Raw genomic sequence first — 61,701 nt, forward strand, 5'->3', positions numbered from 1 at the left:
ATTGAGAACGCAGTGTGGCACAAGAGCCTATGCGGCACCTGAGTTACTTGCGGGCAAGCCGTATGATTCAAAAGTTGACGTCTGGTCAATGTAAGTAGACTTAGCTGGTTTTATAAGGAGTCCTCAGGCCCCGCTGGCTTCTCCCTGCCCAGATCGCCCAGATGGACATGTCTCTTTCTATATACAAACAAGGAGAGACCTTTCAGAGTAGACAATCTGGGCAAGAAGAAGCCAGTGCCGTTCGCCGACAGGAGAAACCAGATGATGGATTCTAGTAAAAGCTTCCATTTAGCACAATTGTACAAATACAACAATATGGATAATTTCTAACTCACCTCTTTGATTTGTACTCTCTATTTCAGTGGAGTCACCATTTATGCTATGCTGACCGGCAACTTCCCTTATACATCAGAGCTGGACAACGGAAGCAACATACTAAACCAACTGAAAGAAAAACCAATAGCATTTCCATCAGACCTTTCTAAAGGTAACACTCAGTGTATGACGGGGGGCTGTTACCATCACACATGGGACATAAAGCATTGCCTCCAGAACTTGTCTCTGTAGTGTCTAGAACAAGAATATATACACGGATTTATTTTGTAAATGTCATTTTAAATTAGGAGCCGTAAACTTCATGAGAAAACTCCTGCAGCCGGACCCCAGAAAAAGACCATCTCTGAAGACGCTGCTCAAAAACAAGTGGTTAAATGATAAGAGCTCCATCTAGCTAAAGGTAATCATTTGTTTCTGTTGTTTTTATATCTTTACCATATTTTGCAGCTATACAGATATTGTCATCGCTCCCATCTCTCCCTTTCTCTTTTCTCCATCTCAGCGCTTACTCACGCAAACGTATATCGGACGCGTTTTATTGACTGGCCAATACATGCGACCATCTGATGCATTGAATTCCAAGGCATCAGTTCAGATGGACGATTTTCCAGTGCATAAAACGGCCGTCCCGAAAAGATAGCGCAAATGGTGCGCATTCCGGCCGGCCATTTTTATGCCAGGCAAAAAAGATGGTTCTGGAACTATCTTCCAGCCGGAATAAAGCAGCTAGTCCCATAGACTTCTATGGGAGCCTATGGGAGCTGTCGAAAAAAGGGAGGTGAGAGGGATTTTATCAGAGGCTCTGCTAAATTCCCTCCCCCTTCCCTCCCCCTCTCCGTCCCATGGCGGCATCCAGCAAGGGGAGGGGACAGGAGATTAGCACACTAGCGCCCGCCCCATCACACCCCCTCCCTTTGCAACAGCCGGCGAGGGGCGGAGAGGGGGCAGGAGTTTAACATACTTGTACAAACTTGAACTTGTGGTTTGCTGTTTTCATTTGGATAACGACTGATAAAATTTGTAAAGTCTTTTAGCAAAAGCAAATCTACTCATGTGCCACATGATTAATTGTGAAGAGCTCTGAATTCACATGGGCGAGAGCGTGTTCCACCCTACATTCTCGGACACGAGTCGCATCGCACAGCACCCGGACACCACGTTGTCTGTGTGCCGAGCAGGAGACGCACATCTGCATGAGAGTAGAACATGCTGTGATTTTTCCGTCTTACAGCATCGCTGCGAGAGAAAAGTCGCCCATCTAAATTCACCGCTCACGAATAACGGGTTGTATTTTCAAGGAAGTTTTGTGCATATCACAATGCACAAAACTCGCACGATTTTCTCACTCTGGGAGTACTTTCACGCGGGTATGTCGTTTATAAGGGTGGCTCATTATAATGTTATTGTGATGATATAACAGATCGCTTTGTTACTCGCATCCACTCAGGTATTCTCATGTTTCATTATTCTTCTAGGTCCCAGTCTACACCTGAAACCAGCCTGATGCCCCTGAGAGAAAAACCGAGTCTTCATGAAAAAGAAAACACCTTAAAATTTCATTCTAATTCCTACCTTCCCTTTACCCTTCTTCGTTTTCTTACCCTTTCCCCCTTTTACCATTGATATCAGAGGCATAATTTGAAGCTTCTGGGCCCCAATACAAAATCTGTACCAGGGCCCCCAAATATAATGCTTTATTTATAGTACGGGGCTCCCCATATGGAAAAGAGTGGCCTTATGGGACACCTAAGGCTCCTGGGCCCAGGAGCAAGCACATCCCCTGCATCCTCTATGGTTACACCACTGACTGATATCCCTCCCTCTCTTTGCTTTTTTACCCCAGCCTTCTTTGTCCTATTGTACTCCTCCTTCCCTATATTTAATTAAAAAAATTTAAAAACTAATAAAATAATTCTCCTACTTAAAACAAATCCTTAGTTTGTGTTTCTTCCAATCTTTCTGTTCTCCGTCTGATGAGTTTAGGGTGTCTTTACACAGGACAACTTTCTTTCAAAAAATTTCTCCAAAGAGCGAATGTAAGCGATGATTGCTCCGTGTAAACATGGCCACCAGCAGGATGATGAGAATTGGTTCACTAGTCACTTGGTTTAAGCTCACCTAAAAGTAGTCCCTGATTGGTTAATTATCATCTGGTATAAACAGGTAATCATTTGTCTTCGAACAACGAGCCAATAATTTTGCAGAGAAGCGCTTCAGCACCCGCAAAAATGAACAAATCAAGAACATTGGTTCTGTGTAAAATGCAAAAACAATATTTATTCATATGCTAACAAGTCACTCAAGCGACTATTCCAAGCGATTATTAGAATGACAGTTGACCCATGTAAAGGCATCCTTGGAGTCCAATCAGTAGCAGGTTGCAGAGCAGGGTAGGGTGGTAGATATGGAGAAGATATAGGGCAGTGCAGCACTGTGGAGAGCATTATGGATGAGAATGAGGAGTTTATATTGTAATCTACAGTGGACGGCAACCAGTACAATGACTGGCACAGGGTGGAGGAGTCCGTACAGTGATTGGTACAGAGTGGAGACATCAGTACAGTGCGTGGCACAGGGTGGAAGTGTCATTACAGTGACTGGCACAGGATGGAGGCATCAGTACATTGACTGGCACAGGTTGAAGCATATTAAATGGGTTTTGGTATTTAAAAAAAATAAAAAATCAATACTTACCTATTTCTCCCCAGACCATCTTCTTACAGCATCTTCTACAGTCCCCGGGTCACCCCACCACAAACCGTCCAGATTTTCTTCTTGTTATGATGTGTCCATTGCCAGCATTCTTCTTCCTGCCGGCTAATGTTCGCTACATGAGTAGTGACGTAACGTTAACTACCTAGCAGGGAATGCCGAGCTATTGCAGAGACTGCGCATGTGCTCTGTCTCTCTGCAATAGTATATAAACTCTTGCGGCGAGACAGCGAAGAATCAGTTAGACAAATAGAGAGCAAGCAACACTCAAGCTTGATAAAGGCCACGCAAGTTGGTCGAAATGTTGTTTTAGTGGACCGAATAAAGATACATCTACAGATGTGATTTTCTACCAAGAAGTGTCCTGAGTAGTGCTTGCTCTCTACTTGACTTGACGATTACTGGTGAATTCCTTGGAGTCAGAGCCCGGACGACAAGCATACATCTATCCAGCTTCTCCTCTGACTGTGGATGGATGTTCATGGTGTCGATAATTACATTCATTTAAAAAGAATCGGCTGGCTGGAGGTGAGGTGACCTGGAGGACTGCAAGAGCCAGAAAAAGATCAACGAGAAGAAGATGCAGTAAGTAGGCTGCCTGGGGAGGAATGGGTAAGCATTGATTTTTTTCTAGTGACAGATCCTCTTTAACTAAATATTCACAGTGCAGGCAGAAAAAGTAAAGGTCCGTTTACACGCAATACTATCGCTCAAAATTCGTTCAAACAAGTGAAAATGGGTGATAATCGTTACATGTAAATGCTGCCATCATGCACTTTTTGTCTGAGCAATGATTTTAAGTTGAGAGAGATATTGAATCTCTCAACAGACTGCATGCTGTGTTCTCCACAGGAGCCAGGGATTACATTGTATTCTGCTGGCAGCCCTGAAGAGAGCGGTACAGCTCTGTCTACAGCTGGGAGTGTGAGTAATCACATGCTGGGCTTTGCAAACAGCTCCTGGAGGCTCTTTTACATGCAAATGAATATGATAAAGTGTTAATGGACATAAATGTCCATTAACACTTTATGCAAAAAGATCGCCAAAACTTCCAATCGTTTCAAAAACTATCTTGCCGTGCAAATGGGCCGTAAGTGAGCCTCTGTGACTTTTTCAAGACCTAATTGGCAAAAAGAGTTTTAATAAAAAGGTTTTCTGTCATTAAAAAGAAAAAATATCTATACTTACCTATTTCTTCTCTGTCAGTCTACTTATAAGATCTTCATCTCCTTGATCTCCTGTCTCCTGCAGTCCAGGGGGGTCATCTCATCTTCAGCTGCCTGATTCCTCTGCTTCCTGTGATGATGCGTACATTCACAGGCAGTCTAGTTCCTGCCAGCCAATGTACGCTACATCACAGTTCACAGGCCAGCAGGTGGAGTGCCGAGCTTCTGCACAGACTGCTCATGCATGTAATCTCGGCAATAGATCAGGAATCCTTCCTAGCCAGTGAAGGCTATGTCACAGTCACGTGACCTTCACTGAAGAATGTGAGGAATACTGGCTTTATAACAAACCGATCTGGCTGGAGGAGACATGAGCCTGGTGACTGCAGAAGGTAAGCAAGGAGAAGATGCTGTAAAAAGACTGCCTGTGGAGGAATAGGCGAGTATAGATTTTTTAAAATGAGAAAACCCCTTTAAGGAAAGGAGATGGATGTGTGAGTTAAAGGGGTTGTCTCACGGCAGCAAGTGGGGTTATACACTTCTGGATGGCCATATTAATGCACTTTGTAATGTACGTCGTGCATTAAATATGAGCCATACAGAAGTTATTCACTTACCTGCTCCGTTGCTAGTGTCCCCGTCGCCATGGATCCGTCTAATTCTGATGTCTTCTTGCTTTTTTAGACGCGCTTGCGCTGTGCGGTCTACCCCCCTTCTGCTCGGTCCAGGCACGAGCGGCGTTCTGGCTCCGCCCCCTTCTACGCATCATCGCGTAGCTCCGCCCCGTCACGTGTGCCGATTCCAGCCAATCAGGAGGCTGGAATCGGCAATGGAATGCACAGAGCCCATGGTGCACCATGGGAGAAGACCCACGGTGCACCATGGGAGAAAACCGCAGTGCATCCCTGGGAAAGGACCGGCGGCCATCTTGGGAGAAGATTTTTTAAAGTCCTTATTTCGTCAGATCGGTAAGTAGCAAGCGGCTTAAAAACCGCTTTACTTTGCTATTTTATGCCAGGGGGGTGACAGGGGGAATGGGGTAAGGTAAAATTTTGAGGTTTGCCGCCAGACAACCCCTTTAAACAGGTGCCTTGCCCATTAATTAAAAGTGCACAAAGCCTTTTCAAGAAAGACTGGTTAATGCAAACAACTTTCAGAAGATCTCAAAATACATGACACAGAGACACAAAAGGTTGGAAAAAGCTGCAAAAATTGCTAAGTATCTTGGTGTACAGCAATCCATGGTTAGAGAAATTATGTACAAAAGAAGAAAATTCATTTCAGTGGGTACAAAAAAATGAGACTTCAATGACAGCAATGGAGCATTTTGGATTTGTCACAAATTTGATGCAAGTTCAATGTCAAATCGACTGCAAATATCTGCAGTGTGAACATGGTAGGGGTGGGTGTCCTGCTAAGATCTCTCCAAGAGCATAATGGGTAATCCTAAAAGTGGTGACAAAGAAGCCACGGGTAACAGCAAAAGGCCTACAGAAGATTCTAGAAAATGCTAACTAAACTCAGTCCATGTGTCCACTAATAGAAAACCAAGTGAACACAATTAATATTAATGGAAGGACACAAATAAACTTTGTGACCTATCTAGTTTTCCTGAGACACCTGGATGCTCCACAATGGTTCTGGGAAAATGTTCTGTGGAAAGAGAAGACAAAACTGGAACTTTGTAGCATAAATACCCAATGCTATTTCTGGAGGAAAAAAACCCTGCACCCCGACACCTGAACCTCATCCCAGCTGTGACACATGGTGGAGAGGGCATCATGGTTTGGGGCTGCTTTGCTGCCTCGGGGCTTGGACTCTTAAAGGGGTTGTCCGGCCATAAAGAAATCATGGCATCCCTTCTGTTTGCCCAATGCAATGCACTTTGTAATATACATTGTGCACTGTAAATTAGGCAAACAGAAGTTATTCACTTACCTTTAGGGGTGCCCCCCCTGTGTTGCTTCTCCTGTTGTCCATGTATACGACAAGTCTTCTCCTCTTCTTGTCGGGCTGGCTCCAGGTCTTGACTGGACTGGGACGAGCTTCTTCTGCTCCACACATGCTCAGTAGAAGTTCTTCTGCCAGGATCGTGCGCTGCTTCAGGAAGCTCTGGGATGCACAGCCGCTAGATTATCAGCTGAGGTAAGAATCTGAGGGGAGGAGGGGGAGTGGTCTCAGGGGGTGTGTGTGGGTGCGAGCTGTCAGTAGTCGCGAAGGGGAAGGGGGTGCGAGCTGTCAGTAGTCACGGGGGGGGGGGGGTGTGTGCGGGTGCGAGCTGTCAGTAGTCGCCTGGGGGAGTTGTGCGGGTGCGAGCTGTCAGGAGTCGCTGCGGGGAGGGAGGGGGGTGCGGGAGCAAGCTGTCAGTAGTCGCGTGGGGGGGGGGGGGTGAAGATGCGAGCAGTCAGTAGTCGCAACGGGGCGGGGGTGCGAGCTGTCAGTAGTCGTGGGGGAGGTGCAAGTTGTCAGTAGTTGCAGGGGGGTTGCAGGTGCGAGCTGTAAGTAGTTGCTGGGGGGGGTGTGAACTGTCAGTAGTCGGGGGGGTGGGTGCGAGTGCTGAACTGTCAGTACTTGAGGGGTGCGGGCGCCGAGCTGTCACTAGTTGGGGGGTGCGGGCACCCAGCTGTCACTAGTTGGGGGGGGGCGGGTGCTGTCACATAGACTTGTCGCTGTGGAGTGTGCTGTCATATAGACTTGTCGCGCTGGGGTGTGCTGTCACATAGACTTCATGCCGGGGTCGGGGTGCTGTCACATAGACTTGGCATGGTGGGGTGGGCCGTTAGATAGACTTGTCGTGGTGGGATGTGCTGTCACATAGACTTGTCGCGGTGGGATGTGCTGATACATAGACTTGATATGGTGGGGTGTGCTGTTACATAGACTTGTCGCTGTGGAGTGTCCTGTTACATAGACTTGTCGTGGAGGGCTTTGCTGTCACAGAGACTTGTTGCGGTGGGCTGTGCTGTCACATAGACTTATCATGGTGGGGTGTGCTGTCACATAGACTTGTTGCGGTGGGATGTGCTGATACATAGACTTGATATGGTGGGGTGTGCTGTTACATAGACTTGTCGCTGTGGAGTGTCCTGTTACATAGACTTGTCATGGTGGGGTGTGCTGTTAAATAGACTTGTCATGGTGGGGTCTGCTGTTACATAGACTTGTCGCTGTGGAGCGTCCTGTCACATAGCCTTGTCGCTGTGGAGTGTTCTGTCACATGGACTTGTCGTGCTAGAGTGCTGTCATATAGACTTGTCGCGGTGGGGTGTGCTGTCACATAGACTTGTTGCACTGGGGTGTGTTGTCACATAGACATGTCACGGTGGAGTGTGCTGTCACATAGACTTGTCACGGTGGGGTGTGCTGTTACATAGACTTGTCGCTGTGGATTGTCCTGTCACATAGACTTGTCGCGGTGGGATGTGCTGTCACATATACTTATCGCTGTGGGGTGTGCTGTTACATAGACTTGTTGCAGTGGGGTGTGCTGTCACATAGACATGTCGCGGTGGAGTGTATTGTCACATAGACTTGTCACGGTGGGGTGTGCTGTCACATAGACTTGTCGTAATTGAGTGTGCTGTCACATAGACTTGTCGCGGTGGGATGTGCTGTCACATAGACTTGTCGCGGTGGGGTGTGCTGTTACATAGACTAGACATGGTTGTTGTGCTGTTACATAGACTTAAGAAAGAATTGAGATAGGGAACAGCACTTCCGATACAAGTCCAAATTGCACTTGCAGGCCTTATGAGGTGCACGATCCACAGCAATGGTCCAGACCCAAAGACCAGAAATAGCAGGACATCCGTGTGGGTGATGTTGAATCAGCACTCCAAGGTTTTTTTAGAAGGAAAAAAGCGGTTTATTCCTCAATGGTAAAACATAGCTGCAATGTTTCGATCCTTGCAAACCCTGGATCTTTGTCAAGCATAAAGCAGCATACCACCCCCATACTTAAATATCCCCACATGTATAACATAGAACCAATCACAAGTCATGGAGTTGGTACATACCCACCACCCAGGGTGGTCATAGGGCCAGAGGTATGCAGCACAGCTGAACAACATGAATCGCATAATGAGCATCTAGCAGTCATAACAGGTGATAGCACATTCAGAGACAAGACCTATTATGACGCTATGGACGTATGGGTGGTTATGTGCCACTATCGGTCTATGCTGATGCTCGAAGTTCACTTTAGGAAGCTTGGATTGCAGCGGATGAGAGGAGATCACTATTCAGTGCTGAGTGCTGGCTTTGAGAGTGAGGGCTCCCACCCACTGGCGATATTTTCTTTCTTGCGCTGCGAGAGCACGAGAAAAATCTCACATCGCAGCGCAAGAAAGAGGCTGGTATAAAACCGGCATATCGCAAATGGTTTCAATGGGGCTAGCGACAGCAGCGCTAGCCCCATTGAAAGCATAGGGAGAATGCCGCGGACTTCTGCCACAGCTGTGGCAGGAGTTTCCTTCATCCCCGTGAGGACTGCGGGGATGAAGGAATCCTCTGCCACAGCTGTCACAGAAGTCCGCGGCATTCTATTCTATTGCTTTCAATGGTTTCAGCAAGCCGTGCGGAATGATTATCGGGAAAGGGCTTAAAATATAAGCCCTTCCCCAATAATCATCAATAAGTGTGAAAAAAAATTATACTCACCTCTCCTGCTCTCAGCCGCATCCTCCTGCTGGCTCCCCGACACTGCTACTAAGCTCTTTCAGCAGTCGGGGATTTAAAAATCCCTGCCTCCTCAAAGGGCTGTGCAGATTGGCAGAGGGCTCAGCCAATAGCAGCTACTGCTTAGCTCGCATCGCTAAGATATAGCTATTCATGAATGAATAGCCAAGGGCTATGTGTGATTGGCTGAGCTCTCAGCCAATAGCTAAGCAGTAGCTGCTATTGGCTGAGCCCTCAGCCAATCTGCACAGCCCTTTCAGGAGGTGGGGATTTTTAAATTCCCGACTGCTGAAAGAGCTAAGTAGCAGTGCCGGGGAGCCAGCAGGAGGACGCGGCTGAGAGCAGGAGAGGTGAGTATAATTAAAAAAAAAAATTTTCACACTTATTAATGATTATTGGGGAAGGGCTTATATTTCAAGCCATTCCCCGATAATCATTCCACGGGGCATGCCAAAGCAGTGCTTTCAATGGGATTGGCAGCTGTGCCAATCCCATTGAAAGCAATGGAATAGAATACCGGGGTCTTCTGCCACAGCTGTCACAGCTGTGGCAGAAGTCCCCGGCATTCTCCATGTCTTTTCAATGGGGCTAGCGCTGCTGCCGCTGGCCCCATTGAAAGGACTGGCGATATGTTGGCTTGATGCCGATATCCCGGTGTCATGCCGATTTTTTTCTCGCACTGCGATGCGAGACTTTAACTTTAGAATTGCATCGCAGTGGAGAAAATATCACCAGTGGGTGGGAGCCCTGAGTGTTGACTGGTAGAGAGGTGGAAGAGAGAGGAAAGAAGTTTGGGCCAGGAGCGGAGTCACGCAAATAACAGACTGTGGGCCGGATATTCATCCTGTGATTTCCTGTACCTGTTGAACTGTTCTGTTCGGATTTACAAGTAAAGTAACACTGCCATCCATTCTTGGCTTTGTTTCAAACTACCCCCTGTGCGTTTGGACTATTATTCCATCATCCGGATTCACAACAGAGGAAGGAATGTTGGTGTATCCCCATGACAACGAGTTGTAAGTTAAAACCGCACCGCGGTTTCCAGTGACTTCCCCCCAGTAGTAACTTGGACAGGTCCTGTGCTAGCCTTACAGGGGAGGGGATGGTAGGGCCACCGTGACAAGTGACAACTCTATCCCTGCCATCTCCTCGTCTGTGGGCTCACTCCTCGCATGCTGCAATTCCTCTGGGAGCCTTGAACACTTTCTCTCCAGCAGTTTTTTACAAGACCTCTTGTATCTCAATTAGTTTAGTTGTCTTTGTGCAAGAGCGCCCTATAGAAACATATAGCTCCTGCACAATACTTATGCTCTTACCCACAAACTACATCCGTGTTTCTAAAGGCCCATTTATACTGGACAACTGTCGGCTACACGTTCTGCAGGAGCTGGTGACGTCACCACTAGTTGTTCGCTCTCCGGCAGAATGTTTAGACAGGTAGATCATCATTGAGAATCGTTCTCTTGTCATTAACTCCTCGCTCAGTGCTTCCCATTCTATGTATAATAGAATGTGATTGGTGACTTCTATAAGGTCCTTGAAGGTCCTATAGCTGCAGCCTCTGAACTACATTTTGGCCGCCCTGGAGGTTTATTGTTTGGGCTTAGTTATCCAGTTAAGTGTAAATTATTAGCTGTGAATGCAAAAGACTTTACAGCTATAAATGTAAGCCTAATAGGAAAACTAACCCTAACCCTCCACGGCAGGCAAAAAGCATTTAAGAGGCTGCAGCTGTTCCTGGCCTCCGTCAGTGCAGCGTGCGTCTATTGATCTGTACCCGCTATGGCGGCTGTGAGCTGCGTCCCCGTCTGCAATAGCCCCGGTGTCTCACCGAGCGACTTACGGTTTGCCCCACCGGTGCTTCAGTCTCTTCTGCAGCACAGCATGAGTCGCCCCACCGACGCTCATCAGCCCTCACATCGACCGCTGGTTCTGTTTGCAGCCTTCCCCACCTCCTCCCCCCCACTGCATCAGGTGGCCCAGCGGCGCTGAGATGTACTGGCTGGTCTGTCCGCTGCCTTCTTCCTCCACTGCATCAGGCGGCCCTGCGCCGCTCTGCAGCACTCCCATCAGCAGAGCAACACGTCTGTCGGCTGCCATCTCCCGCACAGCATGAAGAGCCTAACGGCAGGCAGTGGGGCACAAGTTTCTCCCCAACAGCATCAGCTGCCGATCGACTAACAACGGGGCACGAGGGCCAGTAAAGGGGACTGAAGGTGGCACTGTACAGACCCCGGGAACACTCACAGTGGGGCCGCAAAGGGGACATGGTAAGGGGAGATGGGCGGCCACAGACAGCAGCGCTGGCCGCCCATAGGAGCAATTACTGCAGGAGACCTCAGTGCCATGACCTGTGAGGCTCAGGGAGGGGACCATGCCGTGCAGCCAATCACTACGAGGGGGCGTCACTGACCTGTCAAGCAGCCACAATCTTGTCTCCACCCCTACTTCCTGGTGGTAACAAGATACAATAATACCGGAGTATATTGCATAGCTGCAGCACTGAATGGCTTACTGTCTGGGCTATGTCTGGAAATGTATCTTTTGTTTGTTATATGACCTTGTCCCATAAATGTGTTTTCAAGGTGTATGATTGAGGGAGAAGGAGTGAAGTTCTGAGTCTGGAGAGAGTTCTGAGTTGTTTTGTGGAGTTCTGTGGTGGTTGTTGGAGTTCTGGTCTGCAAGAGAGGGAAGTCTGGCTGCATGCAGATACTTTCAACCTGCATGTGGTGAAGATGGAAAAGCCTAACATCCGGCCTTTTCCTGGGACCAATATCCCCAGGAGTTCCACTGAATGACTGAAATGTTGGAGTCCGCCATGCAGAGTTAAAGTCTTCAGGAGTGAGTGACTGTTAGAGAGTTTGTGCCACTCTAAGGAGTATTTTTCCAGGAGCGGTGCTGCACAGATAACATGGACTGTGGGCCCGGTGTCATACTGAGTTTGCCTCCCTGTCCTTACCACTCACCGGCAGCTGTATCAGAAGCTTGGTGCTGGGCTCCTGTGCCAGGGGGAGTGTATGCTCGGATAACAGCCTGGTACTTGTTGTAACACTAGGTACCGAAGAAACCTCAGATTTCCGGTGCTTAACCCCTTTGCAAGTCGCGGTCAGTGTGATTGTGGTATCTAAAAGGCTGACAGAGGGAGGGGGCTCCCTCTGTCACTTATTGGACCCCTGTGATGTCAACGTGAGGTCCTGATGGGTTGGTGAATACAGCCTCTGGGTCTGCCAGCTGCCAGGTGGCCTATGAAGTTCAGTCTCTTGGCTGAGCTTTATACTGTGTTTCTCCGATAATAAAAATATAAGACCTCCCCCCAAAATAAGCCGTAGCTAAACTACATTTAAAAAAAACTGTGTATTGGTCCCTTGCACTGGGCTGTGGTGCTGCTGCAGGCTTCTGTGTACTCCTGAACGCTGACAGAGCATTCGCTTTCTGGTAGCGGGGCTTGAGTACCCCGCCTTCAGCAAGTGATTGCTCTGATTGGTTGATCGAGCGCCATGTCAGCCAATCAGAAGCAGCGCTCAATTAACCAATCACAGCCATTCAATGATGTCATTGAATGGTTAATCGAGTGCTGGCTCTGACTGGCTGATGTGGCGTTTGATGAACCAATCAGAGCAATGGTTTGCTGGAGGCGGGGTATTCATGCCCCGCCACCAGAAAGAGAATGGTCTGTCGGCGTTCAGGAGTACACAGAGGCCTGCTGCAGTTCAGCGCGAGGGACCCAAATGCTGTCTACTAGGTGAGTATTATAAGCATTCCTCCAAAATTAAGACACTGTGCCTCTTTTGGGGCAAAAATAATATAAGACAGTGTCTTTTTTTCAGGAAAACACGGTAGCTTTCTAATACACTACTATACTGATGTATTGCAGCTTATTAGAAAAATGTATAAAAGATGCTGATAATTAAGTTCCCTTACGATCCACAGTTCAATCAGCCCATAGACAATCATTAGGCATCCGCAGGTAATTGAATACCTGAAAATGTCATTTTTCCGATTTGCGGATTGCATGAGCTCGAAAAAAATCGCAGCCAATCACAGGCAGCACTCACCTGTCAATCAATGATGGCTGGGTGCTGCCCCTGATTGGTTAAGGCGCTCAGCCAATCGGGGCAGCGCTTTCTGGAGGTGGGGATTTTTCAATCCCTGGCCTCCAGAAGACAGAAGACGTCTGCCAGGGCCAGAGAGAAGAGTCAGATGGCTCTTCTAGAGGAGTTAATTTTTTTTAACTTTTCTTTACAGCTAGAGAGGATTTTCAGGAAAGGGCTTATATTTCAAACCCTTCCCCGAAAATCATTGCTGCGGTGCTTGGCTGAAACCCATTGCTTTGAATGGGACTGCAGCACACTAGCCCCATTGAAAGCAATGGATAGCATCGTGGACCTCTATCACAGCTGTGACAGCTATGGCAGAGGATTCCTTCATCCCCGCCAGCCCCACTAAAAACAATGGGCGATAATGCTGCTTTTTCTTAGCACTGTGAGTGTGCAGTGAAGGCATCACAAATGAGAATGAAACCATTGGTTTCATTTTCATGTGTTTTTACTCACTCTCGCAACGCAAAATAGCCTATCACCTGTGTGAAGCTGGCCTGAGTTGTATGCAATCATGTGGGCTGCAGCTGTCATTCAATACCTACAAATCACTCAGTAGCGCTACAAGACCTTTCAGTGTAGCTGTAGGACCCATTCGGCCATTTGCAAGCCATATGCTGTCCGTCTACACAGTCCCATAATAGGCAATGAGGCTCTTAAAACAACTGATTCTTCACATGGACCGCACACAGCCGTGTTAATTCAACCTTATGATTGATGGTGACAGCTAAGGACAGTTCTGATAATCATGCAATTCCTTTATGTAAAAAATGTGTCTTGGCATTCCCTTAGCTTGTTTTTGCAAAAAAATGAAAATTGAGATTAAAATCAAAAATTGTCCTTAAGTTTGAAAAAAACGAAATTGTAATTGTTGACCTATCGCCAAGCCCTTGCACAAAGTGTAAAAATTATCATGCTGCACATAGAAGCAGTTTATTATGTTTAGGAAGCAGAAATATTCGATCCCACCTGCTTGCATTAGCCCCACCTTCTGCCAATTTGAACACACCTACAACAGTTTTCCAATTTTTCCAGATTCACTTAAAGGGCAGCTTCATACAAGTGCATGTTGTTTTGCAAGTGTAACCTTATTTGGGGGTGGGTATATATAGTGACCCTTCCCAACAGGCTCTGGCGCAAACCCGTATGGCACACGGAGACCTGGTACCTTTGATAATTGAAAGAATGGATGCGATAGTGAGCTTTCTCTAGTCAGTGTCTCCATTCAGGATTGAGCTTTAGTGCTCTTGCACACAAATGTAGCGATTTTCGGTCGACTGTATCTATATATCCACATATGCTCAAGCATAGTTGCTAAGGAATTAGCAATCACCAAACAACAATACATAAAGCCTAGACCAGTGGTTCCAAAACTTTTTCAGCAATGGAGCACTTGATGTTTCCTTCACTCAGCTAACTCCAGGACTAGACTGGCTAACCCCAGCCACTCTCTACTTTTTATACCTTAACTCCCATCCAATCCTGAGACAGGGGAAAGCTAACTATCCAATCCCTGCACTAGCTACGGGTGATTGACAGGGGTGAGAGTAGTTAAGGGTGAGTTCTGCAAAGTCATGCAGGATTTGCTTGTATGAAAACACACAGATTGAACAGATTATTGAACATTTAAAGTGGTATACACACATTTAACATATTTAAAGACATACACACATAATTTACATTAAGTGGCTTTAACAATGCTGTGGGACCCCAGCTCTAGGATACTACATGATGTGACCTGCATGAAAATGCGTCGCTCATGTGAAAGAAGCCTACATGTGGATTTTGATGTGAAATTGCCAGCCGAATTAAGCCACTTTCAAATCCATGCTAAACTTTAAAGGGGTTGTTTAGGATTAGAGATAGGACCGTTTCTCTTGTCTATGGCTGTGTCTGGTATTAGAGGAGTTGTGTGATACAGAGTCTTTAGCAAAGCGGATCCTCGCCTGCATAACATTCATTGTCAAACAACACTCATTGTCAAAAAAAACCAAAAACGCCTAGAATTGTACCTAATGCTGAGGCTACGAGAAGATATAGCTAAAGGAGATGAACACGTGGAATCTCTGTGGATAGAAATACAGGGAGAAAAAAGTAACAAAATCCTGATAGGGGTTTTCTATAGACCACCAAAAGCAACAGAAGAAACTGAAATCTTATTATTAAGGTGGATAGAAGAGTTGTCAAACCGCAATGAAGTAATTATCATGGGGGGTTTTAATTATTCGTATATAATATGGGAAAACGAAACCTGCAAATCTCACAAGGGTGATAAGTTCTTGAAAACAATTAAAGATAACTACCTTACCCAACTTGTGCAGGAGCCAACTAGAGGAAGGGCAACTCTGGACTTAATATTAACTAGCAAACCAGACCGAATAATAGGGGTGCAGGTTGAGGGGCACTTGGGAAATAGTGACTACAATATAATTAATTTCCAGCTGTCATTCAATAAGAAACCTTACCAGGGAATGACAAAAAAACTAAACTTTAGTAAAGCAAAATTTGATCAGCTGAGAATTATCGGTAACATTAGTTGGGACAGCATCCTCAAAAATATCAGTACAGACAACAAATGGGAAAAGCTTAAAAACATCCTAATCACCTCATGTGAGCAGTTCATACCCTTTAAAACAAAAGAACTACAAGTAGAAGGAAACCAGTGTGGCTCGACAAGACTGTAAGGGGGGCAATAAATGAAAATAATAAAGCGTTTAAACTATTAAACCAAGAAGGCAGTAAAGAAGCGCTGCAATCATACAGGGAAAAAACCCAAATATGTAAAGAAAGGATTAAAATTGCTAAGGAGGAGGCAGAAAGACTGATCGCCAAAGAGAGCAAAACCCTAAACTGTTCTTCAACTATATTGAGAGCAAAGGGATTTGCACTGAGAGCACTGAACCTTAACAAATAATGCAGGCAAAATCATAGAAGATGATGGGGAGAAGGCAAACCTATTAAATGGTTTCTTTTCAAGTGTATTCACGAATGAAAAGGAAATGTCACATGAGATATTGCATAGCTAACACAGGAGGAAGTGCAGAGCAGGTTACAGAGGATTAAAATCGATAAATCGCCGGGTCCAGATGGAATACACCCAAGGGTTCTAAGGGAAGTAAGTGATGTGATAGCTAGACCACTATTTCTTATATTTATGGACACTATCAAGACCGTGGTTCCAATTTACAAAAAGGGGTCCAAAAGAGAGCCTGGTAACTACAGGCCGGTAAGTCTCACTTGAATAACTGGAAAAAATATTCAAGGGGTTTCTGAGAGACTCCATCCTAGAATACCTCAAGGAGAACAACGGAATAACTTCTAACCTGCATGGGTTCATTAGGGATCGATCATGTCAGTCTAATCCGATCTGCTTCTACGATGAAGTAAATCTAAGCTTGACCTGGGAGAGTCTATTGATCTCATATGTCTGGTTTTCTCTAAAGCATTTGACACCGTGCTGCATAATAGGCTGATATATAAAATGAGGCAACTCGGACTGGGCGAAAAAGTGTGTATCTGGGTAAGGAATTGTTCAAGAGATAGAAAGCAGAGGGTGGTAATAAATGGTTAATACTCTGATTGGGCCACCATCGCTAGTGGGGTGCCACAGGGCTCAGTACTAGGCCCCATTCTGTTCAATATATTTATCAACGATCTGATAGAGGGACTGCACAGTAAAATATCAATATTTGCAAATGATATAAAATTATCTAAGACAATTAATATAACGGAAGACAATGTGCGGCTACAAAAGGAACTAGATAAGCTGGGGGTTTGGGCAGAAAAATGGCAAATGAAGTTCAATGTGGATAAATGTAAGGTTATGCACATGGGCAGGAGAAACGGATGTCACCAATATACACTAAATGGGGTACTGCTAAGGAAAAGCAATATGGAAAAAGGCCTGGGGGTACTAGTGGATTGTAGATATAACTGAAGCAACCAATGCCAGTCAGCTGCTGCAAAAGCTAATAGAGTCTTGGGGTGCATTAAAAGAGGTGTAGGGTTGAAGGACGAAAACACTATTCTTCCCCTATATAAGGCACTTTGTCAGGCCCCATATGGAATACTGTGTACAGTTCTGGACACCGGTGCTCAGAAAAAATGTTGCAGTGCTTGAGGGGCTTCAAAAAATGGCAAAAAATAATAAATGGAATGAGAGGACTGGAATACCCAGAGAGACTATCAAGATTAGGACTTTTCACCCTGGAAAAAAGACAGCTAAGGGGCGATCAAATAACTATGTATAAATTTATTAGGGGACAATACAAGAATCTCTCCCATGAGCTGTTTATTCAAAGGACTGCGTCGGTAACAAGAGGGCATCCTCTACGTCTAGAGGAAAGCAGGTTTCATCACCAACACAGAAGGGGGTTCTTTACTGTAAGAGCAGTGAAACTGTGGAACTGTCTGCCTGAGGACATCGTGATGGCAAAATCCATGGAGGAGTTTAAGAGGGGACTAGACGTCTTTCTCGAGCGGAAGAATATTACAGGATATAGACATTAGATGACCAGCGGTTTTGTAGTTCCGGGTCTTATATTTAGGTGAGAACTATCAAAGGTTGATCCATGGATTATTCTGACTGGCACTACGGAGTCAGGGAGGAATTTTCCCCCAAATGGGCTAATTGGCTTCTGCCTCTTGGGGTTTTTGCCTTTGCCTGGATCAACTAGGGGTTGAAACAAGCTGAACTAGATGGACATGGTCTTCATTCAGCCTAGCATCCTATGTAGAAGGAGTTGTCAGAATTGAATGGAACTTTTGTGCGATTGTAATATTGATATAAGTAAGTGATTAGAATATCAGAGCAAAAGCATAATTTATTATGGAATCTGAACATTTGAAGGGAGGCTCTAGTACCCTGTTGTATCGCCTCTAGCCTGGATGCAAGATGTGATACGGGCGGGCATGTAGGCTTTAGTACTCTGTTGGTCCACCTCATGCTTGGATGCAAGATGTGATATTTTGTGGGCATACAGGCTCTAGTATCCTGTTGTACCACCTCTTGTTTGGATGCAAGATGTGATACGGGTGGGTATGGAGGCTATAGTATCCTGTTAGGCTGGCTCTAGCTTGGATGCAACATGTGATACGGGTGGGCATGGAGGCTCTAGTATCCTATTTGGCTGCCTTAAGCTTGGATACAAGATGTGATATGGGTAGGCATCGAGGCTCTAGTAACCTGTTGATCTACCTCTAGCTTGGATGCAAGATGTGATATGGGTGGACATGGAGACTCTAGTACCCTGTTGTACTATCTATAGCTTGGATGCAACATGTGATACGGGTGGGCATGGAGGCTCTAGTACCTTGCTGGGCCACCTCTAGCTTCAATACAATATGTGATACAGGAGGGCATGGAGGCTCTAGTACCCTATTGTACTGTTTCTAGCTTAGATGTAAGATGTGGAGGCATACAGATTCTGTATGGTATCTTTTGGCATATCGCTCCACATTTGCTGTATGACCAGTAGAGATTACGAGAGGAGAGAGAGTGTTGCCAGAAGCAGAATCTCACAAATAACTGAGACTGTGGATTAACTGGTTTACCCCGAGAGTCCTCCCTGTCACACAACCTTCTGAAAATGTAAAGTATTCTTCTAGAGTGACACTGTTGTTGTTGGATCTTTGTTGGACTTAAGTAAATGGGCATTACTGACTATCCCTGTTTTCCTCAGAAAGTTATCTTTGTGCATGGCCGACTTTATTTCCGTCCCAAGGTTCACCACAGAGGAAGGAACAGTGGCATCACGAGTAAGAAGAACTGTAAGGTAACCTTAGTTACCCTTTCCCTTTAACCTCAGTTAGGAGTGTTTTAGAAATGAATGTATGATACGTGTTTTTGCAATGTATACGGAGAATGTGAAATATATTTTTTTCTCGCGTCTCCCTGACTGCCCTAAGGGGATTTTCACACAGGATGGAATTTCCATATGGAAAATCTACAGCATTTACACTACAAGCCATGTAGATGAGATTTAAGAAACCTAAAAATGCACATGTAAACACAGCTTTAGGCCTCTGTCACACGGGCGTTTTTTCTCGCGATTTGCAGATCGCATAACGGATGCGCATCCGCAAATCGCGTGACCGGGGCGGACGATTCGCTGATTCAATGAAACCGCCCCGCACTGCCCGCTATCCTCTGCCACAGCTGTGCCACAGCTGTGGCATAGGAGAACGATGTTCGCCCATTGAATTCAATGGAGCTGACAATACAGCCAGCTCCATTGAAAGCAATGGGCTGCCGGCGAGCGCAGGATGAACTTTCGGGAAGGGCTTAAAAATATAAGCCCTTCCCTGAAAACCATCCTAAAATGTGTAAAAATAAAAAAAAAAGGATACTCACCTTTTCCCTGCAGCCGGAGTTCAGCCGCTTCCGGCCGGCAGTTCTCCTGAACTGCTCTGTGTAGTATTTAGCAGGAGGGGATTTAAAATCCCCGCCTGCTGAATGGGCTGCTTCTGATTGGTCACAGCCCTCACCAATCAGAGGCAGCTCTCACTCACCCATTCATGAATTCATGAATGGGTGAGTGAGTGTTGCCTCTGATTGGTCCCTGCGCTCAGCCTATCAGAGGCAGCACTCATATCAGAGAAAGACATTTGGCCTTTCCGTATCTGACATCATAGTTATATACGCAATGATAAGAGAACCTTCTTTAGGCCAAGAATGGTACCCTTCACAAAGCAGTATCTTTACAATGCTCAGGCATGGTATGTACCAGTAATTAACACTTCCATCCATGGGAGGAATAAGTCCATCATGCGACAGTCTGCATAGCCTGACTTTACATTCCCAGGAGTTTGAGTGGTCATCATCTACCATAAACCAGGGTTTTGCCGCAGTAAACGATATAAAAAGCGATGTGTGTGAGAGTTGCCTAAGCGTATGTTTCCACACATGGAAAATGGTGCAGATTGTCCACAGCAGACAATTCACCACAAGTTCCGTATCAAAACCACAATGGAAAAAAATTACCAAATCCACGCCGTTGGTGAAGGTTTTTGATGCAGGTTTTTAATGCGTATCCGCAGCAGATTTCAGTCTTCCAATTCACGTAGAATTTTGGGTGGATTGTTCGATGCAAACAAGAGCTGTTTTCCACTACTTGGGAACATACCATAAGGTCAGTTTCACACGGGCGATAAAATGGCGCGATACAAGAGTTCATGAAAACACTGAAGTATGAAATCCATGCTTTTCAATTGTTTCGTTCACATTTGCAATATCTTCACACCATGCGAAGTTGCATGGTAAAAAAATTGCTGCATTTTGCTCTTTTTTATTGCCCATGTTTCCCTATGGAGCCTTCGTTTTATTGCATCGCACGCATGAACTTACAAGTGGCAGCGATGCTTTTGTGGAAAAAAGAATCGCTAATGCTCAGACATCTCATGAGCAAAACTGCAATCGCCCTTGTAAAACTAGCCTAAGGGGTATAGGGATGGGCGGACTAAGCTGAACTTTTGTACCCGCACCCATGAGCCTCTAGCTCCGCTCTAGGTCCAATCACTTTCGTCACAGGCCTCAACACGACCCCATTTACAATCATTAGGTGTGATGGCACATGCCCAAAGTCATCGTGTAGTCTTAGCCTTAAGCAGTCATATACAGTCACTTCTTGATGTCTGTTTGTTGGCAGGAGGAAAGCTGGGAAAGAGTAAGGATCTGTGCGACTATGCAAAGGGCCAAATAATGATTGCTAGATTACTCGGTCAGGGCATCTCCAAAATGGCAGGTCTTTTGGGGTGTCCCTGGTGTACAATGGATAGAACCCACCAAACGTTGGCCATTGAAGGGCAAACAGTGAACATGTAATGGGCAACCAGGGCTCATTGATGCACAAAGGCTAGCCCATCTGGTCTGATCCCACCAAAGAGCTAATGTAGTGCAAATTGTTGAGATAGTTAGGGTCCATTTACATGGGACTACTGTCGGGCAAACGATGCCTGACACTCGTCCCTGTGTGTCCGCACTCCCGTGCTGTCACACGGGAGCTACTAATGCTGGCTCGCTCACGGAGCAGCCAGCAGGGGGTGGGGCAGTGCAGAAGATTTCTCTCTTGTCGCTCCCCCGCCCCCCCTCCATTGACATAACATAACAGACTTTCACTTTTTGCCTGACAGTCGTTACGTGTAAATGGACCTTTACTGTGAGCAGTAAGAAAAAGGTGTTGAACATACACAAAAAAAGCCACTACATTATTTCCCAATGGACTGTAATGCTGGATTTGCAGTTAGATGAAAATTAAAACAATATAGCATACATTTAGTTAAAAATTCTCTTTAATGAGATGATCAGTATGGAAGTGTGTTATGAAACTATCCAAGGCCTCCTGTGAAAAGTACTTCTCTGCCTCGCCTCAGAAGAACACCCTCTGCTCCAGTACATCAAATGGACTCATTCTTTAAAAGCCATGTTCCAGGTTCTACTGATACCGTACTATTCCTAGTGCAGCCCTGAGCCCAGAAAAACATATATATTAAACATTTGTGCTGCGCAAACCTAAGCATTCGATCCGTTTAGGATAGAACCTGAATACCTCGGGTGGTTTATCTTGGCTGAACCCACTAGAAGAGAAAAAAGGAAAAAGACAGAACAATAAGGAGAAGTCAAAAGAAGGAAATACAGGGAAAAAGAAGGAAACTTTTTTCTTTCATTCTTTTTCCTTCGCTTCTTCCTATTAACTAACTTTTCATTAACCTCTTATTACCACCCCATAGACTGTTTACGTCCCGCTTTAGTAGGCTTTAATTTCAAGGTCCATAAAAACACTCTGGCTCTGGGGATTAAAGCCACGTGGGCTGTGGATATAGCTAACTGACAACCTGGAGCGGTCATGGGGGGCCACAGGAAGCACCCCCTCACACGATCGCCATATCCTTCCCTGGACCTGACATCACCTTCTGTACAGAAAGGCTTGCACCCCGGGAAATTTAAAATGCCTCTGCTCCCCGCTAGATTGTGTAGCCGGGAGAAGAGAGATATCACCGCATACAGCGGCTTCCAGTCACATGATCGCTGGTATCATTTAAAGTAAAAGTAGAAGAGTGTGAGAACAGCACCCAGGCCAATGTTAGGGATAAAAAAGATGATGCTTAATTGAAGGAGAAGGGCAATCACCCAGTGCACAGCGGACAGACCCTAAAGGCAAAAGGGAAAAGACCGCCACACACCCTCAGACCTTAGAAACCATAACTGTTGTCTATCGACATTCCCAAATGTCCTATGGACAAAATGTGGCTGTATCATGATGCTGTAATTGATCACGTGACGCCCATATGTATCATGACATGACTATTTACGTGCTCCAAGTACCAGCCCATTGACGTCCAGAATTGCTAGTATGGTATTTAAAGCTTGAAATAGGGAGTTACGGAAGGCCCTTTGTTTTGTGCACGGTTGTGCATAGAGATATAGGATTAGGGCCATAACGGATAGGTTTCTGAAAACAGGACTAACTGGGGTATCCATTTTGGGGTGCAAATCCTCATTTTCATGTGCACTATAGAAACAAATCCTGTCTTTAAAATGACATACATTTGCAAAAACATGAATTTTTTTTTTCTTCTCTAAATTGCATGAATTCCTGAAAAGAAACTGTGGGGTCAAAATACTCCTGACAACCCTCAGTGAATACATTAAAATATGTATTTTTTTAAAAGGGGTCATTGGTGGGGGTATCTATCATTCTGACACCCATGAGCCTTTGCAATCTTGGCTTGGTGCAGGAAAACAAAGTGTTCCTCAAAATGTTTATAATTAATGTTAAATTTGTTTGTCTACTAAATGGTTAAAAAATGGAAAATGAAAGATGGAAATATATATCTCATCAAAAATTTGTACAGTATGTTTGCCCATATTTGACATATTGCTGTTAAAAATGTGAAAAAAATGACTTTTTTCAAAATCTTCCCAATTTTGGCACTTTTAATAACTGTGCACAAATTCTGTCTATTTTTCCACCTAAATGAAGCACAATATGTGGTGAAAAAAGAATGTCAGAATCACTTGGATATGAATGGTTATTCTAAGTGACAAATGTCAGATTTCCATAATTTGGCCGACATTAAGGCGCAAACAGGCTTGGTCACTAAGGCCACCTGTCCATTGCTAAGGCGGAAAATCACTAGCGATATTCCACCGCGGGGGAGGGGGAGGGAGCACTGACAGGTCTCTGAGATGAGTCTATCTAATAGATAGGTTCATCGCGGAGAATCGCGGCAATTGTAGCATGCCACTATTTAAATCCCGCGAGCGGAGAATCACTATGATTCATCACTCATTGACGCCAGCGCTGCGCTTTCCATAGGAACCCTAGGGAAAGCTTTAAAGAGCATGATCCGCGGGCGATAAACCACCCATGGATCATTGCCAGTGGACAGGCAGCCTAAGGGGTTTAATGCCTGTATCACATTGGAAATGGAATGTCCCATCATCTGGAGCCAACTATCATACATCGTTTGAACTCCGATAATTTACTTCGCCATGAGCACGTTGGCCAGTGTTCAGTCTCACAAGATAATATCTCGCACCTCACAACTTATACAAGTGTGGGTGTTCCCAAGCTGTCATCTCAGATAACACCACTTCATAATCAATTTATATACGACCGTGTTTCTCCTAAAATAAGACCCTGTCTTATTTTCAGGGGATGTTTTATACTTACCTATCAGGCACCGCCCAGGTCCCTCCCGTTGGTCTCCACAGCTCCTTCAGGCTTCTGTGCAGTTCTCAGCCGCTGACAAAATATCGCTTGCTGGTAACGGGTTTTGAAAACCCCTGCTTACAGCCAGCAATTGCTCTAATTGGTTTTCGAGCACGTCAGCTCAGCCAATCACTCCAGTGCTCGATGAACCAATCACAACCAATCAATGCAATGGCTGTCATTGGTTCTTTGAACACCGCAGTGATTGGCTGAGCCACGGCACTCGAGAACCAATCAAAGCAATCACTTGCTCGAGGCAAGGTTTTCAAATCCTGTTACCAGCAAGCCTGTAGGAACTGTGGAGACCAGCGGGAGGGACCCGGATAGCGGGTAGTATATTTAGGGCTTATTTTTTTCGGTAGGGCTCATATTTCAAGCTTCTCCTCTGAAAATCAGGGTAGAGGTTATTTTAGGGATAGGTCTTATTTTCAAGGAAACATGGTACTATCCCATGACTTTCAGCATATCAGTGTAAAACACTAGAAAGCATCCCTGAGCTGCGACACATAAATATGACAAAAACATGGGAAACTTCAAAATCACATTCTGTGGCGTCTGCGTCTTCTAAGCGAGTCCTCTTCAGATTTTCGATGGACTGCTTTGCAGGTTTGGCTTCAGGTAAGTCTGAATACTGGATTTGCCTGTACGAAAATAAAACAGGTATATTATCAACACCACAATATTTTTATCTACTTTAGCCACAAAATGCAACAGAATCATTTTTGAACGTTTTTTAAAGGGGTTGTCCCGCGGCAGCAAGTGGGTCTATACACTTCTGTATGGCCATAATAATGCACTTTGTAATGTACATTGTGCATTAATTATGAGCCATACAGAAGTTATAAAAAGTTTTTCACTTCACCTGCTCCGCTGCTGGCGTCCTCGTTTCCATGGAGCCCGCCTAATTTTCGCCGTCTAAAATGGTCTAATGGCCAAATTAGACGCGCTTGCGCAGTCCGGGTCTTCTGCTTTCTTCAATGGGGCTCCGTGTAGCTCCGCCCCGTCACGTGCCGATTCCAGCCAATCAGGAGGCTGGAATCGGCAATGGACCGCACAGAAGAGCTGCGGTCCACGGAGGAAGAGGATCCCGGCGGCCATCTTCAGCCGGTAAGTATAGAAGTCACCGGAGCGCGGGGATTAAGGTAAGCGCTGAGCGGTTTTTTTTTTAAGTCCCTGCATCGGGGTTGTCTCGCGCCGAACGGGGGGGGGGTTGAAAAAAAAAACCAGTTTCGGCGCGGGACAACCCCTTTAAGACCTAAAAGTCAGGAAGGTAAAGCTATAAGATTTTTGCAAATAGCAATGCCACAGGGTGAATGCCAGTGTGCCATACTCTCTTAGGTGCTGCTCTCAGTTTAACAGGAAATGATGGAACATGTCTATAAAATTAAATCTAGCACCATCCACTATATATACAAGGAATATATGTACAACCCCTTTAACTTGGCCTGACGATCACAACTTATCTCCTATCCACAGGACGGGGCATAACTTGCTGATCAATAGGAGTCTCGCCGCTGAGACGCTCACCGATCTGAAGAATCGGGGGCCCATGTCCCCCTCTGCCTTTCACTGCGGGGGTCGCTTCATGCCGTACAGTGACGTCAGAATGAATGGCCAAGCATAAACAGCCGCTGCTCCATTTATTTTAAAGCGCCTAAAGGAAATACCTGAGTACCTTCTAAGCTATCTCCCGCAGTGCCATTGAAAATGAATGGAGCGGCAGCATGCTAGTACAACCGTCACCTCATTCAGTGTCCTCCTCACTGCGGTGGGTGTAGTAAACCCACAGTAAGGAGGACGGTGGACGCAGGACCCCCCATTGTTGGGATTGTTGGGGGGGGGGGGTCTCAGAAGTGAGAGGCCCACCAATCAACAAGTCATCCCCTATCCTGTGGACTTTATGATTCTGGTCTTTAAAAGACAGTAGGTCTGGAATGTGAGCAATCATCTCACTCAGATCTCACCTTCTAGTTCTCAGGGTTTTTCTGAGCCCATTCCAGCAGGCTATGATACACATACATCATACATCCCAAGGGCAGATAACAACTGTACTTCTGTGAAATCAGAAGCATCAACCAGTAGAACTGCACCTTACTACAAATAGAAAAAGGAAATGTTTTACAGTTGAGTACATTTAAGTTTCTCTTAATTTCAGTCTATTAATATCAATAGGATGAAACTCTAGTCTCTGCACTTCAGGTGCCAACCTGCACCAAACCTTGTGGCTACTCACCAGAGCTCAGCCAGGAGGCCCAGGTAAGCTGTAGTGACCACGTCCAGCTGTTTACCTGATAGGTACCCATGTTGTAAGAAGTCACCAGCATTTGTGACTATTCCATGTAAAGCATACAGGTCACAAAGCCGCTTCAGAACGGCTTCAACGTCAGGCTGATCGGGGAGTCAATTCAGAGCCGAGATGAAAATCTTAACTGATAAGAAGTGTGAATGAGCCTAAAAGACACATAACCACATTGGCTGGATGCACTCAATGAGAAACCTAATGTATTGTGTTCACCGTGTGTACATAACTCACTAAGGCCTCGGTCACACGACCGTTTTTGGTCCAATCTGCAGATCTACAGACCAAATGCATCCCAATGGGATCGGTCATATGTCCGCTTTTTATGCGGATGTGCGATCAATTATAGGACACAACGATTCGCAGAACGCGCCTATCTGCGTTCTGCGCATCGCTGTGTTCTATATATGCTCTCAATGGGGCCGGCTGCATCAGCGCCGACCCCATTAAGAACATATACTTAAAGATCGTTCTCCTCTGCCACAGCTGTTACAGCTGTGGAAAAGAAGAATGATATTCGCCCATTGAATTTAATGGAGCCGGTAATATAGCCGGCTCCATTGAAAGCAATGGGCTGCCAGCGAGTACGGGATGAATTTTCAGGAAGGGCTTAAAAATATAAGCCCTTCCCTGAAAACCATTCTAAAATGTGTAAAAATTAAAAAAAGGATACTCGCCTTTTCCCTGCAGCCGCAGTTCAGCTGCAGGGAAAAGGCGAGTATCAGCAGGATATTTGCACCTCAGAAAGAGGGGAGCAAATACACCGCCTCATACTATGATTCAATGTATGAAGGCAGATTAGCTATAACGCGTCTCTCGCTTTACAGATGACGGCCGATTGTCCACCTGGAGGTTAGAACCCTGATGGCTTTCTATACTCCTCCCCCCTCCCTTGCAGCCTAAACAGGCCTGGAAGGCTGAGGGGGAGAGGCTTGATTTTTGGTGCTGTAAGTGAAACATGCATGGAGAGAAGAAGGTTCCACCCCCTCCCTGCACACCATCCAGAGCCCCAGCTGCATCACGGTCTACCAGGCCTAGAAGCCATGGACTCAATCTGAGCCCCATCCGGAGGCAGCACCGCGGTTGGGTCGGGCAGCATCCGGAGCCCCGCCTATGACACGGCCTAAACAGGCCTAGGAACCAAGGGTTTGATTTGAGCCCACCCTGCCTGCCTGGAGGCAAGGCCAGTAGCACTCACAGCTGGGAGCAAGGGACAGGCCGGATACCTAGAGGATTCACGCAGGGAGGGGGGCAATTTTCACCCAAACACCATCAGTTGGCAGTCCTGCCCCCAGTTGCTGCCTACACCAGCCTACAGCCGGAGGTTCGAGTTAAGCTTAGGCTGGAGGCGGCTCCATCTTCAAGTAGCCGCATGGGCAGAGGGAGGTCCCTAGTTGAATCCTCTAGGGTTCTAGAGGCCAGGGGCTCGCTAGAGCGTAACCCGACTGGACTGAGAGGGGATGGTGAAGGATAGTGCAGGGGTGAGGGGTAATTGCACCCCTTCCCTGCATACTAATGGGACCCCAGATATTGCCCCCTGCCCCGAAGGTACATCATCGCTGCACTGATGGGGGAGGGAAGAGCGTGCCAGCAACTACAGTCATCTGCGCAGTGGTGGATGGATCCAAGGGGGAAGGTGAGAAGGGGAAAAGAAGTGGAGGTACGATGGTGTAATATTCACCTACTCTCGTCTACTCATGTATCGTAATCCTCTTCCATTCAGCTCCCTCAGCCACCAGCAGGATCACTGCTTCAGTGACATCGCATTGACAGGTCACTGGAATTGGGGGTAGGAGTCCGGAACATTCAGATGACCCCATTATTGCTGGCGGGAAGCAGAGTCATTAGTGATGCTCTGGTCCATTTTGTCTTCTTAGAGGAGTGGATAACAGTGTGTTTGGCAGCACTTTTTGACCCTTCCCAACTTGTTAGCCAATCCCCGATGCCTAGCTAGAAGAGAAGAAGAAAAAAAATTTAAAAAAAGAAGACCTGCAGAGCAAGAGGTCTGCCTCCTTCAGACACTAAGCTAAAACTGATTTAGCCAATGGATAATGGCGATCGCATAAAAGTAAACAAAAAGGGAAATAAACCACTCACCTCAATCCTCCATGATGTCCCACAATGTTGGGCACATGCGCAGAAGGCCGGAGAGCCTGGGAGAATTAAAATCTCCCTGCTCCCAGCTAGCATGAGTAGCAGAGAGCAAGGAGATGTCACTGAGTGCCGTGGTATGCAGTCCCTGGTCACATGATCACTGTTATCCATTAGATATCCATCATGTAAAGTAAAAAAAAAAAAAAAGTTTGTTTCATCTCCCCTCAAGATCATATCCATGAGTGGAAATGAAATTATGTACCTAAGGCCCCCCGATTTATCCACGGACCTTACCGCAGCTTCTGCACATGCGCCTGTCGTCAAACTGTCGGACAGATGTATTAAAGCTGCAGATTGCTGCAGTAATTTAAAGTCTCCTTGCTCTTGGCTACTAAAGGTGACCAAGAACCTGCTGCAGTGACTGAGAGCCATGGTGAGTGATCCCTGATCACATTGGATAACGGCGATCACATAAAAGTTTAAAAAAGTTGAAGTTTAATTTTTCCTGAATGGTGAGGAGATGAAACGCTTTACCAGAGCCCTCCGCATTTGAACCCTGACGTGATAATCCTTCACGGACCTTTCCCGACTTCTGTGCATGCGCCTGCCAGCAGAATGACTGAAACATGCGCAGGAGCCAGCGAGGCTTAGGAAATTTAAAATTCCCGTGCTTCCGACTATCAAAGACAGACCATAGCCTGGAGCAGTGACCAGTGGCCTCATTGAGCGGTCCCCTGTCACATGATAAAAACTTAGCGATCTACCTTAGACTGGTCTCACACGACCAGATAGAAATTGCGGATTCTGTATGTCTTTGATCCGCGGCAATACGCAGATGAATCAAATGCATTGGCCGGTCGATACTATGTAAAACAGAACGGATATTTGCAACCTAGAACCCATTGTGCTCTATGGTCGTGGATATACCTGCAGCCCATTCGTAATTACATTGTGTACAGGCTGCAGGTACCTATGTGATCGCTAAGTGAGGGCCTGGGAAATATAAACAAAAAAAGGTGTACTGTGCATAAGTACTGTGTACTGTGAGTATGCAGTTATGTGCAGTATATTACGCGGCCGTACGCAGGGACACAGCTGGCCTCACAACGGGCATCCGCTGTGGGCCTCCACAAGTGGATTCCACATACGGCCGTGTGAGCCCAGCATTATTCAGATCGCTACCTGTAATGCGTAATCTATAGAGATGAGCGAGCAGCAAAATGCTCGGGTGCTCGTTACTCGGGACGAAGTTATCGCGATGCTCGAGGGTTCGTTTCGAGTAACGAACCCCATTGAAGTCAATGGGCGACTCGAGCATTTTTGTATATCGCTGATGCTCGCTAAGGTTTCCATTTGTGAAAATCGGGGCAATTCAAGAAAGTGATGGGAACGACACAGCAACGGATAGGGCAGGCGAGGGGCTACATGTTGGGCTGCATCTCAAGTTCCCAGGTCCCACTATTAAGCCACAATAGCGGCAAGAGTGCCCCCCCCAACAACTTTTACTTCTGAAAAGCCCTCATTAGCAAAGCATACCTTAGCTAAGCACCACACTACCTCCAACAAAGCACAATCACTGCCTGCATGACACTTCTCCTGGGTTACATGCTGCCCAACCCCGCCCCCCTGCACGACCCAGTGTCCACAGCGCACACCAAATTGTCCCTGCGCAGCCTTCAGCTGCCCTCATGCCACGCCACACTCATGTCTATTTATAAGTGCGTCTGCCATGAGGAGGAACCGCAGGCACACACTGCAGAGGGTTGGCACAGCTAGGCAGCGACCCTCTTTAAAAGGGGCGGGGCGATAGCCCACAATGCTGTGCAGAAGCAATGAGAAATATAATCCTGTGCCACCGCCATCAGGAGCTGCACACGTGGGCATAGCAATGGGGAACCTATGTACCACACACTATTCATTCTGTCAAGGTGTCTGCATGCCCCAGTTAGACCGCGGTTTTTTATAAATAGTCACAGGCAGGTACAACTCCGCAATGGGAATTCCGTGTGCACCCACAGCATGGGTGGCTCCCTGGAACCCACCGGCTGTACATTAATGTATCCCATTGCAGTGCCCATCACAGCTGAGGTAACGTCCGATTAAATGCAGGTGGGCTTCGGCCCACACTGCATGCCCCAGTCAGACTGGGGTTCTTTAGAAGTGGACACATGTAGTTACAACTCCGTGTGGACCGACAGCATGGGTGGGTGCCAGGAAGCCACCGGCGGTACATAAATATATCCCATTGCATTGCCCATCACAGCTGAGGTAATGTCATGTTTAATGCAAGTGGGCTTCGGCCCACACTGCATGCCCCAGTCAGACTGGGGCTCTTTAGAAGTGGACACATGTAGTTACAACTCTGTGTGGACCCACGGCATGGGTGGCTCCCTGGAACCCACCGGCGGTACATAAATATATCCCATTGCATTGCTCATCACAGCTGAGGTAATGTCATGTTTAATGCAAGTGGGCTTCGGCCCACACTGCATGCCCCAGTCAGACTGGGGCTCTTTAGAAGTGGACACATGTAGTTACAACTCCGTGTGGACCCACGGCATGGGTGGCTCCCTGGAACCCACCGGCGGTACATAAATATATCCCATTGCAGTGCCCAACACAGCTGATGTAACGTCAGCTGTAATGCAGGTGGGCAAAAAATTCATTGGATTACACTGTAGGCGAGGGCCCCCAAAAATTGGTGTACCAACAGTACTAATGTACCTCAGAAAAATTGCCCATGCCCAACCAAGAGGGCAGGTGAAACCCATTAATCGCTTTGGTTAATGTGGCTTAATTGGTAACTATGCCTGGAGGCAGCCCAGTTAAAATAAAAATTGGTTCAGGTGCAAGTTTCAACGCTTTAGTTTGCATTGAAACGTATAAAAATTGTTTAGAAATATTATATGACTGAGCCTTGTGGGCCTAAGAAAAATTGCCTGTTCGGCGTGTTTATGTGAGGTTTCAGGAGGAGGAGCAGGAGGAGGAGGAGGAATATTATACACAGATTGATAAAGCAAAAATGTCCCCGTTTTTGATGGTGATAGAGAACGATGCTTCCATCTGCGGGTGCAGCCTACGTATTGCTTAGGTATCGCTGCTGTCCGCTGGTGAAGAAGAGAAGTCTGGGGAAATCCAGGCTTTGTTCATCTTGATGAGTGTAAGCCTGTCGGCACTGTCGGTTGACAGGCGGGTACGCTTATCCGTGATGATTCCCCCAGCCGCACTAAACACCCTCTCTGACAAGACGCTAGCCGCAGGACAAGCAAGCACCTCCAGGGCATACAGCGCGAGTTCAGGCCATGTGTCCAGCTTCGACACCCAGTAGTTGTAGGGGGCAGAGGCGTCACCGAGGATGGTCGTGCGATTGGCTACATACTCCCTCACCATCCTTTTACAGTGCTCCCGCCAACTCAGCCTTGACTGGGGAGCGGTGACACAGTCTTGCTGGGGAGCCATAAAGCTGGCAAAGGCCTTGGAAAATGTTCCCCTGCCTGCGCTGTACATGCTGCCTGATCTCTGCGCCTCCCCTGCTACCTGGCCCTCGGAACTGCGCCTTCTGCCACTAGCGCTGTTGGATGGGAAGTTTACCATCAGTTTGTCCACCAGCGCCCTGTGGTATAGCATCATTCTGGAACCCCTTTCCTCTTCGGGAATGAGAGTGAAAAGGTTCTCCTTATACCGTGGGTCGAGCAGTGTGTACACCCAGTAATCCGTAGTGGCCAGAATGCGTGTAACGCGAGGGTCACGAGAAAGGCATCCTAACATGAAGTCAGCCATGTGTGCCAGGGTACCTGTACGCAACACATGGCTGTCCTCACTAGGAAGATCACTTTCTGGATCCTCCTCCTCCGGCCATACACGCTGAAAGGATGACAGACAAGCAGCATGTGTACCCTCAGCAGTGGCCCAAGCTGTCTCTTCCCCCTCCTTCTCATGCTCCTCCCCCTCCTCCTCCTCCTCAACACGCTGAGATATAGACATGAGGGTGCTCTGACTATCCAGCGACATACTGTCTTCCCACGCCTCAGTTTCCGAGTGCAAAGCGTCTGCCTTTATGCTTTGCAGGGAACTTCTCAAGAGGCATAGCAGAGGAATGGTGACGCTAATGATTGCAGCATCCCCGCTCACCATCTGGGTAGACTCCTCAAAGTTTCCAAGGACCTGGCAGATGTCTGCCAACCAGGCCCACTCTTCTGTAAAGAATTGAGGAGGCTGACTCCCACTACGCCGCCCATGTTGGAGTTGGTATTTCACTATAGCTCTACGCTGCTCATAGAGCCTGGCCAACATGTGGAGCATAGAGTTCCACCATGTGGGCACGTCGCACAGCAGTCAGTGCACTGGCAGATTAAACCGATGTTGCAGGGTCCGCAGGGTGACAGCGTCTGTCTTGGAGTTGCGGAAATATGCGCTGACCCGGCGCACCTTTCCGAGCAGGTATGAGAAGTGTGGGTAGCTTTTCAGAAAGCGCTGAACCACCAAATTAAAGACATGGGCCAGGCATGGCACGTGCTTGAGGCTGCCGAGCTGCAGAGCCTCCACCAGGTTACAACCGTTGCCACACATGACAGGAGGCTCAGCGGCGCAAGCCAGCGGTCGGTCTGCTCTGTCAGACCCTGCAGCAGTTCGTGGGCCGTGTGCCTCTTCTCTTCTAAGCTGAGTAGTTTCAGCACGGCCTGCTGACGCTTGCCCACCGCTGTGCTGCCACGCCGCGCAACACCGACTGCTGGCGACGTGCTGCTGCTGACACATCTTGATTGCGAGACAGAGGTTGCGTTGGAGGAGGAGGAGGAGGAGGGTGGTTTAGTGGAGGAAGCATACACCGCCGCAGATACCAGCATGGAGCTGGGGCCCGCAATTCTGGGGGTGGGTAGGACGTGAGCGGTCCCAGGCTCTGACTCTGTCCCAGCCTCCACTAAATTCACCCAATGTGCCGTCAGGGAGATATAGTGGCCCTGCCCGCCTGTGCTTGTCCACGTGTCCGTTGTTAAGTGGACCTTGGCAGTAACCGCGTTGGTGAGGGCGCGTACAATGTTGCGGGAGACGTGGTCGTGCAGGGCTGGGACGGCACATCGGGAAAAGTAGTGGCAACTGGGAACCGAGTAGCGCGGGGGCCGCCGCCGCCATCATGCTTTTGAAAGCCTCCGTTTCCACAAGCCTATACGGCAGCATCTCCAGGCTGATCACTTTGGCAATGTGCACGTTTAATGCTTGAGCGTGCGGGTGCGTGGCGGCGTACTTGCGCTTGCGCTCAAACAGTGGTGCTAGCGACGTCTGGACGCTGCGCTGAGAGACATTGCTGGATGGGGCCGAGGACAGCGGAGGTGAGGGTGTGGGTGCAGGCCAGGAGACGGTAGTGCCTGTGTCCTCAGAGGGGGGTTGGATCTCAGTGGCAGGTTGGGGCACAGGGGGAGAGGTAGTGGTGCAAACCGGAGGCGGTGAACGGCCTTCGTCCCACCTTGTGGGGTGCTTGGCCATCATATGCCTGCGCATGCTGGTGGTGGTGGCTCCCCAGCTGATCTTGGCGCGACAACGGTTGCACACCACTGTTCGTCGGTCGTCAGGCGTCTCTGTAAAAACTGCCAAACCGTAGAGCACCTTGACCTCTGCAGGGTGGCATGGCGCGAGGGGGCGCTTTGGGAAACAGTTGGTGGATTATTCGGTCTGGCCCTGCCTCTACCCCTGGCCACCGCACTGGCTCGGCCTGTGCCCACACCCTGACTTGGGCCTCCGCGTCCTCGCCCGCGTCCACGTCCTCTAGGCCTACCCCTACCCCTCAACATGATGTATTACCAGTAGTGCAGAAACAGAACGCTGTAATTAAATGTGCCGCTTATTGGCCTGTGGTTGGAGGCTGACTTTGCTTACCGAACGCACAGCAGAGCCAGGAAATAATTTTGCGCAACCCTGCTGTAACACTTAGCTGGCTGCGTATGAATTAGGAGGACAACTACACCCAGCACAGACCCAGTACACTGAGGACAGTCACAGGGAGCCCAAATAGATTTTTTTCCCCAAATGTTTTTGAAAAGGCCCACTGCCTATATTCAATAAATATGTCTTCTGTCCCTGCGTCACCACTACTGGCCCTGGAGTATGTAAAATAACTGCAGACTGTTGCACTGCGGACTGGAATACAGCGGTGATTTAACAGCCAACACAGAGCCAGGAAATAATTTTGCGGAAGCCTGCTGTAACACTTAGCTGGCTGCGTATGAATTAGGAGGACAACTACACCCAGCACAGACCCAGTACACTGAGGACAGTCACAGGCCCACTGCCTATATTCAATAAATATATGTCTTCTGTCCCTGCCTCACCACCACTACTGGCCCTGGAGTATGTATAACTACTGCAGGGCGCAATGCTCTGCACGGCCGATATACAAAAAAAAAAAAATGTGCAACACTGCAAAAAACAGCCTCCACACTACTGCACACGGTTAGATGTGGCCCTAAGAAGGACCGTTGGGGTTCTTGAAGCCTAAAATACTCCTAACACTCTCCCTATAGCAGCTCCGGCACCAACAGCACTTTCCCTCCTCTATGTCAGAATAAATCTGTGCCGAGCCGCGGGAGGGGCCGATTTTTATACTCGGGTGACACCTGATCTCGCCAGCCACTCACTGCAGGGGGGTGGTATAGGGCTTGAACGTCGCAGGGGGAAGTTGTAATGCCTTCCCTGTCTTTCTATTGGCCAGAAAAGCGCGCTAACGTCTCAGAGATGAAAGTGAAAGTAACTCGAACATCGCGTGGTACTTGTCACGAGTAACGAGCATCTCGAACACGCTAATACTCGAACGAGTATCAAGCTCGGACGAGTACATTCGCTCATCTCTAGTAATCTACAAGAAGCCCCGAGAACGCTCGCCTTCCTGCAGTTCCAGGAGCAGCTTGTTGTGCGCCTTCTCTGTGAGACCACCGCACCTCAGCAAGCTTACGAAGCCTCACTTTTTACATTCTGTCCATGCCACTGAGGTCTAGAGATACCCCCCCAAAAGTGTCGGGGTTGCAGCAGGCATGGGAGGAGGCATACCTGGTTTTATTACCCCATGTGCCCATCCCAACTAGGCCTCTATAATTACCCCTGTTTTCCGACATACCACACAGTTATTAATCTGGAACAGTTGCTGTGATCTCGGTGACGGGGCGCTGCCGAATAATCCTAAAACTGCTTTGTTTTTAAATTGGTGTCTTTGTAATTCCAGGTATTTATGTACTGTCTTTATTTTTCAGCTTTGCCCTCCTCCTATTCCTTACCTGACGCTCTCTGTAGAAAATGAAGGAACTAGAGAAGATTCTGAAAAAGGAGGAAGAAGTGAAAGAAGATGTTGATCTCCTCAGACTCCTCTATAGAGATAGAGCGCAAACCTCAGACTAAAATGGAAGATGAAGATGGTGTCAAATTTTACTTGACTCCGACCCTATCATGTTAGTTTATCAGAGACCCCGCCCAAGAGGTGAGGATGGAGTACTTCTACTTTAAGAAATTTGAATTTCTTTTCCATGTTAAAAGACATTTTTAACCTTTTAATGACTAGGTTGTTTTCGGATACGGCAACTGTTTAGGTTAACGTGGGCGATGAGTTCTTTTTACATACCGTTCTTGAGAATAAAGAGAATGCAGTGCTGGTTTAGTGCTGCGTCCCCATCTCGGTTTTTTTTCTGCCAAAGTACTGTTTTGTACTTTGTCCTGTATACAGTCTTTGAATGAGGAGTGCGTCTGCAAAACTAAGAATTGCATCTCTGCATGATTGAAAGGGTTACTGTCTGGTATGTCCCGTCCTGTCTGAAAATGTATCGTTTTGTGTTGTGAGTTTGGAAGTCATGTGACCATGCTTCATATTAATGTTTGCGGTTTGCAAGAGAGAGTCAGTGTTGGAGACTGCAAGAGGAGCTGGCAGGACCTAGTGTTATTTGAACCCCCATGGTCTGTGAAGGGAACAATCATAGAATCAAAGAATGGTAGAGTTGGAAGGGACCTCCAGGGTCATCAAGTCCAACCCCATGCTCAGTGCAGGATTTACTGAATCATCCTAGACAGATATTTGTCCAGCCTTTGTTTGAACACTTCCATTGAAGAATATTTCACCACCTCCCGTGGTAACCTGTTCCACTCATTGATCACCCTCACTGTCAGAAAGTTTTTTCTAATATCTAATTTGTGTCTCCTCCCTTTCAGTTTCATCCCATTGCGTCTAGTGGAGAAGGCTGAGCCATGGCCTTGACGTTACCCTGGGACTCCTACTGTCAGGAGCTCTACAGAATGAGTGGATGAGAGGAGATCGCCATGCAGCGCTGAGTGCTGCCTTTGAGAGTGAGTGCTGGATAGAGAGTTGGAAGAGAGAGAAAAGGAGTTTGGGCCAGGAGCGGAGTCACACAGATAACTGAGACTTTGGGCCCGATATTCATCCTGTGATTTCCTCCCTGTCGCACCATCAACTGTGTCTGCACCAGTGACTTGTTTTGGCCTATGTACCTGTTGAACTTCTCTGTTTGGATTTATAAGTAAAGTAACACTGCTGTCCATTCCCGACTTTGTTTCAAGCTACTGCCTGTGTGTTTGGACTGTTATTCCATCATCTGGATTCACCAAATAGAAAGGAATGGTGGCGTCACCCGTGACAATTATCTATAAGTTAAAACCACACTGCGGTTTTCTGTTACCTCCCCATAGTAGTAACGTGGACGGGTCCTGTGCTACCCTTACAGGGGAGGAGATGGTAGAACCACTTTGACAAGTGACAACTCTATCCCCACCATTTCCTTGGCTTTGGGCTCTCTCCTCGCACATTGCATCAGTACTCTCCAATAAGTAACCTGAGATGGATCTATGGAGGAATTAGCTTGCACTAAATAGACTGGAACTTGGCAAATTATGACAAGATAAATTCTATTCCCCCAGACTATTATATATGCAGTATATTCCTATCTGTGTCCATTTGCAGCTGTACATGTCCTTCTTTGTATTAATCACTTTGTATAATTTTGTATAGTATGCAAATATTGATATTTTACTGTGCAGCCCCTCTATCTGGTCATTGATAAATATATTGAACAGAATGGGTCCTAATACTGAATCCTGTGGCACCCCACTAGCAATGGTGGCCCAATTAGAGTATGATCCATTTATTATCACCCTCTGCTTTCTGTCTCAGAGCCAGTTCTTTACCCAACTACACACATTTTTGCCCAGTGTGAGCTGCTTCATTTTATATATCAGTCTTTTATTCAGCAAGGTGTCAAATGCTTTAGAAAGATGCAGATATATGTACAAGATCAATAGAGTCTCCCAGGTCCAGCCTAGAACTTACTTCATTGTAGAAGCTAATCAAATTGGTCTGACATGATCAACTCCTCATGAACCCATGATGATGAGGAGTTATTCTGTTGTTTTCCTTGAGGTGTTCCAGGATGGCATCTCTCAGAAACCCTTGAATATTTTTCCAATTATTGAAGTGAGACTTACTGGCCTGTAGTTACCAGGCTACCTTCTTGACCCCTTTTTGTATATTGGAACCACATTGGCAATACGCCAATCCAGTGGTACAACCATGGTTTCAATAGTGTCCCCAAATATAAGAAATAGTGGTCTGTCTATCATGTTACTTAGTACCCTTAGAACCTTTGGGTGTATTCCATCTGGCCCTGCCGATTTGTCGATTTTAATCTTTTTTAACCATCTCTATTTTGTGGGAGGTTCATTTTATGCCCCTGCATCTCATGTGACATTTCTTTTTCCTTCGTTAATACACTTGAGAAAAACTATTTAATAGCTTTGCCTTTCCCTTCATCTTCTATGATTTCTCCTGCATTATTTGTTAAAGGGCCACTGCTTTCAGTGCAAATCCTTTTCCCATTCATATAATTGAAAAATAGTTTGGAGTTATTTTTGCTCTCTTTGGCAATCAGTCTTTCTGCCTCCTTCATTGCAGTTTTCATCTTTTCCTTACACAATTTGTTTTCTTCCTGTATGTTTTCTCACTGCCTTCTTGTTTTAATAATTTAAATGCTTTCTTTTTTCTGCTTATTTCCTCTCTTACAGTCTTGTCGCACCACATTGGTTTCCTTTTATTTGTATTTCTTTTATTTTTAAAGGGGATGAACTGCTCACATGAGGTATTTAGGATGTTTTTAAACTTCTCCCATTTGTTATCCGTACTATTATTTTTAAGGACAAAGTCCCAATTAATGTTACCGATAGTAGTTCTGAGCTGATCAAATTTTGCTTTACTAAAGTTTAGGTTTTTTGTCGCTCCATAATAAGGCTTCCTATTGAATGAAAACTGGAAATTAACTATATTGTGGTCACTATTTCCAAGGGGTCCTTTAACTTGCACCGCCGTGATTCTGTCCGGTTTGTTAGTTAATAATAAATCCAGAGTGTCCCTCCATCTAGCAGGCTCCCATACAAGTTGGGTAAGGTAGTTATGTTTAATTGTTCTCAAGAACTTATCACCCTTGTGAGATTCGCAGGTTTTGTCTTTCCATATCATATCTGGCTAATTAACCCCTTAATGACGGAGCCCCTTTTTCTTTTTCCATTTTTGTTCCCCCCCCCCCTTCAAAAAAATCGTAACTCCTTTATTTATCCATTGACGTCGCTTGTTTTTTGCGGGACAAGTTGTATTTTTCAATGCTGATATTTAAAGTACCATATAATGTATTGGAAAACATTGAAAAAATTCTAAGTGGAGTAAAATGAAAAAAAACAACATTTCGCTTTTTTAAGTGTGTTTTGTTTCTTTGGTGCACAAACAGCAACGAAATTGACATGATAACTTTATTCTATGGGTCGGTACGATTACTACGATATCTAACTTGTATAGTTTTTTTTTTTTTACTATACTCCTCTTTTTTTTTCAAAGACATTTAATTTTTTTCAGTTATTTTCTGCGGTCATTTTGTGCGCGCAATAACTTTTTTATTTTTCCGTCGACGTAGTTGAGCAAGGGCTCATTTTTTTGTGGGATGTTCTGTAGTTTCTGATAGTACCAATTTGGAATACATCTGACTTTTTGATCACTTTTTATTGCGTTTATTCTGGGATACAGAGTAACGAAAAAAGTGCATTTCTGACATTTTTTAATTTTATTTTTTGGACGATGTTCACCGTGCCGGAAAAATAATGTGCTACTTTGATAGTTTGGACTTTTACGGACGCGGCGATACCAAATACATATTTTTATTGTATGATTTAGATTTTTTAATAATATATATGGCAAAAGGGGGGTGATTTAAACTTTTACAACTTTTTTTTTTTTTTTAAATTAAAAAAAACCTTATTGATTTTTTTTTACATTACTTTAAAGTCCCCCTGGGAAGCTTTAACATGCGATGCTTTGATCGCTCCTGCAGTATGACGTAATGCTATAGCATTACGTCATACTTCTTTTTGACAGGCAGTCTATCAAGCCACCCCATGGGGATGGCTTGATAGGCAGTCTGGTAAGGCAGCCCTGGGGCCTTTCATTAGGCCCTGGCTGCCATTACACCTGCACGGCTCCCCCGATCTCACCACTTCGGGGAATTTAAATGCCGCTGTCAGAATTGACAGCGGCATTTAAATGGTTAATAGCGCCGATTCGGCCGCGCGGCCGATCGCAGCTATTGCCCGCTGATGTCAGCTGTTATAAACAGCTGACGCCCGCACTGTATGAAGAGAGGTTGCCACGCAACCTCTCTTCATACATATCCCGCCGCTCCATGACGTACCGGTACGTCATGTAGCAGGAAGGGGTTAAAGTCTGACCAACCATCCAATGGAAAAACCCACAGAGCAGTACTGTGGTAGCAGGAATGACTTCCTATTTAAAAGGAGCCATTTGCACTGCGCTTTTCCATGCTCGTGAACATTGTGGGTGTTAGTAGTACTCCACAAATTAGATACTTACCTTCAGTCCTGTGGACCGGTGATACATTATTTTCATGGGACTGCTCCTGTAATGTTACAAAAGCACTTGTTTTCTGCTGCATAACATAATGGTATAAATTCCCATTTACGTATGTATATATCTGAGCGCGTCTATTCAAGAAGTAAAATAATGAATAAACTAATACGCTCTGGTATTGAGAAGGATACATATATATCCTTGTAGGTAGAAAAGAAAACACTGGAATATATACATTTATATAGATATAGTTATGTGCCTTTCTTTTTATATATATACTAACTTTATTCTTATATGTACTAACTCTATGAAAAACTTAATACTTCGCCTTATATCAGATATGCCAAGAGGCCTTGCAAGGCGAAGACAAAATGTATCTTGAACACAAGGAATAACCAGACACGAAGGCCGCGTGTACTTGGCTGTTTTTCCAGAGGCGCCGTAGCAAGATAACGACTGTTCAACTACGTACATAACTTTCACTGTCTCAGGCCGGAAATCCGGACTTCCCATATATGGTTATGCTGTGAATTTTAGCCAATGAGCCCATCACCCATTCCTGGTGATGAGACCAAAGGGTATAAGATCTCATGTAATCTGTAATAAAGAGGCGCAGCGCAGTCATGTCCCCGTGTGAGGAACTATACCAGACCTCTGTGTGGTGTTTTCTTCTTTACCGCCGGCAGCGGGGCAAGTGGGGTGGGCCTGATTGGTGATGTACGCAGAAATTACCCTGACAGTATATTATTCATGACTGTCGTCCATACTGGTTGGTGTTAGTCATAACTGTTGTGGATGCGAATAAGTGTCCCTCTCACCTGTGATCACCTCATTACACCATCAGCCCTTGTTCATACACTCCTTGCTGAAGCGAGCGGAAGTAGCAACTCTGAAACTGGCTTTTATTCTGCATCTGGAATATCCAAGAATTTTATTAAAGAAGGATTATAAACAATGCAAATGGCTAGCAAACCCAGGTCCATGCATGTGCACTTACGAACCTGGGGTCTACTAGCCATTTTCATTGTTTTTAACCCAACTTGAACAAATATCTTGAACTTTATCCTGGAGTATCCAGTTTCTCACTTGTGTTAAAGGTATACTTTTGGAGTCTTACTGATATGCCAAAAGTCATAGGATAGGAACTATTATTATATAGGACACCCTCTGTTCCGACAAAGTGCAGCGCCTTAACGTGGCATTGATTCCACAAGTGGACAGCCGATGTCTAGAAGGATCTTGAGCAATGCCATCTGGATAGCCACCTACAGCTCCACGATATTTGTATGTGCATGATCTCAGGTGTGAATGGATTTATACTTCACATACATGCTCCATTGGGCTCATGATGGGTAAACATGCAGGCCTTTCCATTCATAGGAACTCTCACGAGTGCTCCTCAAACCAATTCTGGACAACTTAAGCCTCATGGCATGATGCATTATCCTGCTGAAATATCCTATCATCGCGGGGCTTCATAAGATCCATAAAGACCTGCAAATAGTCACCAAGCAGTGAAACGTAGCGGGCACTGTTCAATGGATCAGTGGACCCAACCCATGCCATGAGACTACACCCCACACCAGTATGCAACCACTTCTTTTTTTTATAAATTCTTTTATTTTTAAGTTTTCTATTTTTCAAAAACAAAGTCAAATCACTGTTAAGTAATACAAAGAAATTGACAACCTGCAACCCAGGAAGTGCTACAAAATTCCCCAAATAAATTCAGACAAAGTGCTAAACCTTGAAGCACATACAATAAACCCCTGGAGGTGGGCCCATTCAGGTACTACCTATGGTATTGCAAGTGCGAACTGCAATTATGCTCGGTCCCGAATTTTGCAACCCCCATAAAGAGGGAAGAAGACCGTCACTAAAGGTCAATCTCCGACCCATCCCACCCTCCATGTACCCTCTCTATTTATCTAATCTCTTGATAGTGAATGGTACCCCCCTAACATTGCAGCCCTGACTGTGGCGTAACATTAGAACATCATAAGATGGAAAAAACAAGCAATAAAAAAATTTAAAAAAACACAATCTAAAAAGGAAAGGAAAAGAAATGAGGAAGAGTACATCATAATGCATAGTCTTGCATTTGTGTTATTTAGCAAGACCTTGGCGTACCGTGGCATCACTTTCTGAACTATTATAAGGGCCTATTTCCACTGTGTAGTGGTCTTATGAGCTGTATATGTTACAGAATTCCAAATATCCTGAAATTTGATTAATAAAATCATGTTTTCTGATATTTATCTTGTGCGCCTTTTACTGAAGCTGTCAAATCCTCCATCTCCATTATCTCTCTAACCATTCTAAACCACATCTTAATTGAGGGAGACATATTCTGCCGCAATAGTCTAGGAATACATGTGCAACCACTTCTTGACAACTGAGGTCCATTGCTTCCAGGGGTCTGTGCCACATATGAACCAGACCATCAGCCTGAAACAAGTGGTAGAGAGAAAATGGTTGAGGAAGTACGAGTGGCTGGGACTTTAGGAGGCAATGATTATGCTATTCTTCAATTTTAGATAAAAAGGGGATGATAATGAAAAAACTTAATCCTTCGCTCTTTTTAGGAACACCCCAATATATCCTTCAAATGAAGTAAGTCTTCAAAGAAGGGAGGAAGGTCGATCCAGTAAACTACATGCCTGTGAGCCTGACTTCTATACTGGGTAAGATGTTTGAGGAAATTATTAAACAGCATATGTGCAAGTACTTAGATGAGAATGGAGTAATTAAACAAAGCCAGTATGGATTTGTAACAAACAAGTCATGCCAGACAAATCTAATTTCCTTCTATGACAGAATCACCGACTGGGTTGATTGGGGAAATGCGGTGGATATAGTATATCTTGACTTTAGTGATGCATTTGACAAAGTATCTTATATCATCTTTATTGATAAAATGACCAAATATATGATTGACAAGGCAACTGTTAGGTGGATTCACCACTGGCTGAGTGATCATACTAAGAGAGTGGTCATAAATAGCTGCACATCCAATTAGATGAATGTGTCAAGTGGGGTACCACTTGGGTACCATAGATTGGAAACATCAAATTTGCAGATGACGCAAAGCTAGGAGGGATAGAAAAGAGAGTAAGGATTTGAAAAGATCTAGAAAAGCTTGAACAGTGGGAAACTACTAACAGAATGGTATTTAATGAGTAGGAATGCAAGGTCCTACATCTGGGCAAAAAATGAATAAAAGCACCTACAGTATGGGAGTTAAGAGGGCCCCTCCATGATGCATGCATGCATTTGTCTTGTGCCTATGTGTTGTAAGTGTCTTATATGTTGCATAAATGTGATGTGTATTGCATAGCTGCAGCACTGAGTGGGTTGACTATCTGGTATGTGAGATGCCTGGAAAATGTATCTCATTGTTTGGCATGTGATTGTGCTATGTATATATGTTTGCAAGGTGTTTTGCAAGGAGTCTTTTCTAGTCTTGCAAGAGAGAGGAGCGTATGGAGTTCTGCAAGTGAGCTACACAGACACCATCTGTTCTGTGTGGGCCGGAATGGAAGATATCCACCAGCCTTCCCTGGGCCTACTTTACCCGGGAGATGCCAGTGTTACCCCTAATACACTATGAGTGAAGAGAGACAGTGGAACCACCAAGCAGCACTGAGTGAATTTTGCGTCCACTTGTGAGTGCTGACAGGTAGAGAGCTAGAGAGTGAAGAAGAGTGACTAGGAACAGAATCCCACAGATAACTTTGGACTGTGGATTTTTCTGTGATCCTGTGATTTCCTCTCTTGTGTTATACACCATTCTCTGCGGGCGTGTGTATCTACTGTTTTTGGACAGTGAATAATGTCTCAAGTAAACGAGCACTGCCGACCATTCCCGAATTTGCTCCTTAAACGTTTCCCTGTATGTAGATCACTTATTTCATCATCTGATATCACCGCGGAGGAAGGAACGGTGGCGTCACAAATGACAGGACTCTTAAAATAATCTACATTTTGGGTTACCCCCATGAAACTTTCCCCAGCGGTAACTTGAACGGGTCTCATGCAACCCCCAAGGGAGGAGATGGTAGAGCTCCTTGACACGGCCTAACTCTACCCCGCCATCTCCTCGCCTGTGGACCCGCTCCTTGAACGCTGCAGGAGGAATTGGACTAAGCAGCACATGTGAAAAAGACTTGGGTATACTAATAGACCATAGTCTGAACATGAGTCAATAGCATAATGCAGCAGCAAAAAAAAGCCAAATACAATTCTGGGATGTATTAAGAGAAGCATAGAGTCTAGATCACGTGAGCTAATTATCCCCCTCTACTCTTCCTTAGTCAGACCTCATCTGGAATACTGTGCCCAGTTGTGGGCACCCAGAATTAAAAAAAAAAAAAAACAGGAGCAAGTTCAGAGAAGAGTAACCAAAATGGTGAGTGGTCTGAAAATCATGTCCTATGAGGAACAGTTAAAGGATCTGGGAATGTTTAGCTTGCAAAACAAAAAGCTAAGAGGAGACGTAATAGCTGTCTACAAATATCTGAAGGGCTGTCACAGTGCAGAGGGATCAGCCCTATTCTCATTTGCACCAGGAAAGACTAGAAGCAATGGGATGAAACCGAAAGGGAGGAGACACATATTAGATATTAGTAAAAGCTTTCTAACAGTGAGGCCTTAGTCAGACGGGCGATTTTTCGTGCGATTTGCGCATGCGCATGCGTCCGGCGATTTTATAAAACCATTGCTTTGCAATGGTATCGGACACATGAGCGCTTTTTATGCGCTCGTCCGATAAATTATAGAACAAAAAATCGCAGATCGCACCTATCTGCGATCTGCGATTCCTGTTCTCTTCTCTATATGCGCTCAATGGGGCCGACGGCAGCAGCGCCGACCTCATTGAGAACATATAGAAGACAAATCATTCTTCTCTGCCACAGCTGTAACAGCTGTGACAGAGAAGAACGATGTTTGCCCATTGAATTCAATGGAGCGGCAATACAGCCGCTCCATTGAAAGCAATGGGCTGCCGGCGTGCGCGGGGTGAATTGTCGGGAAGGGGTTAAATATATAAACCCTTCCCTGCAATTCATTCTAAAATGTGTTAAAATAAAAAAAAAATTGTATACTCACCTTTCCGCTGCAGCCGGAGTCCAGCCGCGGCCGCTGTCAGTTCTCCTGAACTGCTTCTTGGCACTATTCAGCCGGCGGGGCTTTAAAATCCCCGCCTGCTGAATGATCTGCCTCTGATTGGTCACAGCCCTGACCAATCAGAGGCTGAAAACACTCACACACCCATTCATGAATTCATGAATGGGTGAGTGACTGCTGCCTCTCAGCGCTGAGCCAATCAGGGGCAGGTCTGACTCACATCCATTCATGAATTCATGAATGGGTGTGAGTGAGGCATGCCTCTGATTGGCTCAGCGCTGAGCCAATCAGGGGGCAGGTCTGACTCACACCCCCTTCACACGAACTGCAGGACGGCCACGCGGAGCTCCGGCTGCCGGGAGAAGGTGAGTATACAATTTTTTTTTATTTTAACACATTTTAGGATGGATTGCAGGGAAGGGCTTATATATTTAAGCCCTTACCGACAATTCATCCCGGGCTCGCCCGCAGCGCATTGCTTTCAATGGAGACGGCTGTATTGCCGTCTCCATTGAATGCAATGCGCTGGACAGCTCCGGCCCGTTTCTAATGAAACGCGGCTAGGAGCAGATTTTCGGGCGATTTTCGGGCGACTTGCGCGCACCGGTCACGCGATTTGCGGATGCGCATCCGTCATGCGATCCGCAAATCGCGCGAAAAATCGCCCGTCTGACTAAGGCCTGAGGGTGATCAATAAGTGAAACAGGTTACCACGGGAGGTGGTGAGTTCTCTTTCAATGGAAATCTTCAAACAGAGGCTGGACAAATATCTGTCTGGGATGATTTAGTGATCCTGCATTGAGCAGGGGGTTGGATCCAATGACCCTGGAGGTCCTTTCCAACTCTACCATTCCATAATTCTATGACTCATCGGGCCATGACACGTTGCCAGTCTTCTAAGGTTCAGTTAGCAAACTCACAAGCCCAGGTGAGGTGCTGTGTCCAGTGCTTTGTTAAAACAGGCACTCTGAAGGGGTTTTCTACTCTAGTATTTCTTGGAAGCCAAAGAACACAGCAGTAACCCCCCGCCACCCAGTCAGTGGGTGAAATTTAACAAAAAGAAACTAAGGCCTAGTGCCCAAGGTCGTGACAGGCTCCGCAAAAGGAAATCCGCAGCGGAGTCCATCACGGCGCCCCCCTTGCCGGCACGCATGCGCAGTGCAGAACATGACGCGCCGGCATTGTCATATGACACGCCCGCAGTGTCACATGATGCGCCCGCGGCGTCACATGACGCGCTGGCCGTGTCATATGACGCAGGCGTCAGTGGGCGGGGAAGCATTTTCAGGCGCTACAGAGGAAGATAGCGTGACGGACAGATTCCATTGACTGCAATGGAAGCAGTCCGCACGTACACCTGTGGCAAATAGAACATGCCGCGGGTGATTACGGGTGATTTCACGGGGCAAAATTCCACGATGAAATTCCGCACCGTGAGCATTGCACTATTAGGGTCAATAGAACCTAATAGCTGCAGGGCAACGTCGCGGATTTCCACCACGTGATACGGGCGGAAATCCACCAGTGGGAATTAGGCCTAATTTGTCAACATATTCTGAAGACTCATTATTCTGTTATCAATGGAGCTGAGTGAGAGATTTTGTTTAAGGGCGGATGAGTTGCTGTTTCCATTGATACCATTTTGGGGTACATACAACTTTTTTGGTCACACATTTTTCCATATTCAGGAAACAAAGTGTCTAAAAAACATCAATTCTGGTATTGTTTTTTTTTTCTTTCCCCGCTTCTATGGTATTCACTATGTGGAACAAATAGCCTGAAAATGTTAATGTTTAGGTCATTATAGATGCAGAGTCCAATTCTGTACTTTTTTTTAGTGTATGTTTTAATTGTTTCCACTAATAAACAACTTGATAATGTAAAAAAGATTTTTTTCATCTTGATTTTATTTTTCCTAAAATCTTTGTGTCTTTGTTACTAATAAAGGTTATGGTATTAATTGGAGTTGAGTGTTTTTCTATTCAGTGCCCACCTTTTTTTTGAAGTGGTTGCGTAGTCCAGGGTTTTAAGGCCATTTAGACATGATTATCTCTCAAAATACGCTCAAAACACATCTTTTGAGCGATAATCATTGCATGTAAATGTGCCCATCTTTCAGTTTTCTGCCGAACAATGGATTTTAGTTCGGCTTAAAATCCGTAGTTCAGCAGAACAGCTGATAAGACAGACCGCACGCTGTGCTCTGCAGGTGAGCGCTGATAACAGCTGATTACATTGTCTCAGCTGTTCTCAGCCATTAGCCCCACTGGCAGAACAAAGAGAATTAATTCAGAGAATAAATTCATTTCCCAGAGGTTCACATGTTACTAATTGATACTAATAGGCATTAGTACCAATTAGTAGATTATGCAAAATGATTTCTGAAAAGCCATTTTTTGAGCGGTTGTCTTCATGTCTAAATGCACCTTTACAAAGTAGGTACCTCAGGACATGGCACAAGCTACTGGACCTTGGAAATATTCTTTACATGTAACCACATATTCTCACTAAGGGTTCAGTCACACGGGCACCAATGTGCCCGTGTTCCTCTACGATAAGACGGCTACACTGCAGGTGCGGACGACTCTCCACACCACCGGAAGAAAGAACACATGACTGGCTCCATAGCCGGTCATATGTTCTTTCTTCCGGCGGTGCAGAGAGTCGTCCGCACTTGCAGTGTGGCCGTCTTCTTCATGCAGTAACACTGGCGCATCGGCACCCATGTGACTGAGCCCTAAGGGTAAATGCAGACGGGCGGAAATTCCGCGGTGAGATTTCCCGCAGAATTTCGGCCACTACTCGCTATCATAGTATTGCATGCATGCGCACAATCCTATGCAGACAGCTGTGATTTGACTGCGCTAAAAATCTCACACAGTAAACAAATCGCAGCATTTCCTATTTCTGTGCGAGCCTCACAGAGGCCCGCACAGAAATGTCGCTGGTGATGCGCCGGCTCTGCTCAGAAAACCTTTTTAATGTGTTTTAACGCTTATCTTTTATGTTTTGCACTAAAGATTAAAGGGGTTTTCAGGGACTTTGTTATTTGTGCCTTTTACTTAAAATTAGCTAACAATATCAGATTGGTGGAGGTCCGACTCCTGGCATCAATCAGCTGACTCAAGGGGCCATGGCACGCATCCCCTTCATTGTTTACCAGGCAGAGTGCCTGGTGCATTGTAACACATCTTAGTCCTATTCACTTGAATGGCAGAAGGCCGCAGAGAGCTGCAGTACCTGGCACAGCCAGTACCAGATCTACAGAGCTCTGCCTGTTAAACAATGATGAGGCCATAGAAAACCCCTTTGAACTCTTAATGACCATCCATGTGCATTTTACAGCGAGTATCCCATGCCAGGGAGAACAGATGTTCAATTGTCACTTGACAGTCTGGCACTTGCTCAAACAGCAGGAACCAGAGAAACCTCCGATCGTCACTGACTAATCCTTTACAAGCGGCGGTCAATATGACTGCAGCATGTTAAAGGCTGAGAGAGGGAGGGGGTTCCCTCTATTACCCACTGGACCCCCAAGATGCGATCAATTGGTTGCATTTGGTTGTCATACCATCCAACTGCTTGAAGATGGCCTCCAGGTCTGCCATGTACGGTGACCTATGAGGTTCAGCCTGTGGCTGAGCTTCATAGACAATTTAATTTAATATACGGCTATACTAAAAGTATAGCGGTGTATTATAAGCAACATAAAAGGTAGAGATATTGATGTCTGATTGTGGAACAAAGATTAAAAAGTAAAAAAAAATGTAAAAAAATATTAAAGACAGAATGAAAATAAAAGTGTTAAAACTTCACCTTTCCCCCTTCATTATGTACAAAAAATATATATCTATATCATTACGAATATTTTGTTACCGCGTTTGTAATTAGTTGGTAAATTATTTTACCCACACAAAAAACATGGCAAAAAATAGCTAATTTTGTAAATCTCACCTCACAATAAATTAAATAGAAAGCGATCAAAAAGTCATATGGGTCACCTAATGGTACGGATGAAAATTTGAATTTGTCTCAAAAAAATAACAAAACCTCAAACTACACAGTTGACCAAGAAAAATAAATGTTGGGGGTCTATGAATGCGATGATAAAAAAAAAAAACATTCTTTAAAAAAAAAAAACGGTGAGAAAAAAATCAAAATATTTTTTAAAACTTTATAAGTTTGGTATTGCTGGAATCGTACCGACCCGCAGAATTAATTTACATATTGTTTATACTGCATGGTGAACACCGTAAAACAAAAAAAAAAGTGTTTTCAGTTTACAAAAGTAGCAAATTATAAAAAAACTGTATAAACTTTGTATCACCAGAATCGTGTTGACCCAAAGAATAATGTCATCACATCATTTATTCTGCACGCTGAATGCCGTGAAAATGAAATTAAAGAAACAATAGTGATTTTTTTTTCTCAAACCCCCCCAACATATTATATCTACTCCAAAATGATGTAATAAAACATACAACTTGTCCCGCAAAAAAACAAGCCCTTTGAAAAATTTTAAAGTAATGGCTCTAGGAATGTCTCAATGAAAAAACTGATAAATTGGTTCGTCCTTGGGACATAAAATGGGTCCGTGCGTAAGGGGTTAAGTTACATGACAGCCATGGTGGACGTCTCATGGCTTCTGCACCAATACGCTGGAACAGACTCCAGTATAATACATGTGAATGGGGTTTTAGAGCCGCACTTAGATATTGTACAAAAATAAAACAACACAAATTTCCGGGTATCGGGGGTTCTGTCAGCGGGTTTTAATATTTGCCTGCAATGAAGGCGCTGCACACAGGTATATTATGTCACCAAACTATGGAAACATTGCAGAAACCTGAAGGGCCGCCATTATAAAACAATGGTGTCTATAAATGAATGCCATGATGGTAAAGGCAGCCTAAGCAGTACATGTATCAGTGCTGTATACGCAGTATGCCCCGATCTGCATGACATCCCTACCATGATGATGTCACAATCCAGACAGCGGTTAACATTCTAGCAGCTGCTTGGCTGGCCACACAGTGTTGTTGGTGGGACGCAGTCGCATCCTGGTGACACTGTGCTCGTACTTTTCAGAGTTTCTCTATAGGATTGAAAACTTTTATTGTGATAAAAGCTCATCTGTTGAAAACTTTTTTAAAGCTCATCAGGTAAGAAGTTTTATTTTTAAGGACCTCAAGCAAAAGGTGGTGTAATTGCTGATACCAAGCTATCAGGTCATTTGTATCATAGTCCAAATATGGGGCGCTGGTAAATGCATTATTTAGGGGGTGGGAATGTACAAGCCAATGTTATAATTGTACCCCCTTCTATAAGGTAACACCACGGTGTCCGTGTAATGAGATAGTTGATTTTGTTCAATTCCTCTGTCAGCGGTTGTTATATGATAGCAGATCGCTGTATGTAATTCACCTCATATTATTAGGTAGCTCAGTGACCGGATATGTACAGATGCAGCAAAGTTCAACTTGACGCTTAGGCCGGGTTTACACGGTCATATTTGCATTATGTATAATGCGTGAAAACCAGCACACATGACAAGCAGTGAATAGAATGCGTTGATTTCAATGGGTTTGTTCACATGTGTGTATTTTGCACACACATGTTGGTCGCACAAACAAATATGTGACATGTCCTATTTTCTGCGCAGTGCAAGAGCGCACTGAAATCAATGGGCTTGCATAAATGCGCCAGACATACTCAGGTAACCTGCAAGTTTGAGGCACATATCCGCACATCAATGTTATGGAGCCTCGCCTTCCGATCATGCGTCATATTGACCCAACACACACGTAGGACATAAATGTACCTTCTGGGGCGCGAAGGGGATAAGGAGCACTGGGGCTCCTGGGGATGATACTGGGGGCTACTGGATGTGTCCGGGGGTCTGTGTTCAGTAAGTGATCCACTTTCTCTCTTCTCTTTCCAGAGCTTTCTTTACCTCCGCTCCCCCTTAGGGGGTGAGGGGACGGATTGTCCTCCTGTTTGGAAGAGACCTAACTGTTCTGCATACTGAGGTAAGACCACCATCATCTTCTATACAATCTGCACTGCTTGCTTGGAAAATTCCCATTTTTTCTATCTTGTAATTAATACCAGTTCCTGAGTGGACAAGTAATATTTTCATTTGCTGCCACATCAACATTAGCCGGGGACCAGATTTCAGCTCTGTTTTTGTCCATAATACATGGGTCAGGAAGGGTATCATATAGTGAAGAGACTTATAAGGCCATGCATGCTCCTCTGGGAAATATGCAAATATGGAAGATGGAACAATACCTCTGCATCGCCCCCTATTGGAAGGCAGCATTCCTGCAAGTCAATGTAGACTTTTTAGACAAGCCTTATAATAATGACTGGGAATTGTAAACTAAGCCAGAATACCATACACAGACAGCTGCTTCTGGGGTTTTGACCTACTGCACACTAATTAGGGGCAAAAACTATGAAACAGCTGTCTGGGTGATGGTGAAATCACTGAAGAGTACAAGAGGGTCCGGGGGCCTTTTTTAAAGCAATACAATATTAGATGTTATAGCCACTAATTACTCCAGAAGGGTCAGTGATCCAGGGATTATTCCGATTGCCAGACTAGAGTCAGCAAGAAATTTTTCCACTTAAGTGGGGAAAATTGTTTTTTATCTCATTTTTTTGCCTTTCTTTGGACAAACCTTAGTGATGTAATGTAATAAGTGGTCAATGTATAGCTGTTATTTGTGCACCAGCCCGTATGCTATAGTTAATTAGGCACTGAATGATATGGTTATATGGACATATTTATATGCCCTATAAACCAGGACGGGGATTATTGCCTCATTAAAACCCTATGTTTTTTGGGACTAACATGGAAAGAAATCTTTTCTTCTTTAGCAGAAACATGCCTGCCAAGGACGGCAGAAGAAGTGAGCAGCCTGGTCTGCCATACTACCCCCATAAGCTGCGTGTGGGCGAGTACTATATTGGCAGAACCATAAACCAAGGTTCTTTTGGAAAGGTTGCTGAAGGCCTGCATTTTCCAACCGGCCACAAGGTAGAGTTTTCATTTATTATAAGGAGAATATTGTAGCATCATTCATCACCTACATTACATTACAACCAACGACACAGACCAATACCCACACCGGTATAGCAGAGCTGAATTGTTTTAATGTAGAAGAGCTTTTAATCATGCGCCAGTGTGCCAGCATGTGCCATCATATTGCTAGATGGTATCTCTGAGGTTCATAGGACGGCATGTAAACCCTCTCAGTTACCTGAGGGATCAAGGTGAAGAACAGAATTGCTATAATGATGAATTCCCCTCTGCTATATCTTAGTATAGTGAATATTCAAGGTTTGGGGTCATTTCCGTTTGCTAACTGAACACCATGTATCCTATCTGTAATATAGGTCGCCGTAAAAATCATAAACAAGGCCAAATCCCTAAAGACTCCCACCTCAATAAAGAACCTGCAGAGGGAAATAAGACTCCAAAAGATGATCAACCACCAAAACATTGTGCCCTTGTATGAAGCCTATGAGACCGGCAGTTCATACTACCTAGTGATGGAGCTCTGCGAGGGCGGTGACCTATTGGACCAACTTATTGCAAAAAAGAAGATCGAAGAACATCAAGCCAAACCGTACATCAGGCAAATTATAACAGCAGTAGAACATCTACATAAAAAGGGGATTGTGCACAGGTAAACAATCTTCATACACTGTATATTCCATATATTCACATTCTATATACATTGCATTACTTATTGTGCTCTGATCCTGAATTCTATGATTTTAGCGTTACATTTCTGGAGGCTTCAGAGCTGAAACCTCCTGTCATTTTTCACTAAGTCAATGTTCTTACAAAGCTTCCTCCAGTGATTGACATTTTGGAAAGTGGCGTTACTGCAATAATCTGGTGTATGAGGCATAACCGCCTCACTGCATTATACAGGGGCTCAGCTAAGCTGTTATGGAGGAGTCCGCCACCAAGCTTCTTGACGGTTTCCAACAAAAACCAGCAGAATTGTGACTGCGGCTCTGGGTTGTAACATTCAGGACCGGGGCCGGATACATAATGCAATGCAGTTACTTCATGGCGGCTCAGAAATGCCATACATATAATAAAGTAATGGTTTCTCCACACGACCATATTTGCGCACGCAAACACAGAGAATAGAACCCATTGATTTTATTAGGTATGTTCTCAGGAGTGCGTTTTCCACACTTGTTAAAAAGTAGGACCTGCTACTATTTCTATTTTCCTGCGTTTTGCACAACAAAGGTCCTATAGAGGTCTACATGAGGTGCGCAAATACACAAGGGGAAGGGCGAAACACTGCATAAAAGGGAAAAAACACATCTGAAGCTCATTAGGCTAATTAGTCATTTAATCCACAGATAGGGTGTGTCGTGGGTGAAATGGCTCTGCATGCCCAAAAAGTTCAGCACTCGCCTCGTTCATGTTCTGCAGTGAGCGGTTTTGCATACACTCATGTGAAGCCGCCCTAAACATGATTTCCATTACCTTCTACTTAGCTTGTAATTTATTATTACTGAACTGATTGATCATTTCCTTTGTTATTTATAGAGATATCAAATTAGAAAACATCCTACTGGATGAAGATAACAACATAAAACTCGTGGGTAAGTAACTTTCCTGCTGATGCTCCGCACAGCGCCTTCCATGAATGCTTCAGTGATGACTCCTCAGCATAGAAAGAGCAGAAGTGTAAATAAATGAGATACAATTCCTACTAGATTTGTGTAGGATATGAATCCATATAGAAATATGAGTCACTTCTTAGGACTATTTTTTATGATTTTACAGATTTTGGCCTTAGCAACACCATCGGCTATTATGGATCATGCCCCCAGCCATTGAGAACGCAGTGTGGCACAAGAGCCTATGCGGCACCTGAGTTACTTGCGGGCAAGCCGTATGATTCAAAAGTTGACGTCTGGTCAATGTAAGTAGACTTAGCTGGTTTTATAAGGAGTCCTCAGGCCCCGCTGGCTTCTCCCTGCCCAGATCGCCCAGATGGACATGTCTCTTTCTATATACAAACAAGGAGAGACCTTTCAGAGTAGACAATCTGGGCAAGAAGAAGCCAGTGCCGTTCGCCGACAGGAGAAACCAGATGATGGATTCTAGTAAAAGCTTCCATTTAGCACAATTGTACAAATACAACAATATGGATAATTTCTAACTCACCTCTTTGATTTGTACTCTCTATTTCAGTGGAGTCACCATTTATGCTATGCTGACCGGCAACTTCCCTTATACATCAGAGCTGGACAACGGAAGCAACATACTAAACCAACTGAAAGAAAAACCAATAGCATTTCCATCAGACCTTTCTAAAGGTAACACTCAGTGTATGACGGGGGGCTGTTACCATCACACATGGGACATAAAGCATTGCCTCCAGAACTTGTCTCTGTAGTGTCTAGAACAAGAATATATACACGGATTTATTTTGTAAATGTCATTTTAAATTAGGAGCCGTAAACTTCATGAGAAAACTCCTGCAGCCGGACCCCAGAAAAAGACCATCTCTGAAGACGCTCCTCAAACACAAGTGGCTAAATGATAAGAGCTCCATCTAGCTAAAGGTAATCATTTGTCTCTGTTGTTTTTATATCTTTACCATATTTTGCAGCTATACAGATATTGTCATCGCTCCCATCTCTCCCTTTCTCTTTTCTCCATCTCAGCGCTTACTCACGCAAACGTATATCGGACGCGTTTTCTTGACTGGCCAATACATGCGACCATCTGATGCATTGAATTCCAAGGCATCAGTTCAGATGGACGATTTTCCAGTGCATAAAACGGCCGTCCCGAAAAGATAGCGCAAATGGTGCGCATTCCGGCCGGCCATTTTTATGCCAGGCAAAAAAGATGGTTCTGGAACTATCTTCCAGCCGGAATAAAGCAGCTAGTCCCATAGACTTCTATGGGAGCCTATGGGAGCTGTCGAAAAAAGGGAGGTGAGAGGGATTTTATCAGAGGCTCTGCTAAATTCCCTCCCCCTTCCCTCCCCCTCTCCGTCCCATGGCGGCATCCAGCAAGGGGAGGGGACAGGAGATTAGCACACTAGCGCCCGCCCCATCACACCCCCTCCCTTTGCAACAGCCGGCGAGGGGCGGAGAGGGGGCAGGAGTTTAACATACTTGTACAAACTTGAACTTGTGGTTTGCTGTTTTCATTTGGATAACGACTGATAAAATTTGTAAAGTCTTTTAGCAAAAGCAAATCTACTCATGTGCCACATGATTAATTGTGAAGAGCTCTGAATTCACATGGGCGAGAGCGTGTTCCACCCTACATTCTCGAACACGAGTCGCATCGCACAGCACCCGGACACCCGCGTTGTCTGTGTGCCGAGCAGGAGACGCACATCTGCATGAGAGTAGAACATGCTGTGATTTTTCCGTCTTACATCATCGCTGCGAGAGAAAAGTCGCCCATCTAAATTCACCGCTCACGAATTACGGGTTGTATTTTCGAGGAAGTTTTGTGCATATCGCAATGCACAAAACTCGCACGATTTTCTCACTCTGGGAGTACTTTCACGCGGGTATGTCGTTTATAAGGGTGGCTCATTATAATGTTATTGTGATGATATAACAGATCGCTTTGTTACTCGCATCCACTCAGGTATTCTCATGTTTCATTATTCTTCTAGGTCCCAGTCTACACCTGAAACCAGCCTGATGCCCCTGAGAGAAAAACCGAGTCTTCATGAAAAAGAAAACACCTTAAAATTTCATTCTAATTCCTACCTTCCCTTTACCCTTCTTCCTTTTCTTACCCTTTCCCCCTTTTACCATTGATATCAGAGGCATAATTTGAAGCTTCTGGGCCCCAATACAAAATCTGTACCAGGGCCCCCAAATATAATGCTTTATTTATAGTACGGGGCTCCCCATATGGAAAAGAGTGGCCTTATGGGACCCCTAAGGCTCCTGGGCCCAGGAGCAAGCACATCCCCTGCATCCTCTATGGTTACACCACTGACTGATATCCCTCCCTCTCTTTGCTTTTTTACCCCAGCCTTCTTTGTCCTATTGTACTCCTCCTTCCCTATATTTAATTTAAAAAATTTAAAAACTAATAAAATAATTCTCCTACTTAAAACAAATCCTTAGTTTGTGTTTCTTCCAATCTTTCTGTTCTCCGTCTGATGAGTTTAGGGTGTCTTTACACAGGACAACTTTCTTTCAAAAAATTTCTCCAAAGAGCGAATGTAAGCGATGATTGCTCCGTGTAAACATGGCCACCAGCAGGATGATGAGAATTGGTTCACTAGTCACTTGGTTTAAGCTAACCTAAAAGTAGTCCCTGATTGGTTAATTATCATCTGGTATAAACAGGTAATCATTTGTCTTCGAACAACAAGCCAATAATTTTGCAGAGAAGCGCTTCAGCACCCGCAAAAATGAACAAATCAAGAACATTGGTTCTGTGTAAAATGCAAAAACAATATTTATTCATATGCTAACAAGTCACTCAAGCGACTATTCCAAGCGATTATTAGAATGACAGTTGACCCATGTAAAGGCATCCTTGGAGTCCAATCAGTAGCAGGTTGCAGAGCAGGGTAGGGTGGTAGATATGGAGAAGATATAGGGCAGTGCAGCACTGTGGAGAGCATTATGGATGAGAATGAGGAGTTTATATTGTAATCTACAGTGGACGGCAACCAGTACAATGACTGGCACAGGGTGGAGGAGTCCGTACAGTGATTGGTACAGAGTGGAGACATCAGTACAGTGCGTGGCACAGGGTGGAAGTGTCATTACAGTGACTGGCACAGGATGGAGGCATCAGTACATTGACTGGCACAGGTTGAAGCATATTAAATGGGTTTTGGTATTTAAAAAAAATAAAAAATCAATACTTACCTATTTCTCCCCAGACCATCTTCTTACAGCATCTTCTACAGTCCCCGGGTCACCCCACCACAAACCGTCCAGATTTTCTTCTTGTTATGATGTGTCCATTGCCAGCATTCTTCTTCCTGCCGGCTAATGTTCGCTACATGAGTAGTGACGTAACGTTAACTACCTAGCAGGGAATGCCGAGCTATTGCAGAGACTGCGCATGTGCTCTGTCTCTCTGCAATAGTATATAAACTCTTGCGGCGAGACAGCGAAGAATCAGTTAGACAAATAGAGAGCAAGCAACACTCAAGCTTGATAAAGGCCACGCAAGTTGGTCGAAATGTTGTTTTAGTGGACCGAATAAAGATACATCTACAGATGTGATTTTCTACCAAGAAGTGTCCTGAGTAGTGCTTGCTCTCTACTTGACTTGACGATTACTGGTGAATTCCTTGGAGTCAGAGCCCGGACGACAAGCATACATCTATCCAGCTTCTCCTCTGACTGTGGATGGATGTTCATGGTGTCGATAATTACATTCATTTAAAAAGAATCGGCTGGCTGGAGGTGAGGTGACCTGGAGGACTGCAAGAGCCAGAAAAAGATCAACGAGAAGAAGATGCAGTAAGTAGGCTGCCTGGGGAGGAATGGGTAAGCATTGATTTTTTTCTAGTGACAGATCCTCTTTAACTAAATATTCACAGTGCAGGCAGAAAAAGTAAAGGTCCGTTTACACGCAATACTATCGCTCAAAATTCGTTCAAACAAGTGAAAATGGGTGATAATCGTTACATGTAAATGCTGCCATCATGCACTTTTTGTCTGAGCAATGATTTTAAGTTGAGAGAGATATTGAATCTCTCAACAGACTGCATGCTGTGTTCTCCACAGGAGCCAGGGATTACATTGTATTCTGCTGGCAGCCCTGAAGAGAGCGGTACAGCTATGTCTACAGCTGGGAGTGTGAGTAATCACATGCTGGGCTTTGCAAACAGCTCCTGGAGGCTCTTTTACATGCAAATGAATATGATAAAGTGTTAATGGACATAAATGTCCATTAACACTTTATGCAAAAAGATCGCCAAAACTTCCAATCGTTTCAAAAACTATCTTGCCGTGCAAATGGGCCGTAAGTGAGCCTCTGTGACTTTTTCAAGACCTAATTGGCAAAAAGAGTTTTAATAAAAAGGTTTTCTGTCATTCAAAAGAAAAAATATCTATACTTACCTATTTCTTCTCTGTCAGTCTACTTATAAGATCTTCATCTCCTTGATCTCCTGTCTCCTGCAGTCCAGGGGGGTCATCTCATCTTCAGCTGCCTGATTCCTCTGCTTCCTGTGATGATGCGTACATTCACAGGCAGTCTAGTTCCTGCCAGCCAATGTACGCTACATCACAGTTCACAGGCCAGCAGGTGGAGTGCCGAGCTTCTGCACAGACTGCTCATGCATGTAATCTCGGCAATAGATCAGGAATCCTTCCTAGCCAGTGAAGGCTATGTCACAGTCACGTGACCTTCACTGAAGAATGTGAGGAATACTGGCTTTATAACAAACCGATCTGGCTGGAGGAGACATGAGCCTGGTGACTGCAGAAGGTAAGCAAGGAGAAGATGCTGTAAAAAGACTGCCTGTGGAGGAATAGGCGAGTATAGATTTTTTAAAATGAGAAAACCCCTTTAAGGAAAGGAGATGGATGTGTGAGTTAAAGGGGTTGTCTCACGGCAGCAAGTGGGGTTATACACTTCTGTATGGCCATATTAATGCACTTTGTAATGTACGTCGTGCATTAAATATGAGCCATACAGAAGTTATTCACTTACCTGCTCCGTTGCTAGTGTCCCCGTCGCCATGGATCCGTCTAATTCTGATGTCTTCTTGCTTTTTTAGACGCGCTTGCGCTGTGCGGTCTACCCCCCTTCTGCTCGGTCCAGGCACGAGCGGCGTTCTGGCTCCGCCCCCTTCTACGCATCATCGCGTAGCTCCGCCCCGTCACGTGTGCCGATTCCAGCCAATCAGGAGGCTGGAATCGGCAATGGAATGCACAGAGCCCATGGTGCACCATGGGAGAAGACCCACGGTGCACCATGGGAGAAAACCGCAGTGCATCCCTGGGACAGGACCGGCGGCCATCTTGGGAGAAGATTTTTTAAAGTCCTTATTTCGTCAGATCGGTAAGTAGCAAGCGGCTTAAAAACCGCTTTACTTTGCTATTTTATGCCAGGGGGGTGACAGGGGGAATGGGGTAAGGTAAAATTTTGAGGTTTGCCGCCAGACAACCCCTTTAAACAGGTGCCTTGCCCATTAATTAAAAGTGCACAAAGCCTTTTCAAGAAAGACTGGTTAATGCAAACAACTTTCAGAAGATCTCAAAATACATGACACAGAGACACAAAAGGTTGGAAAAAGCTGCAAAAATTGCTAAGTATCTTGGTGTACAGCAATCCATGGTTAGAGAAATTATGTACAAAAGAAGAAAATTCATTTCAGTGGGTACAAAAAAATGAGACTTCAATGACAGCAATGGAGCATTTTGGATTTGTCACAAATTTGATGCAAGTTCAATGTCAAATCGACTGCAAATATCTGCAGTGTGAACATGGTAGGGGTGGGTGTCCTGCTAAGATCTCTCCAAGAGCATAATGGGTAATCCTAAAAGTGGTGACAAAGAAGCCACGGGTAACAGCAAAAGGCCTACAGAAGATTCTAGAAAATGCTAACTAAACTCAGTCCATGTGTCCACTAATAGAAAACCAAGTGAACACAATTAATATTAATGGAAGGACACAAATAAACTTTGTGACCTATCTAGTTTTCCTGAGACACCTGGATACTCCACAATGGTTCTGGGAAAATGTTCTGTGGAAAGAGAAGACAAAACTGGAACTTTGTAGCATAAATACCCAATGCTATTTCTGGAGGAAAAAAACCCTGCACCCCGACACCTGAACCTCATCCCAGCTGTGACACATGGTGGAGAGGGCATCATGGTTTGGGGCTGCCTCGGGGCTTGGACTCTTAAAGGGGTTGTCCGGCCATAAAGAAATCATGGCATCCCTTCTGTTTGCCCAATGCAATGCACTTTGTAATATACATTGTGCACTGTAAATTAGGCAAACAGAAGTTATTCACTTACCTTTAGGGGTGCCCCCCCTGTGTTGCTTCTCCTGTTGTCCATGTATACGACAAGTCTTCTCCTCTTCTTGTCGGGCTGGCTCCAGGTCTTGACTGGACTGGGACGAGCTTCTTCTGCTCCACACATGCTCAGTAGAAGTTCTTCTGCCAGGATCGTGCGCTGCTTCAGGAAGCTCTGGGATGCACAGCCGCTAGATTATCAGCTGAGGTAAGAATCTGAGGGGAGGAGGGGGAGTGGTCTCAGGGGGTGTGTGTGGGTGCGAGCTGTCAGTAGTCGCGAAGGGGAAGAGGGTGCGAGCTGTCAGTAGTCACGGGGGGGGGGGGTGTGTGCGGGTGCGAGCTGTCAGTAGTCGCCTGGGGGAGTTGTGCGGGTGCGAGCTGTCAGGAGTCGCTGCGGGGAGGGAGGGGGGTGCGGGAGCAAGCTGTCAGTAGTCGCGTGGGGGGGGGGGGGGGGGTGAAGATGCGAGCAGTCAGTAGTCGCAACGGGGCGGGGGTGCGAGCTGTCAGTAGTCGTGGGGGAGGTGCAAGTTGTCAGTAGTTGCAGGGGGGTTGCAGGTGCGAGCTGTAAGTAGTTGCTGGGGGGGGTGTGAACTGTCAGTAGTCGGGGGGGTGGGTGCGAGTGCTGAACTGTCAGTACTTGAGGGGTGCGGGCGCCGAGCTGTCACTAGTTGGGGGGTGCGGGCACCCAGCTGTCACTAGTTGGGGGGGGGCGGGTGCTGTCACATAGACTTGTCGCTGTGGAGTGTGCTGTCATATAGACTTGTCGCGCTGGGGTGTGCTGTCACATAGACTTCATGCCGGGGTCGGGGTGCTGTCACATAGACTTGGCATGGTGGGGTGGGCCGTTAGATAGACTTGTCGTGGTGGGATGTGCTGTCACATAGACTTGTCGCGGTGGGATGTGCTGATACATAGACTTGATATGGTGGGGTGTGCTGTTACATAGACTTGTCGCTGTGGAGTGTCCTGTTACATAGACTTGTCGTGGAGGGCTTTGCTGTCACAGAGACTTGTTGCGGTGGGCTGTGCTGTCACATAGACTTATCATGGTGGGGTGTGCTGTCACATAGACTTGTTGCGGTGGGATGTGCTGATACATAGACTTGATATGGTGGGGTGTGCTGTTACATAGACTTGTCGCTGTGGAGTGTCCTGTTACATAGACTTGTCATGGTGGGGTGTGCTGTTAAATAGACTTGTCATGGTGGGGTCTGCTGTTACATAGACTTGTCGCTGTGGAGCGTCCTGTCACATAGCCTTGTCGCTGTGGAGTGTTCTGTCACATGGACTTGTCGTGCTAGAGTGCTGTCATATAGACTTGTCGCGGTGGGGTGTGCTGTCACATAGACTTGTTGCACTGGGGTGTGTTGTCACATAGACATGTCACGGTGGAGTGTGCTGTCACATAGACTTGTCACGGTGGGGTGTGCTGTTACATAGACTTGTCGCTGTGGATTGTCCTGTCACATAGACTTGTCGCGGTGGGATGTGCTGTCACATATACTTATCGCTGTGGGGTGTGCTGTTACATAGACTTGTTGCAGTGGGGTGTGCTGTCACATAGACATGTCGCG

The 61,701-nt window shown here is 45.6% G+C and overlaps 1 long non-coding RNA gene across 1 annotated transcript; it reads left to right on the forward strand.

Annotated features, from left to right (window-relative positions):
- The first annotated feature begins 18,670 nt into the window (after positions 1 to 18,670).
- LOC136619901 (uncharacterized) lies at positions 18,671 to 36,311 on the forward strand. Its single transcript, XR_010791081.1, has 3 exons — positions 18,671 to 18,762; positions 35,332 to 35,555; positions 36,278 to 36,311. It is a non-coding gene; the product is annotated as an uncharacterized lncRNA (long non-coding RNA).
- The last annotated feature ends 25,390 nt before the right edge of the window (positions 36,312 to 61,701 follow it).

This window comes from Eleutherodactylus coqui, chromosome 3 (assembly GCF_035609145.1).
Source record: "Eleutherodactylus coqui strain aEleCoq1 chromosome 3, aEleCoq1.hap1, whole genome shotgun sequence".
Taxonomy (NCBI): domain Eukaryota; kingdom Metazoa; phylum Chordata; class Amphibia; order Anura; family Eleutherodactylidae; genus Eleutherodactylus; species Eleutherodactylus coqui.